The sequence below is a fragment of the Apodemus sylvaticus genome, chromosome 23 (assembly GCF_947179515.1).
Source record: "Apodemus sylvaticus chromosome 23, mApoSyl1.1, whole genome shotgun sequence".
NCBI classification, from domain to species: Eukaryota; Metazoa; Chordata; class Mammalia; order Rodentia; family Muridae; genus Apodemus; species Apodemus sylvaticus.
This window is the reverse complement of record NC_067494.1, coordinates 37,195,804-37,259,924: the sequence shown is the minus strand read 5'-3', so window position 1 is coordinate 37,259,924 and position 64,121 is coordinate 37,195,804. Positions and strand designations below refer to the sequence as shown.

The 64,121-nt window shown below is 43.2% G+C and overlaps 1 protein-coding gene and 1 pseudogene across 3 annotated transcripts; one reads left to right on the top strand and one right to left on the bottom strand.

Moving 5' to 3' along the window:
• Window positions 1-3,376: 3,376 nt before the first annotated feature.
• Window positions 3,377-62,260, top strand: Nlrp2 (NLR family pyrin domain containing 2). Of its 3 annotated transcripts, none has more exons than XM_052169856.1 (12): window positions 3,377-3,518; window positions 22,572-22,892; window positions 26,162-26,212; window positions 28,388-28,447; window positions 36,674-38,267; window positions 40,727-40,897; window positions 42,749-42,913; window positions 45,828-45,998; window positions 48,118-48,288; window positions 51,758-51,928; window positions 59,549-59,719; window positions 61,929-62,260. In XM_052169856.1, exons 2-12 carry the CDS (start codon window positions 22,613-22,615, stop codon window positions 62,062-62,064), a joined length of 3,141 nt encoding a protein of 1,046 aa, XP_052025816.1. In that variant the 5' UTR covers window positions 3,377-3,518; window positions 22,572-22,612; the 3' UTR covers window positions 62,065-62,260. The 3 variants fall into 3 exon arrangements, with proteins under 3 accessions (XP_052025816.1, XP_052025815.1, XP_052025817.1); XM_052169855.1 differs by lacking the exon at window positions 3,377-3,518 and adding an exon at window positions 6,929-7,029; XM_052169857.1 differs by lacking the exon at window positions 3,377-3,518 and adding an exon at window positions 13,821-13,845.
• LOC127674219 (NACHT, LRR and PYD domains-containing protein 5-like) lies at window positions 52,515-55,581 on the bottom strand (annotated as a pseudogene).
• Window positions 62,261-64,121: the final 1,861 nt, after the last annotated feature.

Sequence of the window (64,121 nt, the reverse complement as noted above, 5' to 3'; positions counted from 1 at the left end):
CAGATATCGTTACATTTCTTTTAATAATACCTAATTGAATCTGGAGACTAAACTGTAATAGTTGGTAGACTACATCTAAAGCTGACTACTGTTTCCCACTGTGAGCCCGCAGCTCTTGCTCAGGTACAGAGAAGAAACAGGAAGTGTTGAACGATGATCAGAAGGGGGATGTCTGTGTGCTGAGATGTAAGCAGGTAGTGACTTCACACTTGGCTGAACTATACAGAGCTCTTATGTCTGCAGGTTGGGATCCAGGGCTAGGGTGAGGCCTGTGTGTCTCATGCATATTCAAAGTGAGATGCATTCGACTCCCAGGGAGAAAGAACGATGCTGGAAACTTCCACTTAGCTACCTTTGTGTGCTTTGTGCCCTCTCTACACAAAGACAGCGCCCCAGCTACGATGCTAATTTTAACTGTGGTTACTGACAAGGGACTCAGGGCTGCTTCATTTACAGATGCTAGCTATCACCTACAACTCTTGACGGAACTGAATATTGCCTGATTCTCACTGGTGAACCAGGGAAATGATTTTTATGGCCATCTGCATTGAAAAAAAACTATGGACATGTTTGTTGGGCCATCGAGGTAGAACAGCAGTTAAAGGGGTCTGCACCAAGCCTGGAGTCCTGAGTTCAATCCCATGGATCCATCCTGGGGGGAGGAAAGGACCAAGTCCTGTAAGTTGTCTTCTGATTTCCACATGTATACAATGGTATCCACTACCCCCATACATATATATGCACATGCGGTAAATGGATGCATGCACATAGTTAAATTTTAAAAGAAAACTATCGATGTGTCAAATGTCATCTTCCCCCTTATTTAATTAAAAAATTTGGGAAGGAAAAAAAAATCTCTGTACTATAAAATAAGTGTTAGAAAAGTCTGTATAGGAATGGGGGTGAGGGTTCCATTGATATAGTACCTGTCTTGTGGGCATGGGGAAATGAGCTCAATCTCAAGTACCCATATACTTTCTAGGGGAAGAAGCATGAATCTGTAACCTCAGCACTGGGGAGGGGAAGACAGGAAGCCCCCACTCCCCCCCGAAATCTGCTGGCATGATGGTGGGGTCCATCTCAAAAACAAACAAGCAAACAAAACCTGTGGAGGCTGACTGAAGAAGACACAGAGATCAGCATCTGACCTCCACACGCCTAGCATGCAGGTGCAAGGACCTCTCCTAAGCACGGACGTCTACACACACACACACACACACACAAGAAAATCCAGAACAATGCACATGTGGATTTGAAAAACGACCACCATGATTTCCCAGCCATTTCTGAGCAGTCTCTCTCTCTCTCTCTGTGTGTGTGTGTGTGTGTGTATGTGTGTGTGTGTGTGTGATTCGTCATATATATGTATATATATGATTTGTTGATCTATTGGGTGATCTAGTTGACCCATTTCTCCCCCAAGAGTCAGTGAGCTAGAGTGTAAATATCAAATATTGGAAGAGGTAAAGACCAAATGTCTGTGAGAGCCCATTAAGTTGCGCTACCAGATACAGTGGAGACCAAGATACATTTCCACAGCACAGCCCTCTAAGAGGAAGAGCTCTCAGCTACTGCCAAAAACCAAATGGAGTTTGGTGCCTGTGTCAGAGAATCAGGCACATGTTACTCAAAAAACCCCACATTAATTCTGGTCCTTAAGAAACTTTTTGGTGGGAAATAGAATTATGTTCACAGTGCTTTCTGGGCCAATAAGACTCAAGCTGGTCCTGAACCTGGGTTAGTGGGCCCTGGTTTATAACCTCATCCTTGTGCTGATAAATGACTTCTGAGATTTTGCCCTGACATCAATTCAGATTAATCTCGCCATCATTTGACAGGACAGGTTTCCAGGGATGTAAGAACAGAGGGGCCATCTCCAAGGTCTTCCCATTTAGAATGTGAGATATGCTAACTTAAGATGTAAACAGTGCTGTGGGGGTCAACTTCTCTTAACTTAAGCAGTCAAAAGCTCTGCAGTAAACTATGTGACACAGGCCAAAGTCCACCACAAGAATTGAACCTCAATGAGTTACACACCAAGCACTGTCCCAGGAACTGCACACCAATGACTTACATGACTGCATTCCAAGCACGACATGACTCACCAGCCTTCAAAACGTCAATCTTTCTTCAGCATTTGCTCTGATGCATTTTGTCTTAGGACTGTTAGTGCTTTGACGACACACCATGACCAGAAGCAACTTAGGGAGGAAAGGGCTTATTAGGCTTACGTATGTTTAATCACTGTTCATTGAGGGAAGCCAGGGCCAGGAACTCAGTCTGGATGAGAAGCTGGAGGCGGAGCTGATGCAGAGGCCATGGAGGGGTGCTGCTTACTGGCTTGCAACTTATGACTAACTCAGCCTGTTTTCTTACAGAACCCAGGACCACCAGCCCAGAAATGGCATTACTTACAATGAACTGGCTCCTTCCCCATTGAGCACTAATTTTTTTAAAAAAATACCTACAGAGCCGGGTGGTGGTGGCACACGCCTGTAATCCCAGCACTTGGGAGGCAGAGGCAGGCAGATTTCTGAGTTCAAGGTTAGCCTGGTCTACAGAATGAGTTCCAGGACAGCCAGGGCTATACAGAGAAACCCTGTCTCGGAAAAAAAAAAAACCAAAAACCAAAAACCAAAAAAAAAAAAAAAAAAAAAAAAAAAAAGAATTAAAAATGTCTACAGGTCTGTTTTATGAAGGCATCTTTTCAACTGAGGCTTCCTCCTCCCTGATGACTTTAGCTTATGTCAAGCTGATATGAAACTAGTCAGCACACATTTCAATTGGTGTCTCTCAGTAATACAAATTCTGTAACATCCCTAGTTCTAGATCTAGTTAACCACCTCTCTTAACTTTTTTGGGTGGTGATGAGGGGTTAGAGATAAGGTTTCTCTGTGTAGCCCTGGCTGTCCTGGAACTGGCTCGACAGACCAGGCTGGCCTTGAACTCCGAGATTCACCTGTCTCCACTTCTTGAATGCTGGAATTAAAGCCAGCTAATCACCCTATAGCTTTATGCTTACTTCTATGGAGACGGGTTCTCATTACAGAGTCCAAACTAATCTCAAATGAATCTCAAATGATCCTCCTGATTATTGGGATTAAAATGATTTTATCTATGCCTAATCTCTTTCTCCTTCCCTCTCCTTTCTCCTTTTCTCCTTTCTTGCTTGGCTCACGTATTTTTAACAGCACAAAACTGTTTTTCATCTCACTTACGGAGTCGTTTTCTAACAATTACACAGACCATTTTAATTGCAAATGCAGTGCCTCCAAATAGCTAAGCAAATTAGCATAAACACAGAACCGAAAGCTGTCAGGGTAGTCTTAAATTAAGCAGGCTGCAAGAGGAGATTGTGGTTAGCAAAAATGGTTAACCACAGCCAACTCACACAAGCGCTAAAAAAGTTCTGGCCCTTGGCCCATTACAGCTGCGCACACTTCGCTCATTAGCACAGAGCCCTTCAGAAACGCTGCACGCTCCATGCTCCATACACACCTGCCGAGAACCAGTGAAGGGTATGGGTACGCTTGCTCCGTTCACTTTCATTCTGATTCACTTTTAGTGTGTGTGTGTGTGTGTGTGTATACAGGTGTACGAGTGGAGGTCGGAGAGCAACTTTTGAGAGCTGGACTTATCCTTCCGTCGGGATCTGTAGTTGAACTCTGGGTGTCATGCTTGCGTTGCAAGCACCGTTAATCAACAGAACCAGCTCACCAGCCCACCACGCATTCAGCTAAATGCCTCCTCTGGTTAATGTTGCTAACAGGCTGCTTTCATCACACCACCCCTCAGTTAAAATATCTCTGCACTGTTGTAAAAAGTTTGCCCCACTTCCTCCCCCCCCACCCCACCCCCCGTGTGCATATGCGCATGCGTGTGTGTCTTTCCATCTTGTTTGAGACAGGGTCTCTTTCCTGCAGAATCATCTAGCTAGTTGGCCTTCTAGAGATCCCCTTGTCTCTACCCCTCGACCCCCATAGAGCTTTTACCTAGGTTTTGAGGATCCAAACTCCAGTCAACAACTCTGCCCGGCAAGTGCTTTTACTGTGTTTTCTCCCCACCCCTGGATGAATGAAATCATTATAAAATCTTGCTTTTATAGTATTTTCAATTTGTTTTTCTGGGGGATCCCATAGACACATACAATGGACTCTAAACACAACCATTTGCTTCCCCTTTAACTCTTGCTATTGACAAAATAAATTGATGTGCTGTTCAAACACATCGCCTCCTAAAATACATGCCCACAACCTTCCCGTGCCTCAGGAAACCAAATAAATCCAAATAATTAGGTGCAGCTGATAGCTCATTCCTTTAATGAGACATTCCTTGGGCATATTCAGCTCACTTTGAATTTATATTTATCATAGTAATAGCCCAACACCTGGCTTCCTGGCTCATCCCCAAGATCACATCAATAAACTCTCCAGAAAAATGAAACCCTTCTTCACCCAGAATAGGAAAGAACAGGAAATCAACCACAAGGACAAACAGAAGCCCACCTCCACACCCTCCCCTTTTTAAGGGTTATTGATTGACAGCCTTATACTGTTACTGTCTGTGTCCCCGTTTTCTCCTCATAAGGTAATATATTCCTGGTGGACTCTTGTCAACCTTCATTGTTTGCTTCTCTGTCGCTAACATGGTGTAGTAGTGTGAAGGTAATTGGCCTCCATAGGCCCACAGGGAGTGGCACTATTAGGAGGTGTGGCCTTGCTGGAGGAAGTGTGCCGCTGTGAGGGTGGGTTCTTGGGTTGCATATGCTCAAGCTATGCCCAGTGTGGTACACATCTGCTGCTGCCTGTGGGTCAAGATGTTGAGTGTAGAAGTTTCAGCTCCTTCTCCTGCACCATGTCTGCCTGTGGGCTGCCATGTCCTTTACGGGATGTGGAGGTTAACCCTGTGAAAGAAAGATCAGAATGGAGAGCGAGGTGCCAAAGGCTCCTGCGACAACTGGAAGAGTCCTAATCTGCCCTACATAGCATTAGTTCTAAGGTGGCTCCCAGAACACCAGTGAGACAGCAAAAAGAACCAAGGTAGAGTGATGGCTGGTTCCTGGTTTTCAAGGAAGTCCTCACAGGTGAGGACGCTTCCCCCAGTCTTTCAAGTTACCCTATCAGGCAGAGGTTATCTTTGATACAACTGATCAAAGATTTAGGGACTTGGGGTTGGCTCAAACAATATATAAGCTTATGCGCAGCACAATAAACTCAGAGACCCTGATGCTGGTCTCTGGAGTCTGATTTCCCAGGTGATTTTCTGTCACCTCTCACCCTCATCTTTGGTCCTGTTCCCACAATGCCCTTCCATGATGATGATGGATTAAACCTCTGAGACTGTAAGCCAGTCCTAATTAAATGTTGTCCTTATAAGAGTTGCCTTGGGGGGGCTGGAGAGATGACTCAGTGGTTGAGAGCACTGACTCCTCTACCAAAGGTCCTGAGTTCAAGTCCTAGCAACCACATAGCAGCTAACGACCATCTGTAACAAGATCTGATACCCTCTTCTAAGGCGTCTAAGGATAGCTACAGTGTACTTACATACAATAAATAAATAAATCTTTTTTTAAAAAAAGAAAGAAAGGAAGAAAGGAAGAAAGAAAGAAAGAAAGAAAGAAAGAAAGAAAGAAAGAAAGAAAGAAAGAAAAGAGCTCCCCCCTACCAAAAAAAGAGTTGCTTTGGTCATGGTGTCTCTTCACGTCGATGAAACCCTGACTAAGACATATGGTGACAGATGCTTTAGAATTCCTTGTATATATATATATATATATATATATATCCTCTTGCAAAAACATTTGTCTAGGCAACTTTATGAAGATGCTGTTGGAATATTGTTTCCTAATGGAAATTTCTATGAAGAGAAAACACTTTCTAGGTTTTAATGATCCTCGTTTGGCTGGTATGCAAGCTCTGCTCGCCTTCTCATAGCAAAATACCTGACACGACCTGAGTGGGGAGGAACTGTTCATTCCACTCACGGTTAGACTCTGGTTCCTGGTCCCAGGTGCTTGAACAGAGTAGAAAAACATGAGGCTGGAGGTCACGTCCCTGTGCACAGGAAGCAGTGAAGAGCCGTTCATGCCAAGCTGGGCAGGAAGCACAGCAGTGCGTAACTCATACAGGTGTGAACAACATCCAGCTGAGGAGACGCCTGTCCCGTGACCAACCAGGCCTACTGAAATTCTGAACCTGCCCATGGATCAAATCGTTGATTAGGTGCGATCTCTCACGATCATATTGTATTGTCAGATGCCCTTACGTACTCACCCAGAGGTGAGCTTTACTAATCCCCTAGCTGCTTCTCTGTCCAACCACGCTGACGGTTGAAATTGTCCTTCACATTCAGTACAGGAAGCTTTTGACACCCTCCATGTCACAAATAAAATAAGGCACATGAGGCCATTTGGGAACAAGCTCCAGTAGCTTATTTATCCAGCAGCATCTGTGTGTACGTATTGCTCTTGGGACAAATTCAAGAACAAATTCCTTTATAGATACTAAGTGAGGTAGAAAAAGGAGAACAGTGAATCCTATGAAAGCCAAGAGTCTTAAATTTCATCAGCTCACACTGTCTTATGTCTAGTGGACAGGACAGGACCTGGATTAGCACCAGCACATCTTCATCCTGAGTTCTAGGGGTATTTCAGTTCTGTCTTGGAAGTACCATCATGTGTTGTTAAATGGATTTGATAAATACCCTTGAGGTTCCATCTTCTTCCTATATAAGGAAAAGATATAGGTCTGGGATTACTTTTGTTTTTCTGGTTTTGAGGAGGACGGTTGGCCACATAGAGCGACACCATTAGGAGGTGTGTCCATGTTAGAATAGGTGTGGCCTTGTTGGAGGAAGTATGTCACTGAAGGGGTGGGCTTTGAGGTCCTATGCTCCACACCCAGTGTGGAGGAGAGTCCGTCTTCTGGCTGCCTTCAGATCAAGATGTAGAATTCTCTGCTCTTCTAATACTAAGTCTGCCTGGACGCTGCCATGCTTCCTGCCATGATGATAATGGACTGAACCTCTGAAACTGTAAGCCAGTCCCAATTAAATGTCCTTTATAAAACGTTGCCTTGGTCATGGTGTCTCATTGTAGGAATGGAAACCCTAACTAAGACACTTGATAGAAAGAGTCATTGTGGGAATGTCAAGGCAGCAGGTCCTTGGGGCAGTCAGCCACACCCATGAGTCAAGAACAGGAAAGGATGAACGTACACACACTTGTGTTCTGCTCAGTTTCTTCTTTCAGAAATGTTCTTATTAATCCATCGTGTTAGTTACCCACCCACCCCAGTATATCCTCTGCATAATTCTCCCGACCCTCTCCCCACTTAAGCCTCTTTCCCATGATCCCCTCTTTATCTTTCTGCCCACCCCCACCAAAGGCCCCTTTATGGTTTCCCATCTACTACAGGTCCTTCGAGTTAAAGCCAGACCTGAAGTTATGATGGGAGGCAGCGGACAAGTGAGAACTTCTGGGTCAGGCTTACCTCACTTGGTATAATGGCCTCCGGTCCTACTCAGTTACTTCCAACTTTCATTTTTCATTACAGCTAATAATATCTCATTACAGACAGGTAACACATTTTATTGTCCATTCATCCACTGATGGACTTATAAACTGTTTCTATGTCTTGCCTATTGAGAATAGAGCCACAATGAACAGGCCTAAGTAGTATTGCCATAGTAGGACATAGAGTCCTTTGTAGGCATGTGGCCTACCTGTGGGTTTTTAAAAACACAGAATAGGGCTGGAGAGATGGCTCAGTGGTTAAGAGCACTGACTGTTCTTCTGAAGGTCCCGAGTTCAAATCCCAGCAATCACATGGTGGCTCACAATCATCCGGAATGAGATCTAATGCCCTCTTATGGTGTGTCTGAAAACAGTTACAGCATTATTTACATATAATAAATAAATAGGTCTTTAAAAAAACCAACACAGAATAATTGACTAACTCCTGTTTTCTAACTTGGATTGCTTTGGTTTTAATTTTATGTGCACTGATGCTTTATGTCTATGTGGGGTGGGTGTTACAGGAAGTTGTTAGCTGCCATGTGGATGCTGGGAATGGAACCTGGGTCCTTGGGAAGAGTAGCCAGTGTCTTTGCTGAGCCATTTCGCCATTTCCCTTTTTTTTTTTTTTTTTTTTTGAGACAGGATCTCAATAGCCTCTCATTGGAGCAGCCCAGAGAGAGAGGAGGCAGTTTTGCAGGGAGAGCTTTATAGAGACAGATTGAAGAGAGACCAAGCTAGACCCAGGTAAAGACAGAACAAGCCAGAGAATGAGAAAGAGTCAGATTAGAAAAAGATTGCTAGAGCTAGTTTGAAGCCAAACAGAGCAATTTAGAGTCTATGAGAAAAGCCAGATTGAATCAGTCAGCTGGGAGAGGAGTTTGAGCCAGAACAGCTGGGTTGAACCAGCCAGCCAGAGACATTAAGTCTCAAGAGGCTAAATAAGATTGTACGGAAACTGGAAGATTCCAGAACAGGCCTAGGTTAGCAGGCGGAGGCAGTAAGCCTCAGAGAGGACAATTATATCAGGAGAATAAAAGTTAATTTTACAGGCTTGCACTACTCTGCCTGCTGCCTTCCAACTTGAAACAGAATGAAGGTCTATCTATGACCTACACCATAGTCCATGGATCTGATGGAAAAGACAAAATTAGTGGCTGTTTAGAGTTCTGTAAAAATTATGATGATCTGGTAAAGATCGGGTATGTGACAAGCAGACTGGTTCTCTCCTGCTTCCTAAGAGAAGGAGGTGACTCAGTTTCTGAAGGAAGAAACCCTAACCCTAATTCCAAAGAAACTGACATAGCATCTAACCAGAGTTCAAAAGAGCTATCATAGAGTTTGCCCTGAAAGGAAACTCTCAGGTTTCTGCAGTGTTTTTCAAGGGTTTTGCACACTAGTCACAACCTGCTTCATAAATAGCCTCATGACAGTGATGGGCCCCAGCACATCGATTTGCATTTGCTTAGGATTTTTTCTCTTGTGACACTTTACAACAACAACAGCGAAAAGCCAAAACAAAAAAAAAGCTCCCAAAAACCAAAATGAAAAATACCAGGCTATTTGTGAGTTCCCACATGCACTGAGTTTGCTGAATTCTTTTTGCTTTGCAAATACAGTGTGAAGGGGCTGGAGAGCTGGCCCAGTTAAGAGTACTGACTGTTTTTTTCAGAGGACCCAGGTTGAATTCCCAGCACCTACACGGCAGTTACAACAATCTGTAATTCCAGTTTCAGGGGGATCTGGCACACACACACACACACACACACACACACACACACGAAGGCAAAACAGCAATGCTCTTAAAAAAAAAATACCATGTGGAATTCCCTGCTCAGTTTCAATGGTTTGAAACCCCCCAACTCTTCCCAGTACAGAGTGAAATACAATTGCTTCTACAGTTATTTTTCTTATCGAATTAAAGGCAAGAACTCTCTCCTGCATGGTTCCACTTGTGTCAAAAAGCAACTGTGCCTTAGAATCTTGTTTCTCTATTTGTAAATAATTTCAGGTCAAAAATATGCAAGTTGCTTTGTTTTCTGATCTCCTTTGAGCATCTAAAACAGTTGACCATGTGGAGTGACTGATAAGTGATCAGTAAAAGCAGTGCAGACCTGTAGAAACTAGTCAGCTGCAAGCAGTAAGTCCTGAGGTTAACCGAAACCACTTGTGGGATCTCCTCCATTTAAAAAACAAACCGCAAAGGCAGCTGGGCAGCAGTGGCACAATCCTTTGATTCCTGCACTCAGAGGCAGAGACAGGTGGCTCTCTGAGTTTGAGGCCAGCCTGGTTTACAGAGTGAGTTCCAGCACAGCCAGGACTACGAGAACCCCTGTCTCAAAAAACCTAAAACAAAACAAAAAGCACAAAATCAACTTCCAAAAGCATATAAACTCTCATTACAGAGTTGAATCTAACTGCAGATTCCCTTTTTTTATTAAACTAATAAAATTTATTTTAAAATGTACCACTCAGTATTGACATTTTTTAAGTCATCAAAATAATTTATAATAGTTAAATGCCTCTTAAATATACATGATATCTTCTGATGCTAAAAGTAATATGCATTCAACCAGTTTTTAAAATCTACTTGGAACATTAACCATGATAAAGGTAGGAAAAAAATCTCTTATGAAGTCCTCTATGAAAGGAAATTGTGACAGGTTCCTGGTTAGACAGAAACTGTTCCATCTCCAAGGGAGAAAACAAAGTGTAACTGTGGCTTCATAGAATAGATTGGGTGGTGCTCCTTCTGTTTCTATTTTGTGGAATGGTCACGACCCCAGAATGGCTGTGTTTGCCTGTACATGGTGAAGTACTGCAACCATTCGATACTGCAGGATGAAGAGAGAGGACTCATGGGACTTCCATTCCTACACAAGGAAATTCTGAGGAAATTCTGAAGAGCTTCTTCAGGTTCGACATCACCAATGCTGTGAGTCTCAGCTAGGGGCACCCTTACTGATTCTCAGGTTCCTCCCCTATCCCAGGTCCCCCACATCCTAGAGATGCCACACTCCTCCCAACCCCTGCCACTTGCAGATTTCCATTCATTCTCACGGTCATCTGGCCATCTGTCCCATGCACCCAGCAGCTGACTCAGACAGATGCAGACGCCCCTAGCCAAACAGTGGATGGAGCCTGGGGGCTCTTAGGAGAAAGAGTTAGGCAAGGATGGAGCACCCAGAAATGGATAGGAACTCCACAGGAAGACCAACAGAGTCAACAAACCTGGACCCTTGGGACTCTCAGAGACGGAACCACCAACTAAAGAGAAAATACAGGATGGACCTAGTGTCTCCACTCATATAGTAGATGTGCAGCTTTGACTTCACGTGGGTCCTGAACAACTGGAGCAGGGACTATCCTATCCCAAAAGCTGTTGTCTGTCTGTGGGACATGTTCTTCTAGCTGGGCTGCCTTCTCTAGCCTCAGCAAGGGAAGATATAACTAGCTCTGCAGAGACTTGATGTGCCGGGGTTGCAGGTATAGCCAGGGGGGCTCCCACCCTCCCAAAGGAGAAGGGGGGGAAGAGGGAGAGGAGAGAAGGATCATGAGAGGGGTGACTGGGAGTGGAGGTAGTGATCAGGATATAAAGTGAATAAATAAAATATACATACATACATATATACATACATACATACATACATACATACTTGACCTTGGTTCCTGAAAGCTCTTAGGAGTATATGACAAAGATAAGGTAAATCTACCTACACTTCAGCTTGACTTACGGTCAGTTGTAGATAGGCCAAGTCAAGTCAACCACAATACTGAAGACACCTTGCCACAGGAACCAACCATGATTGAGAGTTCGGGAATTTTCAGTCCCACTTTCACTCGACCTCCAGAGGAGGAAGAAGGACTGTCACTCAAGTAGATCGCTGGTAGCCAGTGCTATACTCACCCAAGCCCACCTAAAGAAGCCTTCAAAAGACCCCTACCCCCAAAGTATGGAGCTGGAGGGATTTTCCTGTTTGTAAACATGCCAAGAAAATTGAGTGCCCCACGAGACTCTGACTGGGGAGCCTCGTGAGTCTCACACTGGACTTCCTCTGGTTGTTAGCTGTGTCTGTCAAAACACTGTACTCAGTGGGCAGAAGCACACTAATGTGTTCACCAGAGTCAATCTAGTGAACTTAGCTAAACTGAGCACAAGAGGGTATTGTAGAGGCCTCCAAATGACAGCCAGTTAGAAACACAGATTACAACTTGAGACTTATGATCAAAAGTGTAAGTGAGGCAGATAACAGCTTCTCTGTTTTTCTAAAACTTCCTGTAGTTCCTTTTGAAACAAAATGTTAGCAATGAATAACACATGCGTATGTAGGTGCACATGCACATGCACACACACACACACACAAATGAAATTGCAGGAAAATTAATACAACTACAAATACCCAGATTAACCTAATTCAGTCTTATAAAGAAAATTATTGGGAATTCTTTTTCTTATTTGTGGACCCTTTATAACTACATAAGTTTATGTATGTTAGTGACATTAAATGAGAAGTACAATTGTCTGGAGATAAATGGAATGACAGTCAGATATGTGAGGTATGCACTAAGAACATCATATACGGACATAAATGTGACTTTGTGTATAGACCGACACAAGGACAATAAACTATTCAATAAAAATCATAAGACCCATCATGGATTCCAACAAGCCAGGCAGAAAGCAAAATGGAGTCATGCATGCTTCGATTCCAAGGGGGCATGATGAAATTGTTCACCTGACTGTCAAAACTCAGGATTCAAAAGAGAAGAAATATCTGGAAAGGGCCAGATTGATTTGACAGAGTAACAAGGTTCCCCTCTTCCTTAATTCTGCCATAGAAGGGATCACCTGAGGCCTGGGGTGTAGTTCAAAGCCAGCACACCTGCCTGCTGCGTATACGGACTGATGGCCCACACAGGAGCAAAACGTAGGAACTTTCCAAAACCGTATCTGGAAAACTGATGGTGCTTCAATGGAATCAGTTGCAGTTCAAAAGCAGAACTGGGCAAAAGGCCTCAAGAACTAAGTTGGCAAAGTAAACCATGCCTTGTACTCCAGAGGCCGAGGCAAGAGGATTGCCAGGAATGGGAGGCTAGCCTGGGCTACAGTGTGTGCTCAGATGAGCTTAGACTACAAAAAAAAAAAAAAAAAAAAAAGGCCTCGTCTAAAGGAAGGAAGTCTCAGGTTTGGATATGGCAGTGCACATGTTTAATCCCGGCACTCAGGAAAACATCAGCGGGCAGATCTCTGTGTGCTTAAGAGCAGCCTGGTCTACACAGCGAGTTTTAGGACAGTGGGGCCTGCATAGTGACAGCCTGTCTCCCACAAACCTCAGAACAATCAGAATAAGCAAGGTCTGGATCGTGGAAGTTGATTTTTTTTTTTTTAACAAGATTTCTTCTTTAATGGTGGACTGAGTCATGCTCTAGAGTTTGGCTATAAGTGATTCCCAAGAATTCCCAAACAAAATTCAGGAGCTTAATAAATACATATATAAATGACACGAAGGATAGACTATGATTCAGTAATAGCATGCTTGCTTAGCCATGTGTGAAGCCCTAGGTTCCATTCCTACCTCCCCCCTTCCTCCCACCCTCTCCACCCCTCCTCTCTCTCTCACACACACACACACCAGAAAAGCCACAACTGATTTTTTTTTAAAACAAGGTCTCCTATTTTATCCCAGCTGACCTTAAACTTTAAATCAGCTTAAGAAATGCTGAAATGACAGGTGTGTGTTGCTATGCCCAACCAGAAGTTTGTCTTAAAGGCACATGTGTGTTAGCATGTGTTCATTTAAATCTCCATTCCATGGTCTGTGAGATGGGTCAGCGGGTAAAGGTGTTTGTCCTCAACCTGACAGCTTGAGTTCAATCCCCAATCCCCAGGACCCACATGACAAAAGGAGATAACTTCCCCCTCAGGTTGATGTCTGACCTCCACCTATGAGCAACAGTATACACAAGGCCCCATCCCCCAACATGCACATTATATACATATATATGGTTCCTATATGAGAGAAACACAATGACTCTCACTAACACCATCTTTTCTCTCGCCCTCTCTCAAGTTCTCTTCAATGTTTGACCACCATCTGACCCAAAAACAGACTCTTAGAGCATTAGCACTCTGAAATGACACATACCTCATTCCCTGGAGTAGATAAGTCTTAACTGCAATCAAGATTGCAAACCACTGGTGTGAGCGGGAACAGGGGTGGGTTTGAATTCCGAGGGCCAATCACAGAGCTGGGTGGGGAGTCAACCACTTTTAAGAGTGCTTTCCCACATAGTCGGCAGCACTGTGAGCCTGAGTCGATGCTGGCTGTGGAGAGGTGAGTGTTAATCTCTCAGCTTACTCTTTTAATTGTCTCTCTGATAAAGCTCCCTTTCTTTAAATGTTTGCTTGTCTTACCAGGAAAAATGATGGGGTGTGGGGTTTACACTCAAATTTAAGTCTTTGAAATAGTCCAATGTAGCCCAGGCTGACTGGTCTTCAATTTGCCCTATAGCTAAAGATGCCTTTGAACTATTGATCCTCCTGACTCTTATCTCTGGAGTGCTGGGGTTACAGACTTGTGCCTGTACTGAATTTATATAGTGTTTCCCGTATGGTGGGCAAGCATTCAATGGAATGAGCCACACCCCGGCCCTCATTTCCCTATGCACAGGCTGCAGTTTTGACTTAGAGATGCCCGCCCCCCCCCCCCCAGTGATTCCTTCAAAGACTTAACAGCTTCTCTTCTGCTTGAACCCAGGTCCATAATAAAGTCAAGTGGTTCAGAGATTCAGAGGCAAGTGTGGTTTAGTTGTGAGAACAGCCAAGAGGCTGATGTCAGAGCGCCTTTCTGCTCTCTGTGGGGAGGTAGGACAGAGATGCAGACAACGACAACACCTGAGCCTTCCAGGTGCTGTGCCTAGCTGTGGGTTTTGTTCTGAGAGTCTCTCCTCTCCTTATTTGGGGACAGGGTCTTGTGCTATAGTCTAGGCTATCCTTGAACTCATGACAATCCTCCTGCCTTAGCCTCTTGAGAACCAAACTTACAGACATGGTTCACAATGCCTGGCTAAACGTCTCCCTTTAACAGAGTCCATCACATTTTGCTCATAGGCATGTGCACTGTCTGGTTTTGTGTGTCAACTTGACACAAGTTGGAGTCATCACAGAGAAAGGAGCTTCAGTTGAGAAAATGCCTCCATGAGATCCAGCTGTAAAGGCATTTTGTCAATTAGTGATCAAGGGGGGAAGGCCTCTTGTGGGTGGTGCCATCCCTGGGCTGGTAGTCTTGGGTTCTATAAGAGAGCAGGCTGAGCAAGCCAGGGGAAGCAAGCCAGTAAGAAACATCCCTCCATGACCTCTGCATCAGCTCCTGCTTCCTGACCTGCTTGAGTTCTAGTCCTGACTTCTTTAGTGATGAACAGCAGTGTGGAAGTGTAAGCTGAATAAATCCTTTCCTCCCCAACTTGCTTCTTGGTCCTGTTTGTGTGCAGGAATAGAAACCCTGACTAAGACAGCATGCTATAACATTTTAAGGTAATTTTAATTCAGCTTCAGAATTAAATCTTCAGTGATGATCTGTCCCAGTTATTACCTGCATGTGATTTACATTTGTCTCCTAGACGCATCTGCTAACACTCTACCATTCAGTGTTTCCTGACCAGGTGTGTTTTAGTACCTCCTTAAACACGCAGATTCCTTTACGAAACCTTAACTTTCCACTTAACCTGCACGTATCTGCTTCACCTGCGTACAGCAGACAGCAGCAATCACGGTCTAGAGCAGGTGTCATTTATCAAACCACCCCAGAACTATTCCTCCCAAGAGTCTAGGTTAGTTGACTCTGTTGGTCTTCCTGTGGAGTTCCTATTGCCTTTGGAGCCCTCAATCCTTCCCCCAACTCTTCCATAAATGTCCCAGAGATTTGTCCAGTGTTTGGCTGGGGGTCTCTGCATCTGCTTCAGTCAGATGCTGGGTGGAGCCTCTCAGAGGATAGTCATGCTAGGTCCCTATCTGCAAGTATAACAGGGTTATCTATCGTTAATAACGTCATGAATTGGTGCTTGCCCGTGGGTGTGTTTTGATTTAGACTGGTAATCGGTTGGCCATTTCTTCAGTCTCTGCCCTATCTTTGTTCCTACAATTCTTGTAGACAGGCCAAATTTTAGGTCAAAAATTTAGTGGGTGGGTTGGTGTTCCTGTTGCTCACTGGGGCCGGGGTTCCTGCTTGGCCACGGAAGGTCGCCTCTTCAGGTTCCACATCCCCACTGATAGGAGTCTCAGTTAAGGTCATCCCCTAGACTCCTGGGAGTCTCCATTTTCGCAAGTCTGTGGCACATTCTAGAGATGCCCCTTCCCCCACCCCCACCTGCTGCAGATATCCATTCATTCCCCTGGCCCTGAAGCCATCTCACCTTGTTTCTCAAACAGATGGTCCCCCATTCCCCTCCACATGCCCTCTCCCACCCAGTTCCCTCCCTCCACCTGCCACTTAGGACTATTTTATTCCCCCTTCTAAGTGAGATTCAAGCATCCTTGCTTGGGTCTGTGGAGTGTTATCATGGGTATCCTATACTTTATGGCAAATATTCACTTATCAGTGAATACATACCATGCATGCCCTTCTTGGGCTGAGTCACCTCATTCAGGATGATATTTTCCAGTTATATCCATTTGCCTACAAAATTCATGTCCTCATTTTTAATAGCTGAATAGTATTCCACTGTATAAATGAACCACATCTTCTGTATCCATTCTTCAATTGAGAGACATCGAGGTTGTTTTCAGTTTCTGGCTATTACAGATGAAGCTGTTATGAACATAATGGGGTATGTGTCCTTGTGGTATGGTGGGGGCATCTTTTGGCTATATGTTCAGGAGTGGTATAGCTGGGTCTTCAGGTAGACTATTTACAATTATCTGAGGAACCACAGGTGTTTGATTTCCACAGTGGTTGTACATGTTTGCAATTCCACCGGCAATGGAGGAGTGTTCCTCTTTCTCCACATCCTCACCAGCAAGTGCTGTCACTTGAGTGTTTCAATCTTAGTTATTCTGATGGGTATACAATGGAATCTCAGAGTCATTTTGATTTGCACTTCCCTGATGACTTGGGATGTTGAATATTTAAGCGTTTCTCAGCTATTTGAGATTCCTCTATTGAGAATTCTGTTTAGCTCTGTACCCCATTCTTTTTAATTGGGTTATTTGGCTTGTGGTGTCTAACTTCTTGAGTTCTTTATAAATTTTGGATACTAGCCTTCTGTCAGATTTATTGAAGATCTTTGTCCAATCTGTAGGCTACCATTTTGTTCTATTGACAGTGTCTTTGCCTTGCAGAAGTTTTGAAGTTTCATGAGATTCCATTAATCAATTATTAATCTTCGAGCCTGACCACTAGTATTCTGTTCAGGGAATTGTCTGTTACCAGTACATTAAAGGTTATCTCCCACTTTCTCTTCTGTGTGTTTTGATTATTATGTGGTAGGGGGAATCTTCTTTTCTGCTCCAATCTATTTGGTGTTCTCTAAGCTTCTTGTATGTTTATAGGCAATTCTTTCTTTAGGTTGGGGAAATTTTCTTCTATGATTTTGTTGAAGATATCTTCTGCACCTTCCAGTTGAGAACCTTCTCTTTCTATTCCTATTATTCGTAAGTTTGGTCTTTTCATGATGTCTCAGATTTCCTGGGTGTTTTGTGTCAGGAACTTTTTAGATATTAACCTTTTCTTTGACTGGTGTATATTTCTTCAGTCATATCTTCTACACCTGAAATTTCTCTCTTCTATCTCTTCCATTCTGTTGCTAACCCTTTTGGAGTTCCTGTCCTCTTCCCTCTGCTTTCCAACCACAGGGTTCTGTCTGCATTCTCCCAATCCGGTAGCACGGTCCACTTGTCCCACGGGCCACCCCATCCAAAGATCTCACTTTCTCTAACTCTTCAGCAGTGGTTCCCATCAACCTTCCCATTCAATTCCCTTTCTCTCACTGTGCCTCCTAGCTTGCATTCAATGAATCAATGCGTTCATTGGTTTCAGTTATAGGCATTGCAATCACAGGTTCTGCTGATGAACTAAGGAAACTAGGGTGACTTCAAACACCTAGGTGCAATTTTTAACTTCATTAATCTTTTGCTCCTCCTGCCTTTGAAAGGTCTGACCTAGAAAATATCCTCAGTTAACTCTTTCAGCTCCTTTATTACCTGAGCCTGGCACTGCGCTGTCCTATAAGTGACAAAGAGACAGTCTCGTTGCAAACATCTTTTTGTTTTTGTTTATTTTTGTGTTTTTATTTTTAATTAGCAAATTTGAGGCCCGTCTAGATGGTCAAAACTTCTTCAGGCCTCTTTAGTTTTGATGAACTCACCCCTACCCCATACTCTCCGCTCCCACCCTGCCCCCAGCCCTGCTTACATTTTTATCCTGGGATATTCTCACCCCACTCTTTCATGCCATTGTCCCCTCTAATTATATAATATATATTAATATCAATTATTAATATATATAATTAATTATATATAATATATGTGTGTATGTATGTGTATGTTGTATATGTAAATTATAAATATATATTATATATATAATGTATATATACATTTTTTTACTCTGGTTACAAGATGTAGGTTTCCAGGTAGTTTTTTTTTCATATGCCCTTCATTGCCCTTGAGTCCCAAATTCCTCACTTCCTCATACATGTGTGAACCTTTCCACTCTGAGCATTCCCCTTCCTACTGTGATTTTTGTACCTATATTTTCCAAAGCCTATCTCCCTTAATGTATCCATCCCCAAAGGCCTGTCTCTAACTACCTGGATTCTACATGTACTCCAAAGCCACACAAAACAAAATACTCATAGCTAGGAGATACATGTGAGAGACAAAACAGTGTTTGTCTTAACGAGGCAGGGTCTTGTGTCTCCCACATGGCCTTGAACTCGCTATGTAGCAAAGATGAGGGAGAAGCTCGGACTCCTTCAGCCTCCACCTCCTCCGAGCTTTGATTACAGGCATGCAGCCACCATGCCTTGTGTGAGTGCTAAAGATGGGCGCCCAGGCCTTGAGCATGCTCAGTAAGCACTTAGACCACTTGAACTAAATCCCAGACCATGGAAGAACTATAAAATATAAAAAAAAAATATTGAGATGAACAGTATGTCTATAGTGTGTACCATTCAAGACAGGATTTCACCATGATGCCAGGCTGACTTTAAAGTACTGAGTTCAAGTACTACATTTGCCTGTGCCTCCTGGGTAGCTGGCACCTTGAGTAGTTTTTTGGCATGGTTCCTCTACATACTATGAGCACTGATGCAAAATGCTTCTGTGTATTAGAAAACAGACTAGATGAATGACAGCCTTGTTGGATAGCTGCCGACGGCTTCATTTAACCTGAAGCTGCAACTAGGAAGCAATGAAAGCAATGTGCTTCGCTGAGGCATTTTTCATGTTTTCTTTTATACCCTCCCCTTCTGACCCACCAGATAGACCCTCCCTCCCTCCTTTAAGTAGACCCACTTTCTACCTTCCTTTCATACGGCCACCATTATGCTCTCTGCCGCTTCCTTCCCTACCTTTGGGTCCCTTCCTCTCCTCTCAGCCACTTTTCTAGATGCATGTTCATGTGTGTGTTCATATAACATATGTGTTGCATCTTAAAACCTGAGTTCTGAGAGAAAATGTGATATTTGTCATTCTGAGGCTGGCTGACTTTGCATAGCATATTCTGACTTCCTACAGATAATGGAAATATATTCTTCTAGAGAATAATAGACTAGATACATATGGTACAGAAACAGAAGTGGGAATTACTTCAAGCTAAGTAAAGGGAAAGTGAAAAGGAAACTTGGAATAGAGGTGAAGAAGAGAGATGAATTGAAACTGTGTAATGGTTTATGGTAAAAGTGTAATGAAATCGATTGTTTTGTGTGTTAAGTTTAAAAAATAATGCAAAAGCTGGCCATGAAGCTCGGTTGTTAAAGAATGTTTATCATTCATGAAACCCTAGGTTAGAACCCAACTCTGCATATTCCGGAGATGGTAGTACCAGGCTGTAATCCCAACACTCAGGAGACAAAGACAAGGCACATTCTGGAGTTCAAGGTCATCCTTGCACAGTGAATTTGAAGCCAGTCTTAGGTACATGAGATCCTGCCTCAAAAAAATGTTAACATTGTCAACTAAATTATTTCAAAGCCATTTGTGGTGGTACATAACTTTAAATCACAGCCCTTTGGAGGAAGGGGCAGACAGTTCTCTAAGTTCAAACCAAGCCTGATCTACATAGAAAGTTCCAAGCCAGCCAATGCTAACATAGTGAGAACCTACCTTAAAAAAAAAAAACTAACGAAAATGATAATTTTATTCCTGGCTAGAGAGATTGCTCAGTGGTCAAGAGCACTCACTGTTCTTCCAGCAAACCAGAGTTCACATCAGGCAGCTCACAAGAGGTCGCACAGTGATGACTTCATAACAGCAGCGCCCTCTTCTGGCTTCCATGGGACTGCACTCATGAGCACACACACACACAACAACACATAAAGATTCCAATAAATCTTTAAAAAAAAAAGTATTCTCCACAGGTGAACAGTATCCTATTGCACACACCATTTTCCTTATCCATTTGTCAGCTGATGAACCTCTAGTCTACATTTTAGGATTTGTTTTTATGTGCACTTGTGTGTGTCTGTGTGTGTGTGTCTGTGTGTGCGCGCGCATGCGCGCACATATACACACACACATACACATATGTGCAGTTGTCTGCAGAAGCCAGAAAATGGTGTCAGATCGACTGCAGTGAGAGTTACAGGAAGTTTCTAGAGGGCTAGTTCCACTAGAAGAGCAGACAGCATTCATAATTGCTGAGCTATCTCTCCAGCCCCTGAACTATATTTTCAATCTGAACTCCTTTTACTTCACTACCACCAGAAACTCATTGTGCTTACGATTGTGCCCCACACTATTATCTTGTCCTGGAGCTGAGAACAGAGGCCAGAGTTAAGACTTAGTTCAGAGTCTCACAAAGAGGGACCTCCTCACTCATGCCACAGATGATGGTCTGGGGGGTACAAACATTTCAGCTAAGTAGGGTGAGAAAGCTCTAGGACCGAATGTATAGTGGTGACTTCACTTACTATATGAAACCTCTTTATAACTTTTTAAAAGTAAATTTCAAAGGTTCTTATCACAAAACTGACTACTCACACTGGAAAAAATTAGTTTTCTACAACAGTCTTACTGGGCATACAAACCACACTTAAGGGCAGGCCCTGTGCCCAGTAGCAGCTGACAAGCACAAAACAAACTCAATGGTACCTGTGGAGTTTATATTTTTTTAATGTAATACTGCTTTGTCTGGATATTTAGTTTTATTTTTATTTACAGGTCTTTTGTTTATATGTTATGGTTTCTGGTTTTGGGGTGTTTATGGAGTTTCTCTGTGTGTCCAATATGCCTAACTCAGCATCTGTATTTCTTCTATACCTTTTCTTTGGCTTTATGTGCTTTATTCTATTCCGATTTTTGTTTTATTTTATCTTAATCTTTATCTTTCTATTTACTTTTTAAACATTTATTTATATGAGTACACTGCCACTCTCTTCAGACACACAGAAGAGGGCACCAGACCCCATTACAGATGTCTGTGAGCCACCATGTGGTTGCTGGGAATTGAACTCGGGTCCCCTGCAAGAGCAGTCAGTGCTCTTACCTGCGGAGCCATCTCTCCTGCCCTATCTTATTTTATTTTTAGATGCTTGTTTTCTAATGAAAGAGAAAGGAAGGATGTGCATTTGGGTGGGTGAAGATATAAGAAGAATCTGGGAGGAGTTAGGAATGGAGAAACACTCATCAGAATATATTTTATGGGCAATGTATTTTCAACTTTTAAAAACTAATAAATATTTGAAATGTTCTTGCCAAAAAAAAAACCAAACAAACCCTACTTGATGTCATTGCCATCTTCAGCACTTTGATTATAATATTTCAGCTTCCATGTGTATTCAGTCACATTATCCAACATGAATAGAGACAATTTCGATAGTTACTTCTCGGGAGAGTGGAGGAGGACAATGGAGTAGCACAAGGCACAGATGTGTGCCTATAATGTGAACAATTTAATGAACCTGACATAAGGATGGACACCCTGAGGCCATCAGCAGAGGCTTAACAATGGACACAACCATACTCTCTCCTACATAAACAGGATTGAAAATCCACATAGATCGTCTGTAAAACTTTACCCCTCTCCTGGGTCAGTAATAAAAGTCCAGATTTTTCAACCCAAATTCTTAATATTGCTACTATGTAATGCCTGTGATAGGGGATTGGTCTTGAGAGTCTTGGGCTTTATAAGAAAAGTAATCCCATAAAAGTATATGATCTGTTTTGTCTCTGTTCTCAATTAGAATTCCTTCTATTGTTTTGTCTGCAAACATTCATACATACATTCGCCTCATTCAGATTCAAAACTCTGTCTTACTGCATAAACAGAGTAAGGTAACTTTGTATCGGATTGTTATTGAAAACTACACCTTTTTTGGGGGAGGGGGTTGAGACAGGGTTTCTCTATGTGGCCCTGGCTGTCCTGGAACTCACTCTGTAGACCAGGTTGGCCTCGAACTCAAAACTCTGCCTGCCTCTGCCTCCAGAATGCTGGGATTTTAAAGATGTGTACCATCACTGCCCAGCTCAACATAAATTTTATTAGCGTATTTATACATTGAACTTGAAAGTAATCGGTGGTCTCCAAGGCACAGGAGACATGGCCCTGTAGGTTTTTCATGTGGCTTGAGAGTCTTGCATGTTTTCAGTGGGACCAAGATTAACCCCTTAAGTGAAGGAATGCAATTCCATGAGACCTTAACCGTTATCAGGAATTTGCTCCTTTTGGAGCCACTTACATAATTTCATTCTTGAACTATTTTATTTACATCCCAAATGGTGCCCCCTTCCCCCTTTGAGGGGGGAGGAATTTGCTGTTAGAGGCGCAAGAGAATGTGCTGATCGCCTGCTGTGGCCCAGGGGTCACCAGGATTCGAGTTGAAGGAAGCTGTCTCTTTCTTCCCACAGTTCTCTCGAGCTGGAGGCTCAGATCTCACCTGTGGGTCAAGATGGACTATTCTGATCAGTTGGGTTTCAACCTAAAAGATGTGCTGAAGAAGCTGAGCAAGATGGAGTTGAACGATTTCAAGAGTACATTATGGAGCTGTCCTCTGCCAGACACCATGAAACAGACCAACAAGCAGATGGTGGACCTGGCCAACGGAGCTCAGTTAGCAGAAATTCTCCTACACTACTGCCCCAGTGACTGGGTCATGAGAATCACCTTCCAGATCTTGGAGGCAATAAACCGTGTGGACCTATCTGAGTTAGTAAGGAAGCAAGTCGAAGGTGAGCAGAGACTGTTTCCTGCTGTGCCCTAGAAAAGAGGGGCTGGCTTTAAGGGTTTTGGCTCTGTAGCGATGCCAGGCATGATGGGTGGCACCTGTGAATCTGCTGCTAGGGAGGCTGAGGCCAGAGGATGGCTTTGAGTTGTAGACCAGCCTAGGCTATATGGTAAGTTAGTCGATGCCTCAAAAATAAAAAAAGACCGAGGAGGAGATAAGTGCTTGTCACGAAAACATGCATACCTGACTCTGATCCTCAGAGTCATACCATTTTTAAAAGCCAAGCATTACACACACGGAATCCCAACACTAGAGAGGTTGTGGAGAGAGGAGGGCCCCTGGACAGTCAGGCCTCGCCTAATCACTGCTGAGCTCCTAGCCAATGGGATATTCTGCCTTAGAAATTAAGGTGTATAGTGCCTGAATAATGACCCCTCAAGGTTGTTTTTTTTTTTTGCCTATACACACACACACACATGCATATGCATACACACATATGCATACACATACACACGCACACACACATGTACGCACACATGTGTGCATGCACACAGACACACGTGTGCACACAGACACACGTGTGCACACAGACACACGTGTGCACACAGACACACGTGTGCACACAGACACACGTGTGCACACAGACACACGTGTGCACACAGACACACGTGTGCACACAGACACAGGCACAGTTGATCCCTATGTATATGTATTTCTTCTTTCACCCCCCCCACCCCCCAAATAGGAAACAGTTTTTAAAGCAAGTGGAGAATTAGCATTGAGCATCGCAGAGCTATTCAGAGCACAAATGCTAGAACTTCACTAAGTTTGAGGAATATCTGTCTGGGTTTTTCCCCCATTCCAAGGTCTGTTAGGGTATGAGGTAACCACCAAGAGCTCTTTCTCATGGTGCCCTTAAACTGACGCTGCTTATGTACGATTTATTCATGACCCTGTTTTTATTTTCTGTTTCTCGAGACTCAGTTTTAGATTTGTGTGTGTACATGCGCATCTGCGCGTGTGTGCGCGTGTGCATGTGTCTGTGAATGAATATCATGTGTGTGCAGGTATCTGCAGAGGTCAGAAGCAAGAGGTAAGATCCATTGAAGCTCAAGGTACAGGCAGTAGTAACAAGGTACCCAGCATGCTGGGGACTGAATTCAGGTTCTGTGGAAGAGTGTATGTGCTCTGAACTGCTGAGTCATCTCTCCAGACCAGGACCTCAAAGCTTTATATATTATGATGATAAGTTACTTTCCGTTTTGTTTTCAATCCTAACTTAGATTTCCTTCACTAAGTGGCGTGTAAATATCTACATATATACATTCCATGCTCTCTTACAAATGGATGCCTCTACCATCCTTTAGGCCTGCAGCCTTGCCACTTGCTGTTGAGCTCTAGGCCAATGGAAGAGTCTGCCGAAGAACCTAAGGTGCATGGTGCTACCAATACCACTAGAGCATCCTGTGACTTTGTTCTGGCATCTTTAGCAGCATCTCCAGTCCCCTTGTGCTACTTCCAAATTGCCGTACCCATCAAATGGACAGGCCCCCCCCTCAATTTGTAACTTTCAAATGGCTGTAGACAAGGTCAGATGGCTACGAGGAAGTGAAAGTTCCTGGAACAGAGACCCTTCGTTTGATGCTTACTCATGGAGATGTCCTAAAAAGAGCTTTAGATACAATGACATGTAGAATATGTAATTGGAGATAAATAATTTATTAATGTAGGGCTTCACCTAGGTGTGGAAACTGAGAACTTACAGCTTATCTACAAGATGGAGGTGGAGAAAGAGCAAGACTGGGCCTGATGCCGATTTTTTTTTAAAACTGCCTCTTTTATTTAAAAAAAAAAAGTATTCTTATTTAAAAGGGAAGTAAAAACACTTTATGATAAAATTAAAGATTTACATGGAAAATATTTCAGATAAACGTGTTAAAAGTGACAGTTTTCATGGAGAATTAAAGAGTAAAGTGGTAGACATGTAAAACATTCCTAAATTAATTGAAATATGGAATAGAAACATTTTATAGAATTGAAGATTTACGTGGAAAATATTTCTGATAAAATTGTAGAAAAATGTAGAAAAACATGTTAGAATTGAAGATTATCATGGAAATTTTACAGATAAAATGATAGGCATAAAGATAATCCTAAATTGATTGAAGGTGGAATTATAAACATTTTCAGATAAAATTGAAGATTTACATGAAAAATATTTCTGGTAAAATTCAAGAAATTTATAGACAAACACCTTAAAATTGACTATTTCATGGAAATTTTTACATATGAAATGGTAGATCTAAAAGTTCTTTCTAAATTAATTGAAGATGAAATTAGAAACATTTGTGATAAAATCAAAGGTTTACATTGAAAACATTTCTGATAAAATAGAGGAAATATATAGAAAGACATATTAAAATTGAAGATTATCATGAAAATAATGCAAATAAAATGGTGGACATAAACGTTACTAAATTAATTTAAAAAGGAATTACAAACATTTTCTAATAAAATTGAAGATTTACATGGAAAATATTTCATTAGTCTATGTCTTTTTATTGGGAGTTGGTCCATTGTTAAGAGATATTAAGGAATAGTGATTGTTGCTTCCTGTTATTTTTATGTTTGTCTGGCTATCTTCTTTTGGGTTTGTTGGAAGATTACTTTCTTGCTCTTTCTAGGATATAGTTTCCCTCCTTTGTTGGCATTTTCTGTTAATTATCCTTTGTAGGGCTAGATTTGTGGACAGTGTGTAAATTTGGTTTTATCATGGAATATCTTGGTTTCTCCATCTATGATGATTGAGAGTTTTGCTGGGTATAGTAGTCTGGGCTGGCATTTGTGTTCTCTTAGGGTCTGAATGAGGTCTGCCCAGGATCTTCTAGCTTTCATCATTTCTGATGAGAAGTCTGGTGTAATTCTGATAGGTCTGCCTATTTTGAAACCTCAAAACCCACGCCCCAGTGACACACCTTCTCCAAATAGACCACACCTCCTAATCCTTTCTAAACAGTCCACCAACTGGGAGCCAAAGGTTCAATTCATTGAGTATACAGGCAGGGGTCATTCCCATTCAAACCACCATACACATCCCTTTCCTAGAAACTGCGATCACAGAACCAGGCAAGAGCTCCCTCCTGTGGGACAAGCCTCCTATACATTCAGAAAGCAAGGTATTACCCACAGAAGGGTCAAGCCAGAGAGAAAGGCGTTTGGAATGCATCTGGGAAAACTTGCAAATTTCTTCTATTTTTTTTTTTTCTTTTTCAGACGCAGCATCAAAAATACCTACGGTAAAGTCAAAGGCTACTACTAAACGAAGTAAGTTCTGTGTGGATAATTTTTATTCATGGGAAATTTGAATACCTTAGGATTCCTTTTTAAAAAAAATACGATTCTGTGTTAAAACACCAAAGGACATGAAAAGACGGTCCCTAAGGTCTGGCCTGTCGAGCCTGGGTACTGATAAGATAAGCTGCTGCAAGGTAATATCTAGTAGGAATCGGCAGGTATATATAAGGCGGGAGAAGTAAGCTGTTCCTTATCAAGGGAGGTGGACTGGGGCCTGCCTTTCCGTTTTCTTTTTCTTTGTTCTTTGTATTTAAAAACTTCATGTGTATAATGCATTTTGATTGTATCCACCCTCATTCCATGCCCTGCAGTTTATACGCCCTCCATTATCCACTCCGACATTTTTTATCCATTTCTTTTTACTTAATTCATTTACATCCCACTCACTGCCCCCCTCCCACGCAACCCCTTCCTCCTCCCCTTCTCTTTTGAGTGGTTGTTGGTGGTGGGGGGTTCCCTGGGAATCTCCAATTCCTAGCACTCCCAAGTCTCTGCAAGGCTAAGTGCTTCCTCTCCTACTGAAGCCAGACAAGGCAGCCCAACTAGAAGAACATATCCCACAGACCGACAACAGCTTTTGGGATAGCCTCAGGTCCAGTTGTTTGGGACTCGCATGAAGACCAAGCTGCCCCTCTCTCTGCTACATGCATGCAGGGAGGCCTAGGTCCAGCTTGTGTTTGCTCTTCGTTTTGTGAGTTGGTCTCCAAGAACCGCAAGGGTCCAGGTTACCTGACTCTGTTGGTCTTGCTGTGGAGTTCCTATCCCCTTAGGGGCTGCAATCCTTCCTTCCATTCTTCCATAAGAGTCTCCACGCTCCATCTACTGTCTGGCTGTGGGTGTCTGCATTTGTCTGAGTCACCTGCTGGGTAGAGCCTCTCAGAGGACAGCTGTGCTAGACTCCAGTCTGCAAGCTTTACAGTGCACTCTGAACTTCATATATATATGCCTTTAAAAAAAAAATCCTTTGAGTCATCTTACTGTCTGAATAGGGGTTTAGAACTGTCTACTGGAGAGTGGGTATCCTCTCAAAACCTCTCAAGGTTGCATCTTTGTTTTGTTATTTTTACATCCCACTCACTATCACCCTCACAAAGTCCCTCTCCCCATTCTCCCTCCCCTTCTCTGAGAGTGTGGCCCACCACCTGGGCATCCCCCAACCTTGGCACATCAAGTCTCTGCAGGTTTAGGCACTTAACTGGTAAGTTGAACTAGCATTGCTTAAAGGAGCGTAGATGAGGGTCTGTTTACAGAAACATCGGCGTCTTAGCAGTAGGTGCAATATCTATCCTTTGGACGGGGTCCTGATGGGCCCAATCTTATGCAGTTAACCACATACGCTAAGAGTTCAAGGGTACAGCAGCCTTGCCATTGCCTGGAGCACAGCATTCTCCTCCCCTCTGGGTCTTACAAGCTTTTCTGTCCCCTCTTCTGCAATATTCCCTGAACCTTGGAAGAAGTGACCACGAATGTCCATTTAAGGCTAAGCATCTGTCAATAGCCGTTTAGTCTCAGCACTTACCCGTAAGCCTGATTGATGTCCATGACCATTCACTGGACAAAATTTGACCTAGACCAAAGATCAATAAGCTATAGCCTGTAGCTCTCCCCAGGGCCTTACATGATTGCTATGTCCCTTTTTCTCCAAGGCCAGGCAGAAAAACCTTCTATTTCCCTGTGGCTCTTCTTCCTCTTGGGACCCAGAAGTCCCCACCTGTACCTTCCACCAGCATTTGGCTCCCGGCCTTCTTTATTGACAAACCAAGAACCAATTAGGGAACTAGGCCTTAGTCTCAGAGCCTCCCCTTACAGCTTGCACCTCCAAGACTCAAGGAAGAGTATTTGTGGCATCCCTGATACCACAAAACAACCTAGCAGTGCATTTCTCCAAAGCAATTTCTCTTGCTAAGCAACATATGAATGCAACCTAAGCTCTGTTGGAATTCCCTTACCAGAAAGGAAGCCTCATTCTAAAGTGAGGAGCCGATAACGGGCTCATTTATATGTCCAGTGTCTCCTTAAACTTCTCTTTCCATGATCTAGGTCTGAAATGCTGGGCTCCTTGACTGAGCTTGTGCCCTCTCTGAGCCCCGGCCTCTCCAGATCACAGACTCACACAGTGGCAGATGAAAGCTGTCTCTCTTTCAGGGCGACCCTCGAGCATGACACTTATATTCCACGATTTCGTTCAAGGAGCTGAGAGGCCGGGTAAGTTTCACAATGTTCACTGTTACCGTAAGCTAAGCAAAGCCCACCTCCCCCTTCCATACTTCTGAAAACTACAATCTTTCTCCTGCTGCTTCTACCATTTTATTTCGATAATGTCCTAATGAGCATTGATCCTACATCATACCAGTCCACCCATCTCTTTCAAACCCCTCCATTTTCCTTTCACTCTCCCCCTCTCCCTCTCCTCTCCTCTAGTTCATAATCTTTTTTTTTATTATTTTTTAGTATCTCACAATTCAAAAATCAAACAATTATTCATTTTTATATCTTTCATTCTTCTCTCCTACAATACATTCCCGACTGCAGCATCCCCTCCCCACACTCAGCCCAGCTCCTCCCTAGTTCTGCTTTCCCTCAGATTCCACAAACACCGCAAAGTAAACAACCACAGCATGTACGCAGAGGACCTAGTGCAGACCCCTGCAGGCTCTGAGTGTTGCTTCAGTCTCCGTGAGCCCCTATGAGGCCTACTTAGATGGTTCTGTGGCCCATGTTCTCCAGGTGTCCTTGACCCCAGGCTCCTACAATTCTTCCCCTTTTCCAAGGGGTTCCCCAAACTCTGCCTTTGGTTGTGGGTCTCTGCATCCATTCACATCAAGAGCCAGAGGATGTTGATGTCAGTTGAGCTAGGCACTAATCTATTATTTTGGGAATAATTTTATTTACTTTTTTTTGTGGGGAGCAGGGGTTCATCAGTCGTGTTTAGTCTTGTTGGGGGAAATTAAAAAAAAAAAAAGGCAGCATCCCTCCCGTGCTATCGTCGGCTACTCTCTGGCTCCGGCGACCTTGCTGTCTCCATGGCTAAGCCCATGCAGCAACGGTACCCAGTTCTCTTGCTGAGGATTCTGCACACCTTCCCAGCCCTGGTAAAATCAAAATTCTAGAGGCTTTTAGTTTATCAGTCAGATTTATATTAGTAAAGTCTCCACCCACAAAACGCCCGCACAATGAACTGAAAACTCAATTGATATAAACAAAAACAAGCTACACCCCTAGATGGGGCAGACATACCCTAATTATTATTTAATTATCTATTTAAGAAGTCTCTAGGACTTATGGCCCCCAGGACTGTGTGGTTCTGGCGCCTCTTCCTCTCCTATAGGTTCCATCTTCTCTCTTCCTCTCCTTCCCTTCTCTTCTCTGTCCTTCTGTCCTTCCCTTCTCTTCTCTGTCCTTCTGTCCTGTCTCTAAAATTGTCAGCCCTCCTTCCTTTTCCACTGCCTGATCGCAAGCTCAAGCTCTCCCCTTTCCTTGTACCTGCCCTCCCCTGCGAATAGGCAGCAGTCCACATAGTCTTTTCCTAGGTCTCTGAGGCATTCAGCTTCTGGTTCCTGACCATCCAGGTAGTGCCGGGCATGGACTCCTCATGGCGTGGCCCTCATATTAGACCAATGATGGGTTGGCCATTCCCACAATCTCTGAGGCACCAATGCCTCAGCACACCTTGCTGGTAGAACAGGTGTGGGATAGAGGTTTTGGGGCTGGGTTGGTGTCCTGGTCCCACAACTGGGAGCCCACCCAGGTTACCAGAGATGGCCAGTTCAGGCTCTGTACCCTCTCTCACTAGGAGTCCTCATTATAGTGACACTCACAGATTCCATGGCGTTTCTGCTGCAGTAGGTTTCTACACAGCCTCCTAAATGTCCCCTAATTCCAGTCATCCTTCCCAGTACTTTTCCCTCTGCCCCTCCCCCCTTGTTCTGATTCCTTCCCATCCCTATCCAACCACCCACCAACAGGACACCTGAAAATCTCTCTCCCCTTCCCAGAAAGATCTGTGTGTCATGCCTAGAGCCCTCCTTGTTACTACTTAGTTTCTCTGGGTCTGTAGGTTGTAGTGTGATCTTCCTTGACAGCTCATATCCACTTATAAGTGATGACATATTATGTTTATCTTTCTGAGACAGGAATGTCCTCTTTTTAATAGCTGAGTAACACACCATGTGTAAATATACCACATTTTCTTTATCCGTTCCTTGGTTAAGGAACATCTAGGTTGTTTCCAGTTTTTGGCTGTTATGAATAAAGCCACAATGAACATAGTTGAATAAGTATCTTGTGGTAGGATGGCATGTCCTCTGGGTATAAGTCCAGGAGCAAGTGATACAGCTGCGTCTTGAAGTTGAAATACTCCCAATTTTATGATGAACCACCTCATTGATCTCCATACTGGTTGCACAAGTTTGCACTCCCACCAGTAAGAGTGGAGTGCTCCCCTTGCTCCACGTCCTCCTCAACATGAGCTGTCACTTGTGTGATTGATCTTAGCCATTCTGACAAGTGTAAGATAGGATCTCAAAGTAGTTTTGATTTGCATTTCTCTGGTGGCTAATGATGGTGAACATTGGTTTAAGTGTTTCTTGGCCACTGGAAATACCTCTATTGAGAATTCTCTGTTTAGATCTGTACTCCATTTAAATTGGATTATTTGGTTTGTTGCTGGTTAGTTTGAGTCATGTACTTTGCATATTAGCTCTCTGTCATATGTGGGGTTGGTAAAAAAAAAAAAAGTTCCTGTGCTATCAGTTGTTTTGTTGTCTCCTATGTTGATACCCTCAAGGCTGTTCTCTACTTTGTCTTTTGTTGGGTTCAAAGTGTCTGGTTTAATTTTGATGTCTTTGATCCACTTGGTCATGAGGATTTTTTGCTTTGTTTTTATGTATGTGAGTACACTGTTTCTCTTTTAGACACACTGGAAGAGGGCATCAGCTCCCATTACAAATGGTTGTGAGTCATCATGTGGTTGCTGGGAATTGAACTCAGGACCTCTGGAAGAGCAGTTAGTACTCTTAATCACTGAGCCATCTCTCAAGCCCCTTGGACATGAGTTTTAAGCAGGGTGAGAAATGTGGGTTTGTTTGCATTCTTCTACATACAGACATCCAATTAGACCAGCACTATTTATGGAAGATGCTTTGTTTTTTTCCATTGTGTTCTGACTTCATCAAAAATTGGGTCTTCACAGATGTGTGGACTTATGTCTGGGTTTTCAACTGCATAGATTACAGTGTCTGTTTTTACGCCCATACCATGTGGTTTTTATTACTATAGCCCTGTTAGGACAGCTTGAAATCAGGGATGGTAATATCTAGAAATTCTTATATTGTATAGGATTGTTTTAGCTGTCCTGAGATTTTTGGTTTTCCATATAAAGTTGAGTATTGTCCTTTCAAGACATATAAAGAATTGTATTGGAACGTTGATGGACACTGTGTTGAATCTGTACATTACTTTTGGCGGGATAGCTCATGTTTTACTGATTTGTGCACATGGCAAATCTTTTTCATCCTCTGATGCCTTCATCAATTTCTTTCTTCAAAGACTTGAAATTTTTGCCAAACAAGCCTTTCATTTGCTTGGTTAGAGTTACCACAAAGTAAATGTTGTTTGTAGTTATTATGAAGGGTGTTGTTTTCCCGATTTCTTTCTCAGTATGTTTGTCCTTTGTATAAAGGAGGCCTACCAAATTTTTGTTTTGTTTTGTTAATCTTGTATCCAGCCATTTCATTAAAGGTGTTGAATAAGCTTAAGAGTTCTCCAGTATAATTGTGGTGCCACCTAAGTTACCATATCATGTGCAAATACCTGGTCTCTTCTAATTCATAGCCCTGTGATCTCTTTCAGTTGTCTTATTGCTCTAGCTAGATCTTCAAGTGCTATATGGAGTAGATATGGACAGGGTGGATGGCCATGTCTTATTGCTGATTTTAGTAGAATAATTTTGAGTTTCTCTCATTTTAATGTTGACTATTGACATATTGTAAACTGACTTTATTATGTTTAGATATGTCCATTGTGTTACGGTTGCCTCCAAGACTTATTATGAAGTAGTGTTAAATGTCGTCAAAGATCTTTTCATCACCTAGTTCAATCATTATGTGCATCATGCGGTCTTTTTCTTTCAGTTTGTTTACATGGTGTATTCCGTTGACTGATTTTTTTTTTTTTTTTTGGTATGGTGAATTATCCCTGCATCACTGGGATGAAGCCTAATTGGCCATAGTGGATTGTCTTCTTGATATATGCTTAGATTCAGTTTACAAGTTTTTGGAATATTTTTGCATCTATGTTCATAAGGAAACGTGTTCCATCATTCCCTTTATTTTGTTGAATATTTGTATGTTTTGGGTATCAGCATAAATATGGCCTCTTAAATGAATTCAGCAATGTTCCTTCTCTTTCAATTTGTGGAATAATTTGAAAAGTATTGGTGTTATCTCTTTTTTGAAAGTCTGTTAGAATTCTACACTAAAGCCACCTGGCCCTGGAATGTTTGGGTTTGGATTTGTTTGATTTGTTTGGGCTGGGAGGGTTTTTTTTCCTTTTATTCATTTTACACCTGGATCACAGCACCACCACCACCACCCCCCACGTCCTCCCAATCCCCTTTCTTTAGCTACTTATTCCCTTTCCCCTTCAGCTCTGAGAAAGAGAAGGTGTGGTTTTGAGATACCTGATAACTACTTCCACTTCCTTGGGACTATAGGTCTATTTAATTGTTTATTTGATCTTGATTTGATTTTGGTAAATGGTATCTGTCATTTTCTTTTAGATTTTCCAATTTTGTGGGGTACAGAGTTTTAAAGTAAGACCTGATAATTCTTTGGATTTTCCCAGTGTCTGTTATGTCCTCTTTGTCATTTCTGACTTTGATTTAGATATTCTCTCTCTGCCTTTTAGTTAGGTTGGATAAGGATTATCTTTTTTTTTCCTCATTTCATTGATTCTTTGTATTCTTTTTGTTTGTTTGTTTGTTTTTGAGACAAGGGTCCTCTGTGTAGCCTTGGCTGGTCTGGAGCTCACTCAATAGGCCAGGCTGCCCTCAAACTCAAAGTACTTAATCTAAATCCATATCTTGAACTCTTAACAGTTTCAGAATTTTGTATTGTCTTACTATCTTTAATAGTACTTTTTGATAATTTCATTAATCCTTTGAGAATTTCCTATACTTAATTTTGATCACACTCACCATTCTTACCCAAGCTGCTCCAAGATTCTTCCCAACTTCCCAATACTGTTTTTAATCCATGGAGTCAGATTTGTTCTGCCCAATTTCTTGTGAGCCTGCCCTGAAACATAGTCTGTCTACCAGAGGTTACACTCTTAAAACAGGCTCTTCTTTCCTTCCTCTAGGAGCTGTCAATTGCCAATAGTTCCTTAGCTAGGGTGGGACTTTGTGCCCACCCCAAGTCACCCATCCTCCCTGCCACTGTGCTGGGATTTTTGTCTGGCGTGACCTCACACGAGGTTTGTATGTGCTGCCAGAGCTGCAGTGAGTTCACATGTGCTGCTTCTCTGTCAGGTCTTGAAAATGCTTCCCTCATCAGCCCTCCAATGGCTCGTCTACGCCTTCTGCAACGGCCTCTGTTCCTTGGGCAGAACGTGCTATAAATGTCCTATTTCAGACATGACGCCACTCAGACTTTCAGATCTCATATTACGGTCTTAAATGTTCCAGCGTTTCGCCACTTTTGCATAATACTACCGTATGGATGGAAAACGGTTGTTTCTAAGTATCTTGGTTTTGATTGCCTGGGTCCCCAATAATGAGAAAGATTAGGACAAAAATTGAAGTTATATTACAGATCTGTTTCTTCACATGGGAGATACCCAGCCGATGAAAAGGACTTATCAAATCAGTCTTAAAATTCTGGGTGGTGGTGGCACACGCCTGGTCTACAGAGTGAGTTCCAGGACAGACAGGGCTGCACAGAGAAATCCTGTCTCAAAAATAACAGCAACAAAAATTCTGGCTTACAGGGCATTGCCATCAATGAATTGTGAATTTCAGAAAGTGGGAAGAGAAAAATAGCTGTGTCACAAGGGATAGTAAAGGAAAGAGATAAAAACCATATAGATTCTCTATGCTTTCTCCAGGTGAAAAACCTCCTCCCCTTTGTAGAGAGACAGGCACCTTTGTGATAGAAACCCTAATTAAGGGGTAAACAAAGGAGTATGGGAGTTTTTCCTTAACCCTTTACACTCTTTCATTCTCCATTGTTAGTACAAATTAATTCTCATACTGAAGAAATAGTTTGCAGCTTCAAATCCTGCTCTCTTACGGCACATGTGTACACAGGTCTTCATATAGACATAGTTTCACTCTCCTTTGGTAGGTGCCTGAGAGGTGAGATGGGTTACAGTTAGACAGCACTCTCCACTAATGTTTGCAAGCAGTAGTAGTGAGCTCACAATGGATACCATAGGGATTCATTTTCTGAACTCTTGTGATTTGTTCTGGTCCAGTAGAGAAAACAGACAAGTTATTCTAACAAACTGCATTGTCAGCTTTTTAAGTATTGACTTTGTGTGTGTGTGTGTGTGTGTGTATACACACACACATATATGTAGATATGTATGTATATATATGTATATGTATTTATATATTTTTTTGTTTTTTTTTTTTGGATTTGGTTTTTTTAAGACAGGGTTTCTCTGTGTAGCCCTGGCTATCCTGGAACTCACTCTGTAGACCAGGCTGGCCTCGAATTCAGAAATTCGCCTGCCTCTGCCTCCCAAGTGCTGGGATTACAGGTGTGCACCACCACGCCTGGCTGCGCAGTACCTGTTTTTATCTTTTACTTGTGTGTGTGTGTGTGTATTGGGGCTGCTTATACAAGCATAGACATGTTAAGAGTGGTTACAATGATGGCAAAAAATGTGTCCCATCCGCTATAATCGCTACCCTGTACAGATTCTCACAAAGGTTTTTTTCAGCCTTGTGAGCCACTCCCTGACTCTCCTCTAAATCCTCAGAGAAGTTCTGTGATGCTTTCCTGATCTAAAATGAATGTTCACAGGTCCAGTCTTGGCCAGGTTTTGTGCAGGTAATCTCAGATTCTAGAGTTTAAGAATGTAATAATGATGCCACACCTTAGAACACACTACCTTTCCTTTGATTTCCTTATTTTTATACCCTCTCTTCTTCAATGTTCCCTGTGCCTTGAAGAGTGATAAAGGGACATGTTATTCACTATATTCTTACTCTTGCTGGACCAGTTACAAGTTGTTTTAGTAACAACTACGCACTTTAAAAGAGCATCTCCGACTAAGCTGCCATTGCTAACCTGTGGGTATCAAGCAGAGTCACCGGACTCCTTTAGAGAGCTGTGTGCTCTTGTTCCTCCCTGTGAACTACCTATTGTACTTCCAAGCTCACAACTTGGACAAAATTAGCAGTTTATACAAATGCAGGGGGTGAACCTCGTAAACCTTAGACTAAGACAGTCTCCGAGAAAAGGTAGATGTGATAAAAATTAAAAGGAAATTGTCTTAGGCAACAGAGAGGATTAGTAAGTTGGAGACAAGAACCTAGATGAGAATTCTCAGTGTACTTATGTGAATATATACATGTATGAAAATTTGGGGGTTATGGTGCACGTGCATGAGAGTCCACATCTGATTTTATATACATGTGCACATGTGGAAGCCAAATATTGACATTAACTGTCCTTCTCTAACATTCTCTACCGTATCTTTTGAGATAAGGGCTCCTGCCTGATTAGCTAGTCTGTTTGTCAAAAACAAGGGGGCATGATAATCTCCACCCACCCCACCCCCATAGAACTAAGGTGACAATGCTTGGCTCTCACATAAATGCTAGAGACTGAACTCACTCAAGTCCTTGTGCTAGCGTGGCAGATACTTTGCCAACTGTTCCATCTCCCCAGCCTCCTCTATGAGAATTTTAATAGACAAAAAGAGTATTTAAGCAGTCTAAACAAAGAAGTTACGTTTCCATAGTAGAAGCAATTTTCCCTAATTTTCATTTCCTTAGGCTAAAATAAATAGGGGCTAGTGAGATGGTTCTGGAGTAAGAAATGCATGCTGTTCTTGCAAAAGACCGGAGTTTGGGTCCCAGAACCCATAACAGGCCACTCACAACTACCTGTAGTTCCACTCCAGGGAATCCAAAGGCCTCCTCTGGCATCTATGAGTACTGCACTCACATGTCCATACCCCCCCCCACACACACACACACTCATGTGTTCATAATTAAAGCTTTTTAAATTCTTTCTAATTGGACTCTTTTTAAAAAGAATATTTGCATAAAAATATAAGACCTTGGTGAAATAAATGTGGATCAAAGTTGCTCGTTAAGAGCCGAATTCGCCATTTTCCTTTTCTACTTTATAGAAGACATTTTTTTTTCCACGATAACCAACCATGTTCTGTCTATCCCCTGCCCCATCATCAATGGCAAAGAACACAAGCAAAAGAGGGAATGGAAGAAAATATATACAGAAAAATGGAAGACCTTCTGGCCTAAATGTAATAAAGAGATGTACGTGACTACTGAGAGCTACAGGATACTCTTGTCGCTGTGTAACCCGGACGAAACTGCACCGTTTGCTCACACCATTGTGCTGCATGGCCCGCCAGGCTCTGGAAAAACCGCCATGGCAAAAAGGCTAATGCTAGACTGGTCAGAGTGTAAGCAGGCGCAGATTTTCCCGTGTGCCTTCTATATCAGCTGCAGGGAGGTTATGAACCGCAAGCCTTGCGCGTTTTCCCAACTCCTCTCCATGGATAATCCCTCCTGGAGGAACTGTGTGATGCGTGCTCTAGCCCTGGGACAGAACTTATTAATTGTGATGGATGGTTTCGACGAGCTGACATTCCCAGCAGGAGCTCTGATCCGTGACCTCTGTGATGATTGGAATACAGTGAAGCCAGTAGAGGTCTTGCTGGGCAGTTTGCTGAACAGGAAGATGGCGCCTCATGCCCTCCTGCTGGTCACCACACGGACACGGGCTTTGTGCCGCATCATCACCATAATGAATCGGCCTCTCCTAGTAGAAACTCAGGGATTCTTGGACCAAGAAAAGCTGGAATACTTTCAGAAATACTTTGAAGATGAGGAGGAGGACGACGAAGGTGAGGGAAAGGCACTGAGAGCTTTTAAGGAAGTGAGATGCAATGCCGATCTTTTCCAAATGGCCTCGCTTCCTGCTGCATGTGGGGTATTCTGCCTCTGTCTGGAGCTAGGGATAAAGAAGGGGGAAGACCTGGCTCTTACATGTCAGACCCACACCTCTATGTTCCTGAACTTCCTCTGCAAAGTCTTCTCACCAGAAACCTGTGAGGGCCGCCTCGACAAGGAACTCCAAATGTTATTCAAGAAAATATGTATCCTGGCTGCCGATAGTCTTTTGGAGCAGGTGCCCATACTCCGAGAAGAAGATTTCTTGAAATTACAATTGAACCCGAATCAATTGCATCCTGTGGTGTACAGGCACATCCTCTTTAAGGACGGTTCCAGTACAAACTGTCTCTCTTTCACCAGCCTCGGTATCCATCAGCTCCTGGCTGCCATATTATTTGTTCAGGAGCTTGAGTGGGAAAGCAAGGATGTCTCTAAATATAGTATACAGAATATTCTTTCGAAGGAAACAAGATTAAAAAACCCCGACCTGTCTGGAGTGCTGCCATTTATATTTGGCCTCCTGAACGAGACTCATATTCAAGAGCTGGAGACCATTTTTGGCTGCCAAATATCAGCCGAGGTCAAGAGAAAATTCCTGGAGTGTAAGTCAAAGGGAAACAAACCCTTCTTATTACTGATGAATATGCAAGACGCCTTGTCCTGCCTCTATGAATCTCAGGAGGAAGAGTTTGTGAAGGAAGCCATGGCCGCCTTTGAGGAAATCTCCTTGCATTTGAAAACAGACAGGGACCTCATCCATGCTTCATTCTGCCTCAAGAACTCGCAGAACGTGCAGACACTGTCCCTGCAAGTAGAAAAGGCGGTCTTCGCAGAGAACGGTGCGGCGCTGGAGTCCTTAGCTAGATGTCAAAGGTAAGAACCCTATTTTCCTTGCACGCTTCTGAACGGTACTTCCATCCTCCAACTCCTCCCGTGTGTATTTAGAGGCTGACGTCTCTCTTTCTCTGTAGGGCAGGGCAGGACCTCTTGTACCTGCTCATCTTCCTCCCTAATTAATAACAAAAGTGAGAATGATGGTATAATTAAGGATGCTAGCCTGAGAGTCAGACATCTTAGGTCCTAGGGTCTCCTCTCTCCCGGTGAGCATTTGTTTACTCTCCCTACAGCATTTTCACACACAGTGGGTTCTCCTGCCTGTACCTATCACCTCCCTGCCCACCGTTTATGTTTAAACCCTTTCACTCGTGGGTATCCCTACTTCCACGTTTATAGCACACATGTTTTTATTAAACTCATTTACGTGTGTGTGAGCAAAAGTCAGAGGATAGCTTAACAAAACCAGTGTCTCCTTGAATCTCATGTATCCTAGACATTGAATTCATCAGGCATGGCAGCAAGCACCTTTTCCCAGTGAACCACCTTGCCTGTCCTCACGTTTATATGTGCTCTGTTGTCTTCCCCCCCTTTTTATTTTTGCTTTGTAAAATGAGATTTGATTAAATATGTTCCACTTGAAGGCCTTACTCTGTATTGCTTGCTAATATAAAAACTATTTGCTGTGCTCACCAGTGAGATCAAACACAGCTTCTGGGCAGTGGTGGCACACGCCTTTAATCCCAGCCCTTGGGAGGCAGAGGTAGGCGGGTTTCTGAGTTCGAGGCCAGCCTGGTCTATAGCGTGAGTTCTAGGACATCCAGGGCTATATAGAGAAAACTTCTCGGGGCTGGGGGGCGGGGAATAACCACAGCTTCGAATGAATATCCCACATGCATACTACCATTGGGCTAAAGGTTCTCTTCTCTGAGTGCTATTCTCTAAATAAATAATCCTTAAAGCATTTTTTTTTTGTTTTACCCACTTACAGATGCTTTTCTACTTTTCCTAAGTATATGATATCATTAGCCATTGTGAAAATGGAAATTAAAGGTATTTTGAGGGCCTGGAAAGACAGCTGAGCAATAGGAGCACTTGCTGGTCAGCCAGAGGAGCTGGGTTCAATTCCCAGAATCTGCATGGTGGTTTACAACTGTTTATAAGTCCAGTTTCAGGGACTATAACACCTTCTTCTTGCCCACATGTACATAGGTGTTAATTCAGGCAAAACCTCACACTCCACAAATTATAAATTTTCAAAGCCGTACATTCCTCCCTAGCATGCCTTAACCTTTTCTTAACCTCAAAGCACTATTTCAATATATTTGTCTTTTTTAAGTTGCTATATATGACAGTAATCACCTGTCTGGTTTAGCTTACTTCACTTTATATCATGTCCTCTGTGGTGCTGCAAATGACTAAATATTATTATTCTGTAAAGAAACCGTGTTCTGTATTGAAATTATAACAGTTCCAGGAACATGAATGAATTTGGAAGTTACTAACCAAAGAAGGCAGATACATACCATTTTCTCTTTCAAACTGATTCTAGATTTTCATGTTTTTTTATGCATGGGTGTATATACATGAGTAAGGTTAGGTTATGAAACTATTCAAGAGGGTACTGATTAATTTTTGTGATATGAACATAAAACTAGAGTTTTGTGAGAGGAAAGCATCAGATGAGAAATTGGCTTGTAAGCAAGTCTGCGGGGCATTTTTTGGTTGATATTGATATGGAAGGGCCCAGCCTACTGTGGGTGGTCTTATTCCTAGGCTAGTGTTCCTGGAGGGAGGGGGAGCATATAGAAAACAGATCGAGCAAGCCGGTGATCAGTATTCCTCCATGGCCTGTACTTCAGTTCCTCAGTCATGAACTGTGATCAGGACCAAAAACTGCAAAATAAAACCTTCACTCCACAAGTGGCTTTTTGGTCATGGTATTTAATCACATGCAACAGAGAAGCACAGTAGACCCAGGGCCATGAGATGGGAAGCACCCTTAAGAGAAAAGAAGAACTGCAGGTAATAGAATATATATGTTGCATGAAAAAGAAGCAGGCAGGCGAGTCAAGATAAGCCAGGAAGAACAAAGTATACAGGAAAACGTCATAGCAACCATCCATTTGGCTGCTGATAGACAAGTTTCAAAATCTTTTGTAGAAACTGTGAAGATGTCCTAATCCTTAAAGCCCAGTCCTTAAATCACTTACAGTGAGACAAGCGCAAATAACTGTGTCTAGATCCTCAGAACCTGCACAAAACTACAAGGTTGCGAATGCCTGCAACCTCAGTGCCAGAAAGGTGGAGGGTGGAGGAAGGTGGATCTCTGGAAGCTTAAATACCTGCTGGCCTCGCCTCCTTAGTGCAGTTGCAAACCAATGAGAGATTCTGCCTCCTCAAGCAAAAGGTAGAAGGTGTGCTGGAAGATTCACAGGAGCGTGCAAGCACACGTGAATAACATGTAGAAATGAAAATTCACCTCTTGGTTTTCATAGGTCCCCGGATGTGCAACGCATGCTAACTCTCTGGTCAGACCTTTGTGACACATTTAATCTAAATGAGAAACTGGCCTTTCTAGACATCCACGAAAGCTTCCTCGACAGCGCCGCACTGGAGATTCTTTGTGAAAAGCTGCCCTCTGCTTCCTGTTGTCTCCAGAAAGTGGTGTAAGTAGGAGCTCATCTCCAGAGGAAAGCCCCCCCCCCCCACACACACACACCATAAAACCAAAGCGCTCACAATTATAGAGTGCTGGAAAAAAAATCCTCAAACTCATTTCCCAGGCTCAAACCAGGTATCCAAGACACCGAATTTAGATAGCCCTGCCATTAAGTTTATCTAGAGAAGATTCACATAGTAACCTCAGTGTTAATGCATGATACAGCTTTGATAGCCACAAATACCATAAGAAAAATCAAGATCCCAGAGAGTTTGAATCCTGCTATGGAGACCATTGGGCTCTAAATAGAACAGAGTCCCCAACCTCTGTGGGAACTTGGGTGATATATTTGTTGGAGGGAGGAAGGTTGGTTGGTCTACATATTATAGAATGGTAAGCAGTGTCCCGCCCTGGCCTCCACATGCCAGATATCAACAGCACTTTCTGCCTCCAGTCATAAGATAAATCTCAGTGTCTACAGATATCCAAGTATCGTCTAGTGTTCCCCAGGGGACACAGAGTCATGCCAAGTTGAAAACCACTGATGTAGAAAGACAAAGACAGCAATGTGCTTGAGGCATGAGCATAGAAAGTCAACCGGGCAGTGTGTGTGTGTGTGTCTCCATTACCAAAAACATGTACACAAGTTAATGAAATTGGAATAAAATTGTGTCAAAATATTGGCAGGGGAAAAGTTAAGCCTGTAACTTAAATGCATGAGGGCAGAGTGTGGGAAACGTTTCACTCTTACTTGAAATTAATCTGTAGATTGTGTGCCTAGAAGATTGAAATCTAGGAAGATATAAGTCACAAGGGTTTCAAGGATAGTTTCTATGTTGGACCATCGAAACAAAGCTTGTTGAGATGAGTAAGATCTGGAAATATCATATGCTGTAATGTTATAATATCAATATTATATACTCCATATTTTCTGAGAAGAGCTGACGGTTTGGAGGGGGTGGTTTAGGTGGTTTTGTGAGATCTATGTATGTTATATGAGAGGGTCTACGTAGCCCTGGTTTTCCAACAGCTTGTCTGTAGACCAGGTTGGTTTCAGACTTCTGACAATCTACCTGTCAGATTACACCACATAACACGAGAACATAGATCTTCTGTATTCTCTTACTCACTCACACAAATGGCATACTTGGCACAATAGGATCTTCCATCCATTTTCTTGTAACGCTATGTCCAGAGAACCTGATACAGCCTTCTGGAATCTGATGGCAGCTGTACTCACACAAGCATATACCCACTCACTCATACCCATACCTAGACTGACACTGTCACATAGTTAAAAATAAAAGATTATCATATGGTTGCACCAAACAAACAACAACAACAACAAAAAAAACATCTCCCCCAAATCAACATGTTTCTTGACATTTTCAGGGGTGGTATAGGTTTGTAGCTATGAAGTGGGGAAAAAAAAGGTAGCTTTAAGAGATAGAAATGCTAATTATTTTGGTTGGGATGATTATCTGACAAGGTGTACCCAACGCAAAACAGAGTTGTATGGCCTAAATACAACTTTGTCAACAGTGAAGAAAGGGGTGGCTTACCTTGAGGGAGCTAAAATGTAAGCATACCGTATTCCTTTGCTTCTGTTTATTGTACAGTAGAGGTAATAGAAACTCAAAAAACAGCTCTTTTGAAATTTGAATTATATTTATAATTGCGTGGAGAGGAATGTGAGGTATATATTTGTATGAGTGGGAGGCCACAGGACAATTGGTTAGAACTGGTTCTTTTCATTTGACTGGGATCAAACGGAAGGTGACAGGTGTGGTGTCAAGTATGTCTCTTTCCTGAGCCATCTCACCAGCATTCAAGATCTCTTTTGTATTCTTTTCTTCAGCCTCAAAAATATTTTCCCAGATGATGCGTATGGTAAATTGTGCCTCTGTTTTAATGGTTATGAAGCCATCACCCATCTGACCCTGCAAGGTGGTAACCTCAACAGCTTTCTTCCCTCACTACGTGAGGTTCTGGAAAACCCAGCCTGCAACCTGAAGTTTCTCAGGTCTGTCTCTTCATCCCCTAAAAGTCTGGTCATATAAAACTATCTTGGGTCTTTCTATATAGCAAATCTAAGTTAGAGGGAAAGATTTCTTATTTTCTAATGAATTGTTTTACTTACACCTCAGATTTCTTATTTTCTAATTAATTGTTTTATTTACACCCAAAATGTTGTCCCCTCCCAGAGTTCTTTACCCCATCCCTCCTCCCATTCACCTCTGAGAGGGTGATGCCTCACCCTCAGGCATGCCCGGTGTGAGGCTAGACAAAGCAGTCCTCTGCTAACACATGTGCTGGAGGCCACAGACAGACCAGTCCCGTCTCTGCTCTTTGGTTGGTGACTTAATATCTGGGACCTCCCAAGGGTTCATATTAGTTGACACTGTTGGTCTTCCTATGGGCTTGTTATCGCCTTCAGCTTCTTCAGTCCTTCCCCTAACTCTTCCTTAGGGGGTCCCCAACCTCAGTCCAATGGTTGGCTGTAAGAATCTGCATCTGTCGCAGTCAGTTCCTGGTAGAGCCTTTCAGAGGACAGCCATGCTAGGCCCCTGTCTGCAAGCACACCATAGCATCAGTGATAGTGTCAGGGTTTGGTGCCTACCCACAGGGTGGATCCCAAGTTGAGCCAGGCTCTGGTTGGCCATTCCTTCAGTCTCTGCTCCATTTTTGTCCCTGAATTTCTTTTGGACCGGAACAGTTGTGAGTCAAAATTTTTGAAGGTGGCTTGATGTCCCATCCCTCCACTGGGGGTCCCTGTCTACTGGAGGTGGTCTCTTCAGGTTCCATCTCCTGCTAAGATCACCCACATTGAGACCAGGGAGACTCACATCCTAGGTCTCTGGGACTGTCTAGAGATTCCCCTTTAGCCCCCAACCCCCAGAAGCCCCATATTTCCATTCATTCTCCCGGACTTTTGAGCTTCTTTTCTGTCTCTTGCCATAATAATAAAATTGCTTATGCTGAGAGACAGACAGACAGACAGAACAAACATGAGAACAACAACAACATTCAGAGCACATAGACTAGAAGACAGAAAAATCAGTCCTCACCTTCCCCGAGCTCTGAACAACTTAAACAACTCTATATGACACTCCTAGAGTTTAAGTAACAGCTTTAATTTTCTTATGGTGGTTGTAGTTATACTCTTCTTAGGTTATCATTCAACATAAGCTTGAAGACCCCCTTCTCCCAGCAAACTTGTTCCATACCATCAGTTAAGCCCTTCCCTGGCATCACTCTTGACTGGGATATCAGCTGTTGGGATGGTCTTACTGCTTATACCACCACCCCCATCCCGTGGTCCATGGATCCTAACATGACCACATTTGAACCAGCAGCAGTAGCAGGGACACAGTGTAAGGCCACAAACCATTCAATGTGTTTCCAGGTATGTGATATTCACCCATTTCTCTAGGTCTTCTTGTCAATAAAAAGGCAATAACATACAATCCATAAGGACTGGAACGTGAGGTAAAACAAATCATGAGATAAATTGTAATTGCTGTGAATACTATCCATGGAAAATGACCCTTTTTTTTCTTTTCCTGAGAGAATTATCTGGGGGAGGGGAGTATATAACTTGAATATTTGAGACTCAATTTTCACCTTAAATGAATAAGCTAATGCCCAAAATGAAAGGAAATTTCATTTAAGTTCAATGTATGTAATTTTTGGAAGCAATTGGCAGTGTACATGATATGCTGATACCTTGATGTAATTTGGTTATGTAGTTACAGTGTAGCTCAAAGGGAGAGACTCCTCATCTTTAGTATGTCTTAGTATGTTTAGTATGTTTTAGCTATGTGACATGTCATTGCGTGTGGGTTATCAACTTAAAACATTCGATGTTCAGATATAATTATTTCCAACGTGAGATTGGAGATATGTCACTTGCCTATAATCATGGGACTGGGGAGACTGAAGCAAGAGGATTGGAACTTGAGATCCACATCGTGAGACTCATCAGTCTCAGATAATCTATGAAGCTGGCTTGGGTGGTGCATACCTTTGATCCAAGGACTTGAGAGGCAGCAGCAGGTAGATCTAAAGGCTAGCCTGCTATACATAATGAGTTTGAGGTCAGTCATGGATACATAGATAAACCATGTCTCAAACTATATCTTTATATTCATAAATGTATGGCAAGGCAATTAGCAATACATGTATGCCTGTGGGTATGGAGCTGTCCTTGAGGCAGGGACAACCTCCCAGTGGTCACAACACCAAAGGAAAAGTTACTCTCCCTCTCCCAGCTGGCACTGATGGCTAATACCTCTTCAGGTAAGGGTAGGGATAAAAGGGAACATGAATTTGGGGTGGAACTCTGTTGAGTTGGCAGTAGGAATTAGTAGGAGAGGATGTGGATAAGATATCTGTTTTTATATTAAAAGAATTAAAAAATGAATTGGAAACAGGGCATCACTGTGTAGTTCCGGCTAGCCTGGAACATACTGTGTAGACCATATTAGCCTGTGCCCCCACAGAGATCTGCCTGCCTGCACCTCCTGAATGCTATGAAACTTGGTGAACTTAGGCAATTTAGACCATGGTTTTTGGACTCACCAAGGGAAGGAGAACACAAAAAATGGCCAAAGAGTATAAACATTGTGCCTTTGAACAGCTAGGAAGTAAACCATTCATTCCTACAATAGGAAAGATACTCAAAAGTCTGTCTGTGGGAGTTCATCCAAGGAGAACAAGCTTGGTCAGAAACAATCCGATCCCTTCAAATAGTCACAGTCAGTTTCTGCTCGCTTTATGTAAGCGTGATTTGATGTTCTACTATCTCTTTCAATTAGCTTTCTCACTTTGGCTTGCTATATACTTACTGAACTCAGTCACAACTTCAAGAGCAGCTATCCTACCTACAACATTTCTCTGGACCATTCAGAACATACTTGCTCTCATTTCATCCACAGCCTGAGATTGTGTTCTACCGCAGATCAGAAATGGGATGACTTCTTCCTAGCCCTGAAAGTCAATCAATCCCTGATATATCTGGATCTCACAGACAACAGTCTCTTGAACAAGGGTGCAAAGCTGCTATGTAAGGCTTGGAAGCAACCAAAGTGCAAACTGCAGAGGGTATCGTGAGTATGTCCTCTCTTCCTATGGGACATCACTTTGGACACTGAGCTATAGAGGCATGGTTGACGTCACACGTACAAGGCAACCCATATAGTTGTGGGGTCCACTTAAATCCAACGTAAGTCCAACAAAACTCTTCTAGTCAATGCAGATGACAAAAATGTATTGTAATCAGGGCCACACAACAGACCTCAGAAGCTAAACTGAGACCCTGAAGAGAAATTACACAGCATATTTAAAGGATGTGAGACCACAGAGTAAGAGGCAGTGGGGTGCACTGGATGTAGAAGACATCATATTTTGACATAAGGGATTGAGCAAGAGTTTTTTACTGATCAAGTTAGGATTTAATTGCTGGGCCTGGGAACATGAACTTAGTTTGACCCTGCCAGTAAGATGGAGAAGTTACCCTTGAGTTGTCTGAACTCAGACAACTGCCTCCTTATAATAGAAGCCATTCAGCTATTGGGAAGTCCCCAGTTCCTCTAGGACCTGGGACCTTGAATTTCACCCCATGGTTAAACAGAGTCTGAAAATGAAATGGCAGTACTTGAAATAAGTTTCTTCCCAACAATGAGTCCAGCCACACACACAGACACCTGACCTGCTTCTAAGGTTTTTGACTGTGCATTACTCATTTTGCTGAGTGATCTCCTTTTTGTTGAGAATCTTGAATTTTATTTGACTTTTAACATTTTCTTTTTTTTTATTAGATATATTTTTGTTTGTTTTTTCAAGATAGGGTTTCCCTGGCTGTCCTGGAATTCACTCTGTAGACCAGGCTGGCCTCAAACTCAGAAATCTGCCTGCCTCTGTCTCCCAAGTGCTGGGATTAAAGGCGTGAGCCATCACTGCCCTGCAGATATTTTATTTACATTTCAAATAACCCCTTTCCTGGTTTCCCCTCTGAAAACTATCTCATCCCTTCTGCTCACCAACCCACCCACTCCCACTTCCCTGTCCTAGCATTCCCCCACACTGGGGCATTGAGCCTTCTCAGGACCAAGGACCTCTCCTCTCATTGATGTCCAACAAGGCCATCTTCTGCTACATATGCAGCTGGAGCTATGGGTCCCTCCATGTGTACTCTTTAGTTGGTGGTTTAGTCCCTGGGAACTCTGGGAGTACTGGTTGGTTCATATTGTTCCTCCTATGGAGTTGCAAGCTCCTCCATTGGGGACCTTGTGCTCAGTCCAATGGTTAGCTAGGAGCACCCACCTCTGTATTTGTCAGGCTCTGGCAAAGCCTCTCAGGAGAAGCTAAATCAGGCTCCTGTCAGCAAGCACTTGTCGGCATCCACAACAGTGTCTGGGTTTGGTGACTGTATATGGGATGGACCATATGTCTGTGCATATGTCTGTGTGTCACTTGATAAAACTCACCCCCATTTTCTCTCCTCTGAATTTCTTCCATCTCTTCACCAGTCCCTCCCACTGAGGAGGGTTTGCTTAAACCCACTGAGTCTACTTACTGTACATGGGGTAAGATGGGAGTATGGGCCACCTCTCAGGAGACACATCCTTGAAATAGACTTGACTTTGCCTACCCTGGAAACCATCACCTGCCAATTGGTCCTCAGCACGAGCCCCTTCCCCACCCATGTTGGATTTTAGCTGGCTTAGTCTTAGGAAGTCTTAGATTGCTTTCCTAAGTCTGAATCCCTCATGTGATCATGACTTTGTGGTAGAAATCAACAAGAACATAAGGAGTTTATCTTCTGGAGACAGCTGGAAATGCCCTTTCCTGTCTTAATCGATGTGTAATTTGTTTAGTTTAACTTGGTTTGGGGTTTTTGTCTTAGGTGGGAATTTTTAACACTTTCGTATCTATGCACCATGCATACTGGCATTCTCATACCCACCTTCTGGCCAAAGCGCTCTCTCCCGACAAATCTCTCTCTCATTTATACCTATTCATATTATTTGATGACCCACCAAGATAACCAGGGCTATGTGTGAGGCTGTGGGTTTATAGCTGTGTGTGGAAGCCTGAGACACAACTAAGGAGAGTAATTCCCTCTTCTAAAGTCTCTTCATAGACAACAGTTGAGTTGAGCAGGGCCCCGTGAGCCTTTCCCCTTCCTAGACTTACTGTTGGTCCAGCTGTGTGCTTCATCCGCAGGTTGGAGAACTGCCTTCTTACTGAAGCCTGTTGCAAGGACCTCTCTTTAATTCTGATGCTCAGCCAGACTCTGACACACCTCAACCTGGCCAAGAATGAACTCGGGGATAACGGAGTGAAAAACCTGTGTGAAAGTTTAAGCTGCCCTGAGAGCAAACTACAGACCCTAGTGTAAGTCTCCTCAGCCTGCAGGCATTGCGGGTGTGTGTGTGTGTGTGTGTGTGTGTGTGTGTGTGTATGTGTGTGAGAGAGAGAGAGACACGGGGGGGGGGAGGGTGAGGGGGGATCATGGTTATGTTAACTACCACAAATGCTATGCTAAGATCTTCCAGGTGAGTGATAGACTATAACAACAGTATTGGCTGGGGATGCACCCCAGTGGTAATAGTTACATATAGCCTAAGGAAAGTCCTAGCTTCAGTATCTCCACCATTATAGAATATGTAATGGTAATATTCTATAGGGAAATGAGAAGAAGATCTGGTTTCCAGGTCTGACTTCCCTTTTGGTCTTGGTTTTAGTTTTGGTTGACATGGTGTCTTATATATCCCAGGCTGGCCTAGAATTCACTGTGTACCAGACTTTAAACTTCCTGATCCTTCTCCTACCAAGTACCTGGATCATAAGGATGTGCCCCCATACCTGGAGTCTTTTTTTTTTTTTACTTCTGCTTTTAATGTTTTTGTAAAGTATGACCCATTGAGTCCAAGTAGTACTGTTGGCACGAACTCAGGTGTGGGATCATCCCCTTGGGGGAAGGACAACCTACCAGTAGGCACCTCTCAAAGAATGGTGAGGCTACTTTCTCTAGCAGTCAACTATGAAGTTTTTAGTAGTAAGAGGAGACGGTCCTCAGAAGCCCTCCCCCATATGTAGTACTTTTCCCTGACTCGGTCTTCTGGAGATAACCATGGCTGCTGTGACTTCATGTGTACTGCAGCATGTCACGTCCAGAAGACACTGTTTCTAGCCCTCCTCTCCATCCTCATGGCGCTCCTCTCCATCCTCACAGTGCTCCTCCCCATGCTCCAGCTCTGTCCTTTCATAAGACAGAATCTTGCTGTGACTCCCAGGCTGGCTTTATATTCAAAACAATCCTGTTTCAGACTGCCAAGTACTGTTCCACCAAGCCCAGCCTAACATCCTCTTCAAGTCTGTGTTTTTAGCGCTATGTAACATAAAAGTATACATGGTTGGGTAGAGATGGAATTGACAAGCTCAATATGACCCTAGTTTTAATTCTGGAATCTGTAGGGTCCATTCTATTTTAAGATAATTTTTTGAGATTAAAATATAATTAACAATATTTCTCCCTTCCATTTCTTACCTCCAAACTTTACCAAATGTCTCTGGTTGATACTATATGTTATTTGTAGGTATGTGTTCAGGGCTGATCACTTGGCACTGGTCCCTGGGGATAGACCACCTCTATTGCTCCCAGCTTTCCTCAGTTGCCTATTTGTGTAGTGTTGAGGCCTCAGGGGATTTTCCTTATCAAGTCTTGCCTTCTCATTAATATCATCCTTATTTATTTAGCTCATGTTTGGGAAGTCATGTTGGTGAGACTTTGAGTGTAGCCTCTGACATTACCAGGAGATACAATTTCATAGTAGGCTTCCCGACCCTCTGACTCTATGGATCTTTCCACACCCTCTTCTGTAATCTTCCCTGACCCTCAGGCACAGGGAGTTGTTTGAAGATACATCCTTTGAAACTGGGCTCCAAAACTCTGAAGTTTCATTGGTTGTGATGTTCTGCAGTTGTCTCTTATTGTGTTGCAAAGAGAAGTTTCATAGCATTAGTTTCCAAAGAAGAATGGGGCTGTACCACAGAGATTGTGTTTAGCACTGACAACACTACTCTACCGGGTGACAGAGAGGTCACTGCCAACATTTAAACACTGGCTCTGTTGGGATGAGGGTCACAGTACAGTTGGTTCTCATTGCTTCCGATTACTGTAATAAATGCTATGATAAGCAGCAGCTTGGGGAGGAAAGGGTTTGCTTCATGCTACATCTTGTAATCCATCTTGAACAGAAGCCAAGGCAGGACCTGGATGCAGGATTTGATGCAGAGGTCATAGAAGGAGCTCTACTTACTGGATAGTTCACTTTGGTTTTTTGATGCCACCCAGTACTACCTCCCAGGAGTGGCACCACCCACAGTGGCTGGGGCCTTCCCACATCAACAATCAATTAAGAAAAATCCTTACAGACTTGCCTACAAGACAATCTTATGGAGTTACTGTCTCTATTAAGGTTTCTTTTTCCCAGATGACTCTAGCCTCTGTCAAGTTGACAGTAAATAGTGAGGTTTGTGTATAAGGTCTGTAGTTCCCTCCTCAACACCATGAAAGGAAGAAACAGTGGAGGACGGAGGAAGTAAAGAGAGGAAGAGTAGTAGCTGTCAGCTTCTGTGGTTTTAACCTTTGCAATAATGTTAAACAGCCAGGGTCTGATAACTACTTGGTAGATGGAAGGAAAGAACGCCCTAATAATACACTAAGTATCCAACCAAACGCAGAAGTCCAAAGCCATGAAGACCCTATCCACCTAACTAGCCAAACCTTGACCCTATAGTTATGTTAGAAGACACTATCATCAATACTGGCAGGAAGGCACATGCCTGTAAACTCAGCATTTGGAAGTCAAAGGCAGGAGGATCACAGCCTGTGCTACAGAGTGAGACCCTAGTCCCCTCCCCCCCCAAAAAAAAATCACAGGAAACTCACTACCTCCTAATATCACCAAACACAGTCATGAAGTAATTGTCAGCATTTATGAAGCAACTCCTGCATACAGGCACTATGCTAGGAACGTAGCGATGATCTATGCCCCATCCATCAAGTACTACAAATTGAATGGTTTCTCTGTTGTGGGATAAGAGTTGCATTTACCTATGAGCATAAGTATTTAAAAGATGGTTGGAAACTGTATCCATTAAATGATATGTCCTTTTCATTCTCCTCTAGGGTCTTTGTTGTCTTCTCTCCACAGGTAGACAATAGCAGGCATACCAATTAATTTTATTTACTTATTTATTTGAGAATTTCATATATATATATGTGTGTGTGTGTGTGTATATATGTACACAAACACATACACCCATACACATATACACATACATGTGTGTATGTGTGAATGAGAAGCCGGTCCAGCCCAGTCTCTCTGGCCCTGAAACAGGATGGTCAGGAACTCATTTTATTGTATCAGTCACTTGTTTATATAGGGTTGAGGAGGGAGATAGGGATTTTTTTGTGGGGTGAGATGACACAGGAGGCAGGGAAGGGTGATGGGGAGGGTAAGGAGTGACCGACAGGGCCAACAAAGTTATTTGAAATTAGCAGTAGCTAGGCAAAAGTAGGCTTAAGCAGGTTGTGATGAGTCACTCCAGTATGGAAGTGACCGAGACAGGTCTCTAAACTCGAGCAAAGGCTGAGGCTCCCTCACTAGGCCTCAGTATCTGACCAAATAAGGCCCAACAGAAACCCACTCTGATTTCATTCCAATATCATTTATCACAATGTCTCTAAACTTGACTGGAACCAATAACTTGAAAGTAGTAGCTTGGGTACTTCACCCCAGAATGGACTGAGGTGCTTGTTTTCTGATTTTTGTCCCTGTGTATGTGGTTTTTCCAGACTGTGGTCCTGTAACATCACCAGCAATGGTTGCCTTTATCTGTCAAAGATGCTCCAACAAACACTGAGCCTGGAACACTTGGATCTGGGACTAAATCGCATTGGATCCGCCGGGGCAAAGTCACTGTGTGAGGCTCTGAAGAATCCCAAGTGTAAATTGAAAAGTCTGTGGTGAGTTGTGCCATTTTGAATTGCAATCTGTACCTCGAAGGAGCTTTCGAGTGTAGCAGCAGATGTCTTCAGAAGCAATAGGGAGGTCCTGAGTCAAGTCAGTTGAGTATTGTATCACATTTTTCTAGTATTCGCATCTACAACTGGTACCTGGAGGTCAGTAGGACAACATGAGAGGATTGATTGATTCTCTCTTCTAGAGTTCAAACCCAGTTTGGCAGGCTTAGCAGCAAGGGCCTTTACCAACTGATCTCCCTCTCTAGCCCCGAGTTGAGTGGTCTTTTAAGTCATCAGACAAGGGGTTGGAGAGAGAATGACTCGGCAGTTCTCTTTGGTGCTCACAAAGAACAGAAATTTTGTTCCCAAGCTCACATCAAGTGGCTCCAAATTTGCTGTAAGCACCAGCTCCAGGGAGCCTGTTTCCTTCCTACCTCATTGGCCACACAGTTGGCATGTGAAGCTTTTTTTTTTTTCTCTTTTCTAAATGCACTGTGTTTATTTCACTCTTGCCACATCCTCTGAGGTGAGACAAACATTTCACATATAATGAAGTCCTAGGACGCGAAGGAGAAGGGGGCTCACGTCTTCAGTTTTTCTACCAGTTCCGGTCATCTTCATCAATAGTATACCCTTCACCATGAATCACCAATTGGGACTTGATAAACTGCACTTCCTCCAGCTGTCTTCTCACCTGGGCATAGTCCTGTTTCCACGGGCCAGTTATCCACAGGTTAGAGGCAGGGCATTGGAACACAGAGCCCAGCTTGAACATCCCTGATGTACTGACATATTCTTCAGGAGGTTTAGGCTGTTCAGGTGTGGGTTGCAAGAGAGGGCCTGTGACAATGCCTCACAGCAGTTGGAAGTCAACTCATATGCTCCCAACCCAAGTCTCCTCAGGGAGCTGCTACTTTGCTTCAGTCCCTCCAACAGGGCTGTGACTCCTTTTGTCACCAGGGTGTTGTTTCCAAGATCCATGCTTTTTAAGTGGTTGGTTGTTGAGATCATACAGGCCAGGTCCTCACAGTGGTCCTCTGTGAGCTGGCAGTCCACCAGTTCCAGTTCTTGAAGGTGACAAGTGGGTTCCTTTAAGGCTTTACACAGTAGCTTTGTTGCACTATTTAAGGGATTCATGGCCAGTCTCGGTCCGTCAGCTTTCTGTTTGTAAGTATCAACACCAGGAAGCCTGTAGGCATCATGTACAATGTTGCAGTGATTCATTATCAGCCGCTGTAGAGCACCTTCCGGATCCCTCAGGAACTGACACAGCTGTTGCACTTCTTCAGTCCCCTGGCTCTTGTTTGACCAGCACAGGCGAGTCACATAGTTCTGGTTGCTGAAAAGGGCTGAGGCCAGAAAGGTGGCAGCTGACAGGTGTGAGGTCGCAGCTGTCTGGCATCAGCTTCTGCAGTGGACACATTGAGCTACTGAAGGCATCCCTGAGGGATGTGACGCTCTTTCCTCCCACCTTATTTTTGACCAGTCTGAGACTGGTCTTAGGCTGGCGCTTGAAAGAAGGTATCCAACCTCAGTCTCCAGGGAGCAGCTTGGATGTTTCAGTGTGTCAGAGGCTAACTTCATGTCGTCATCCTTCATGGAAGTGTTCCCTAGATTGAGGTATTTTAAATTCTGGTTGCTAGCAAGGAGCATTCAGAGATATTTCAGGCCAGACAGGACCTCTGCACTCTTAAAGGTCAGCTTCTGTACAATGCAGGACAGATTCCTCAACTCCAGGCACAGTCTTTAAGGCCCATTTGTTCAAGATGCTGTTGCCCGAGTCCATCTCCTTCAAGTTCGGGTGGGTGCTGAGCACAGAGCAGACATTTTCCCACCACTTTGGGAGGAGGGGCTTACCCTGTGTCTCCTGGAGAGCAACAGGGCACAGCTCGAGAGTATTATCCACCAAGAAGAGGTCTCTGATCCATCTGGATTGCCTTCAAGTTCTGACAGTGCTGGAGACAGTTAGGAAGATACCATCAAGTCCATCTTCTGGTTAATCAGAAGCCACACTTCTTGGAAGCCATTGAGAACCATGTGAACAAACTATATCTTGAGACTCAGATAGTAGACATCCAGGGTGTCCGTCGGGCTGGTGCCAATGACCTGGTGACCTATCAGACCTGTGTTGGAGTTTCTTACCAGTCTTACCAGTCGGGGTCATGAGACATCCAAACAGAACTTCCAGAGTCTTCAAGATATCCTTCTTCATGAGGCCAAATAAGAGACAATTCTTCCTGAGGAGGTGAGTGTCATTAGTTCTTCTCACCTCCGAGATGCTCCTTTGTTTTTGTTTTTTGTTTTAAAATGAGGAAAAAAAATACTGATTCCACTCCCCAGCCCTTCTAAAACATAATACAGGGCAGCAAAGAAATCTGCACGCCAAGATGGAAGAAAATACAACACTGCTCACGTGCTGTTCATTTGAAAGAGGGCCAAGATCTCAGACTTCTTTTGGCTGCAGGTCTTCAGGTCATCATCGTAAAACACCGACCTCATGGTCCACGGTCCCTCAGCTGCCATCCTGCACAAACCCACTAGGGTAATTTGCTCTTCCTGACTGAGAGCGCCCTGGGGAGGCCTTCTCAAGGTGAGCTTGTGGAACACCAGTGCAGCATACAAACCGGTGAGCATCTGGCAGGGTAGAGTGCATCTCTTTCCCAGCTGCTTCTGCAGCTGTAGAGCCTCACAGACCAGGAGGGGGCAGCTGGCATTGGACAAATAGTTGGTGATTCTCCATCACGGAATGGAAGACTTGCATTCTCTGAGAGTCATTGGAGATGTTCTCAAGGACCAGCTGAGATCTCCTTGGTGCAGACAGTCCTTCAATCAGTATATAGAGGGGGGACACCACCATTGACGTGAGCTTTTCTAAGCCTGTGTTTCTGGTGGTAATGATGAGAAAGGACTCGGGTAGGAAGGCCTTCCTCAAGAGGCTGTACATTAGGATGTATATGGGCTGTTCATCCTTCCAGTCTCCGGAGACTGTGATATCATCATGTTGGAGGACAGAGCCCACATCATCCAAACCATCTGTGACGAACAAGAGTCTTTCTGGTTGGGACATGATCTTTCTGGTTGGGACATGATCTTTCTGGTTGGGACATGATCTTTCTGGTTGGGACATGATCTTTCTGGTTGGGACATGATCTTTGTCACTGGAGCCCAGGAGTCTGGCCACTCCTTGGCAATCAGTTGTGCCAAACTGCCCTTCTCTGTCCACTTTCTTTCTCTAACAGAGGTAGATGACATAGGACGTGTCTTTGGTAGAGTTTACCCTGTGCCCAGCCCAGAATAATACTTCTGGCCAAAGCTGACTTCCCAACTTCTGGTCTTCCATGTAGGATAATGGTGTGAGACCTGAAGGTTTTCTGGTATGGTTTAAAAGCATCAGACAACACTTTCATCTCTGGGATGTCATGGTGTAGATCCGCACATGCATCAGATTTAGCTAGCACATGGGCTTTGTGTTCTTAGAGGTCACCCTGCTCGCTTGCCTTTGTCATTGCATCTCCTTCCTCAGCTTGCAAGGCTTCTGATGTCTGTTCCCAGCCTGGTCCTTGGTCTTTCAGGATTGCTTTACTGTCTTTTTCTGGAGAGACAGTGTGCTTTCTGATGTCTGTTCCTGCTCTGGTCTTTGGTGCGCCACATGTAAAGTTTGTTTGTTTGTTTTTTTGTTTGTTTGTTTTTTAAAGGTTAGCTAATGGATGTGAATGCTGGCTGTGCAATCGTGAGACTGGGGTCACATTCCTAGCATCAACATAGAAAAGTCAAGTGTGATGCCTATAATGTCAGCACTGGGAAAGCAGGGACTTGGGCATCTCTGGGGCAAATGGGCAGCCATTCTAGCCAAATTACAAATCCCGGGCTCATAGAGAAGGCTTATCTCAAAATATGAGATAGAGAATGCTGAAAACAGTATCGAGCTCCTGGCCTCTACAAACAATGGCACATGTGAACATTCACACAGGGACACACATTACACAAGCAGGGTATGCAAATGTCTCCTCTTAAAAAAAATTAAGGATAAGATGCATCAAGCCAAGCACAATCACCCATTGCTGCCCAGATCCCTATATTAGAGAGGTAAGAGTTGGACATTATACCTATGGCCTCAGTAAGGTCAATGGAGTCTACTTGATTCTGTCCTACAAATCCCAGGCAAGTTAGGAGCATCAATCAAATGCTCTTCATGACAGCCCTTAACAGTGAGAGACTCGTAGAAGTGCAGTCATATGATTGTCACCCAACAAATGTCCTCCCTATTCATTCCCATTTGTCACAGATGCCAGAGTTCCTTGTCTTATGGCTGAGCAATACTCCATTGTAGGTATCTGCCACACTTTGCTTAACCTACCAAATCTGTCGGTGGTGCTTGGCTTGTTATACTTGAAAGTAGTATCAGTAGGTCTTCAATGAATGCCAGGAAAACTTAAAAAGCCAGATTCACAGAAGCAGAGAGTAAGACCTCCAAGGTCTAGGGCTGAGAAAGTAAATATTGGTAGAACTCCAAATATTATACACACATTGTATTATATATATATACATACATATATATGTGTGTGTGTATAATATTATTGTACTATCTAATATAATTAATATATTATTGCATAATATATAATACATAATATATAACATATATACAAGATTATAAAAACAAATTTGGATGCTCCAACACAGTGTAGTAGTGACCAAATTATTTCTTTGTAGACACTGATGCACAAGAGGCATCAAATCATCATGTTGTATACCCCGCATATAAGCTGCATCAAATATTTTGAAAGAGGTTTTACTACATAGCCCAGGGCACCCTCAAATTTGCAGTCTTCTAGTCCAGTTTCCTGAGAGCTATGTTTACAGGTGGGTCACCCTATGTAACCTAGCTTGTCAATTAAATGTTTTAAAATAAAACATGTGATCTTGTGTTTGTAACACATGTTAGTATGGTATATTTTCAGTGTTCCATATCTATTTTTCTATTTTTTTTTTAAGAGAAATGCTTGTACGCTTTTAAAACTTAAGCACCCAAGCAATGCCACGAGATAATCAAAACAGAATCCTCAGAGGGCAATCCAGATACCAGCATCTTTGAGGGGCAGAGGGGAAAAGAATCTTAAACTGGGAGTAAATGGTACATGACTAAAATCCCGTCACTCAAGAGCATGAGGCAGGAGGATTGAGGGTTTATTGCCAGATTTGGCTGTGTTGTAAGACTCAGCCTCAAAAAATAAAACAATACACATATGCATAAGACAGGCTATTTTAATAGATGCCTACATGAGGGCCTTGGGCTCACTATCCCTTCCCTCAGCCTACCAAGTGGCAGAATTATGTCAGGTCTGGCTGACTCTGTACTGTGGCCTAGCATCAATATTGCTGCAATCAGGCAACAGTATTTTTAGTATGCCTTTTACTTTTAATGTTTGCTAGTGTGTATTAATCATGCATTATGATGGAGTCATTGTGAAACAGGGTTGGGTGTGTCTGCTGAAAACGTGGCTGTCATGATAAAAGATAATAATAATCTAGCATTATTATTCAAACACTTGCCAAGCCATGAACTCAGCGCTTGCCACGTGGAGTTCATTCAGCAGCACGGACTGAACTTAACCCATGACCTGAGATGAGCTTGATATTCCACATATGTGTCCCTGCATATGTGTCCACATGTCCACCATGCGTGTGCACATCACTCGATTGCTTCTGCAGCCCCTCCTCTCTGCCTCCTGTACACTTGGCAACCCCAGATGGAAGGAAGCCTTTCTCCTGTGTTGAACATAGCCATTTTCCTGTTTCCCTAGAGAGTGAGTTGAGCTCTTTGTTCAAAATGGAATGGGTCTTTGGGCCTTTCTCCCCTACCTAAGACCTTCAGTATAAGCTGTCCTCTGAGCAGATTACTTCCTCACTTTGGGTGTTTTCCTCTATCCGTTCTTCTTTCCAAGTCCAGTCTATTTGGAGATCTTGGAACCTTCTTCCAGTTAGAATTTGTATCTCTACCTGTTCAAACATAGCAGCATCTAGGTGCATGTGTTGACCTTACATGGATCATATTTGAACATCTTTGTTTCGCCTGTAGTTTTTCTTCTCAAACTTTATTTAAATGTTTACTATCCTTATTTTGAGGTGGAGAGAGAGTTAGAGCATTCCAAAACATGAGTGTGTTCTCTCCTTCTACCATGTGAGCCCCAAGGCTTTACCTCTACCATTCTATCTCACCACCCACCACCCACAATGTTATTAACCTTTTCCTATGTATCCCAAGCTAGCTTCAAATTCTCTATCGAGCAGAAGAGGACTTTTGACTCCTGGTCCTCCCAAGAGCTGGGACCACTGACATACACCACCATATGTTATGTAGATGCGGTGATTGCATGCATCATATATGTATAGGCCCCCTCAGCTTGATACAAGTTCACATAATACCTGTAAGGCAACATCAGGCCTTTGGGTGAGTTGTTTCCCTGTCTGGAGATCTCCTACTCCAGATATCTGCAGCTCTTTCTCTCTCTTCTCTCATGTCACCCACAGCCCTTGATCTGGGACCCCAATACTCCTTTTCTTTCATAATCCTTCCTTGTTCATGTAATATGCTACACAGTACACTGTTTTTGTTTTCCATAAGGGAAGAAGTTTCTGTTGCTCATTGTTGAGGTGTGAGGGTGTTGGGCCCTCACACCCATGTGCCTGTCCTACAGGATGATACCCATAGCATTGGTTGAATTAATTAGCTGCTACTTAAATTTGTAACTTTTTATTGTATGAGATTCTCATATATGTTTACCATGTATTTTGATCTATTCCTCCACTAGCCCCAAGTCTTTCCTGGGACTGCCTAATCTATCTTCCTCCCAACTTCATGTTCTTTTATTGTTAATATTATTCAGTCCGCTTAATCCAATACTGATCGTATGCACATAGGTGTGCAGACATGGGCAACCTACCACGTCTTCATCTCCGAAGTGATTCTTCCTCTGTCAACTGATGATAGCTCCTCAGTAAGGAGGGGAGTCTCTGGAGCCCCTCGCTCATCTATGCTGACATGTTGACTAGTTTGTTCTGTACAGGTCTAATGCAGGTAACTATAGTTGATATGAGCTCATGTGTGTGACGGTCAGGCCGTGTCCTTATGATAGTGTTCCACGTGGCTCCCCTCCATGCTCCAGCTCTTAGTTCCCCCCTTTAAAGATGTTTTCCTGAACCTTGAAAGGAGAGAAGCTGATGAACATGACCCTCTATGGTTGGGCAGTAAACACTTCTTTTACTCTTATCACTGTGATCCGTTGTAAGAGTCTTCATTAACCACACTTAGCTGTAAAACGCGGCTTCTCTTACTAAACCTGCAAACAACACAGGTTATAGTGATAAACGCATAGAGTTCTCAGTTTGACAGTGTGTGACCATCTAGGGACATGAAATCTGGTTCCCCACGAGAAAACTTTTAACCCTCTTTACAGTACCATGTAGCCTCCTTTCTAGGGTCCTCAAATCTGAGCAGAAACTTGTTGGTAACCGCCATCACTGTCACAAGCAAGCACAACTTGGCCTAGGTGGTGAGCATTAGAGTGCACTAGTTAGGATCCAGTACTGGATAAGACTTAATGAGCTTTGTGTCTTGTCTGCAAGGCTGTGTGGATGCTCCATCAGTCCATCTAACTGCAACGACTTCTCTGAGACTCTCGCAAGCAACAGCACCCTGAACACCCTAGACCTGTCTCAGAACTCCATGGGAACGGATGCTGTAAAGACCTTCTGTGAAGCCTTGAAACTGCAAGTTTGCCCCCTCCAAACACTCAGGTGTGACCCCACTCTTTTTGATTTCACAGTGTTTCATCCATGGAGGTTTTGGTGGTGGTGAGACACTCAATGCTACAGAATGGTTCACTGTTGACATCAGTCACCGGCAATCTGCTCCATTCATTGGCATTTAGTCAGCAAATAACATTTAAAAAATTTCGAGACAGGGTTTCTCTGTATAGCCCTGGATCTCACTCTGTAGACCAAGCTAACCTCAAACTCAAATCTGCCTGCCTCTGCCTACCGAATGCTGGGATTAAAGGTGTGCACCATCACATCCAGTGGTCACCAAATAATATTAACCTTCTCTTTGACCCTTCCATTGCACTGGTGGGTAAACAGTCATAGAGTGAATGCGTGGGAGACCAAGAAGCCACACTTGTTAGACATTTGTCTATTAGGGAAAACAAACTGCAAGTCTAACATGGTGTCTCAAGCCTGGTGTGGTGGCTCAGGTCTGTTTTCTGGTCCTTGGCAAGTTGAGATAAGATTGCCATACATGGGCCTACATGGTGAGTCTCAAGCTTTCCTAGATTATATAGGATGAAATGCTCTCTCTAAATAACACAAAAATGTGGCTGGGGAGATAGATTACTTAATAAAGTGTCTGCTACTCATATATGAGAACCCCAGAATGCACTTAAGTATATGAGTTTGCAATTCCAGTTTCTCCAAAACTTGATAATACAACAATCTAGCCAACCGATGAGCCCCGGTTTCACAGACCCTGATTCAAAATATGACTGAAGGATCCGTGGCTCTGTAGTGTGTCTCTGTCACTACAGATATCTTTTTTTCACTACTAAATCAATATGCAGGGCTGAGTAACTCAGTTGATAGCATAGTTGTCTAGGGTGTACCTTGAGTTTGATCCCTAGAACTGCATAAAAATGACTTGTGATGGTAAACTTGAAAGGCAGGGGTGGAGTCAGAGCAAGCATGGGCTGGAACGAGGCCCCTGCATAGGTGTAGCAGATGTGCAGCTCTGTCTTCACACAGGTCTCCACAACTGGAGCAGGGCCTGTCCCTGACTGACTCTGTTGCCTGTCTGTGGATCCTGTTCCCCTAACTGAGCTACTTTGTCTAGCCTTGGTAAGAGAGGATGTGCCTAGTCCTGTGTGACCTGATGTGCCAAGAGGAGATGATACCCAAGGAGGACCTCCCTGTTCTCAGAGGAGAAGGGATATTGGGGAGAGTTTTTGAGCAGGAACTGGGAAAGGTGGGCTAATGTTGGGGTATAAAGTGAATAAATAATGAAAAAAGGTTGAGTGGGGAAGATCAAAAATTCAAGGCCATCAATAGCTACATATGAATTTGGGGCTAGCATAGGTTCCATGAGACCCAATAGGCTGGGGCTGGAAAGTTACTAAAATTCTTGCTGTGCTAACATGAAGACCTTAGTTTGGATCATCAGTACGCACATAACAGCTAGGCACGGCCATGCAGGTCTGTAATTCCAGTACTTAGAGACAGAGTCAGAAAGATTCTGGCAGCTTTGTAGCTAGCCAGTGAATCAAAATGGTAAGTTCCAGGGTGTCAGGGAGAGAGCACGTGCTGCTCTTGCAGAGGGCCCAGGTTTGTCCTCAGCACCTGCAAAGTGGCTCACAACTATCTGTAACTCCAGCTCCAGGGATCCAGGGTCACCTTCTGAGATCCCACAGGAACCAGGCATCAGGCCTGAAGACATACATGCAAGCAGGCAAAACACTTATGTATATATATATACATACATATATATATACATGTATATATGTGTGTATATGTGTGTATATATGTATATATGTATATATACACACACGTGTATATATGTATACGTATATATATACATATATATACACACGTGTATATATGTATACGTATGTACATATATGTGTATGTATGTGTATATATATGTGTGTATATATATATACACATATATATGTATATATATATATATATATATCTGGGAATGAGCATTATGGTAAAGAATCAGTTGAGAGACATCCCTGTGGCTACCTCTAGCTTCTCTCTACAGCCACGGGAGTGTATTCCACCAGCACGTGACTGGGCACACATGCAGACACCAAAATAAAATGTAAAATATCACTATGCAATTCCACCTTGCAGTGTAGTATTAAAGTGGCCCACAAGACATTTAAGGCATGCGGGATGTTTACATGGATTTTTCTCAAAAGAAACCATTTTTTTTTCTCCTTCGGTTGCAACCTAGGTTGAACTATGATGGCGCTAAGCCCAGTATCCGGAAGCTGATTGAAGAAATGAAGGAGAGCCACCCACACCTGACGATTTCCTGTCACCAAGTGACTCTTAAAAAGAGTCCTCTTTTCCCTCATTGCATTTTCTGAGGCCATTACCTTCCAAAAGAGTTAGGTGGCCTTGAAGATGTGGGTGAAGGCTCTCTGGTCACCCTGTCTGATCTGTTGGTATCTGGGCTAACTGTCCTTATTCTTCCCAGGTCTGTATATAAAACTCACACATGTCACGGAAAGCATGATAAATGTAACACGTTTGTATCACTGGTATGTTGAGGAATAAAAGTGAGAGCAGGCATGAAGAACTGTGTTGACTAATGGTGTTCCACAAAACTCAAGGAAAATCTTAGGGTAACATGCAACACTATTCCTGAGCAGATGCTAACTACCCGTGCCCAGATCGGGCACCCATGACAAAGTATGGATACCACGAACATCCAATTTGGTAAACCAGAAATTTTTTTATTAGGATTACTTCCAGAAGCAGCAATGACTCAAAGGCAGCCATGTCACCAAAACCCATACCAGTATTGGGCAATGACTCAAGGAAGCTAACAGCCTGGGGGCTGGAGAGATGGCTCAGCAGTTAAGAGCACTGACTGTTCTTCCAGAGGTCCTGAGTTCAAATCTCACCACATGGTGGCTCCCAACCATCCGTAATAAGATCCAATGCCCTCTTCTGGTGTGTCTGAAGACAGCGACAGTGTACTTACATATAATCTTTAAAAAAAAGTTGACAACCTGAAACATACTGCATAACTTGCGGGTCATTGGACAGGTTGGAGAGTTTGTGCCAGGCAGCTGGGGTCAGTCTGGTCTTAAGTGTTTCTCAGCATCTTTACTATTACATATCTGTGGGGAATAATGGGCCTCGTATACCTGGTCTGTTTCAGTGACTGTCTCAGTCACAGAGTTGATTCCTGCCCTATAGTGTGGTGTGTTTCACCTCTCTTTAGAACAAGCTACATCTTAATGAGATTCCCTACAAGATGAAAGGCATTGTCTCCAAAGAGACCACTACACAATAGCAGGGAGAAGGCGGAGCAGGAAATGAACGTGGCAACTGTTTGGTTATGTCTGTATAACCCTACCAGGCTATGATGGCTTCTGGTTTTGTTTGCAGCCCTTGGGATCAAGGCCAAGGACACACACAGAGTGAAGTGTGTATCCTTGCCCTAGGCACAGCATGTCCAGGACTCTAATTCTTCAGCCCCTCAGGACTATCTATGGCTTACCTAGGGGATGACAAGACTTTCCTAAAGAGTGCAATTGAGTGACCAGTGTGTGTAAAATCTACCACGAGTGATCCCTTCACCCTGGCTATTTCAGCTGATGAATCTGGGGTCACCCCGATTCACCATGGCTGAAAATAAATTTTAACGGGAAGTGGCTGTACTGGCTGGTTTTGTGTGTCAACTTGACACAGGCTGGAGTTATCACAGAGAAAGGAGTTTCGGTTGGGGAAATGCCTCCATGGGATCTGGCTGTGGGGCATTTTCTCAATTAGTGATCAAGGGGGTAGGTACCCTTGTGGGTGGTACCATCTCTGGGCTGGTAGTCTTGGGTTCTATAAGAGAGCAGGCTGAGCAAGCCAGGGGAAGCAAGCCAGTAAGAAACATCCCTCCATGTCCTCTGCATCAGCTCCTGCTTCCTGACCTGCTTGAGTTCCAGTCCCAACTTCCTTTAGTGATGAACAGCAATGCAGAAGTGTAAGCTGAATAAACCCTTTCCTCCCCAACTTGCTTCTTGGTCATGATGTTTGTGCAGGAATAGAAACCCTAACTAAGACAGTGGCTTTTTAAGAACTGGCATCTGGACTGACTGGATTTCAACTACAAGCATTCCCAAGCCTTTAGTCCTATCATCAGCCCAGAGCTTATAAAGGCAAAAACCGTGAGATTATGCGTATTTTGCCTACATGTAGGCAAAGGCTTATTTTAACCTATATGTCTTCTGGTTGTCCAAGTCATCTTTGGAGCAGAGCGAGCAAGCTTGATTACAAAAGCAGAAACAGCACGCAACCTTCTGACCTATCCTGCAAGAACAGCATGTTACACAAGATCAATTATAAGACTAGCCTTCAATGCCTGGGAAAGAGGGAAGTGGGCTATTAGGGTACTGCTTGAACAAGCTAGGTTAGAGGTGTTTTT

Bases quoted from the DNA above. Each gene is read 5' to 3' on its own strand.
- Nlrp2 (XM_052169856.1), top strand. From the start codon at position 22,613: ATGGACTATTCTGATCAGTTGGGTTTCAACCTAAAAGATGTGCTGAAG. The intron at 26,213-28,387 runs GTAAGTTCTGTG...TCTCTCTTTCAG, and splicing joins AAAGGCTACTACTAAACGAA to GGCGACCCTCGAGCATGACA. The intron at 42,914-45,827 runs GTCTGTCTCTTC...TTTCATCCACAG, and splicing joins TGCAACCTGAAGTTTCTCAG to CCTGAGATTGTGTTCTACCG.